This window comes from Strongylocentrotus purpuratus, unplaced genomic scaffold, assembly GCF_000002235.5.
Source record: "Strongylocentrotus purpuratus isolate Spur 01 unplaced genomic scaffold, Spur_5.0 spur5_scaffold_12, whole genome shotgun sequence".
In the NCBI taxonomy this organism is placed as follows: domain Eukaryota; kingdom Metazoa; phylum Echinodermata; class Echinoidea; order Camarodonta; family Strongylocentrotidae; genus Strongylocentrotus; species Strongylocentrotus purpuratus.
In genome coordinates, this window is record NW_022145597.1 from 21054846 (window position 1) to 21126934 (window position 72089).

General features: G+C 37.6%; 3 protein-coding genes across 3 annotated transcripts in view; all 3 read right to left on the minus strand.

Moving 5' to 3' along the window:
• Window positions 1-20040: 20040 nt before the first annotated feature.
• LOC115922494 (angiomotin-like) lies at window positions 20041-47250 on the minus strand. Its single transcript, XM_030981426.1, has 12 exons — window positions 47159-47250; window positions 36929-37136; window positions 34637-34781; window positions 32449-32568; window positions 31597-31721; window positions 30668-30817; window positions 29498-29605; window positions 28866-28933; window positions 28213-28305; window positions 26772-27379; window positions 22496-22581; window positions 20041-22129 (listed from the first exon to the last, which is right to left on the minus strand). The coding sequence occupies exons 1-12, from the start codon at window positions 47248-47250 to the stop codon at window positions 22097-22099; spliced, it is 1836 nt and encodes a 611-aa protein (XP_030837286.1). The 3' UTR covers window positions 20041-22096.
• Window positions 47251-55372: 8122 nt separating this feature from the next.
• Window positions 55373-64543, minus strand: LOC115922701. The gene is made up of 2 exons (XM_030982086.1): window positions 64331-64543; window positions 55373-56732 (listed from the first exon to the last, which is right to left on the minus strand). Exon 2 carries the CDS (start codon window positions 56483-56485, stop codon window positions 55394-55396), a length of 1092 nt encoding a protein of 363 aa, XP_030837946.1. The 5' UTR covers window positions 56486-56732; window positions 64331-64543; the 3' UTR covers window positions 55373-55393.
• Window positions 64544-66252: 1709 nt separating this feature from the next.
• The window catches only part of LOC593367 (AP-1 complex subunit sigma-2), a 20883-nt gene continuing 15046 nt past the window's right edge, over window positions 66253-72089 (minus strand). The window contains exon 5 of the mRNA XM_030982087.1: window positions 66253-67615. Coding sequence (XP_030837947.1) covers window positions 67568-67615 — 48 coding nt within the window. The 3' untranslated portion in view covers window positions 66253-67567. The remainder of the gene's footprint in view (window positions 67616-72089) is intronic.

The window sequence follows — 72089 nt, forward strand, 5'->3', positions numbered from 1 at the left end:
AATTACAAAATTCCTGAATTTACAGTCAGGCAAAAAAAAATGCTTATTTTAAAGCCTACATATCTGCCCCCCCCCCCCCCCCCCCCACCAAACTTTTTTTTTTGGAAAGGTAGCTTAAACTAAGAGAAATAGATGAGCAGATGAGATGAGCCATCAAAATATGCTCATCTGATAGTAATTAAATGCCTAAAACACTTAGCTTCCTGGGCCTGGGGCTATGCCCCCTGGACCCCACCAAGGGCTCTAAGGTGTCTGGCCTAACCCCTGAGCTTGATGCTTCCAGGCCAATTACTTGCATCCAGTGTCACAAGTAAGGTCTCAAAATATGCTCATCTGACCGGTAAATACCTCAACCCCTGAGCTTCCGAGGGCCCTGACCATTGACGCCTGGACCCCACGGCATGCACTGTTAAGCGTTGGATGTCTTTTTATAATTATCTGCACATAGTTCCTTCTAAGTTGTAATACTGATACTTAGTAGGCCTTTTAATGAGACAGTAATGAATACACCTGCGCAGCACCTACATCAATACGAGAATAAATTCCTACGCTGGCCTGTATTTAGCAAAGAAGAAGAAGACCCAAGTCAAGAAGTATAGACCTAAACTGGCCTAAAGAAATGGCGAAAATATTTCCATTTACCCCAGTAGCTTGGCGTCATCATATCTGAATCTGAATCTGAAATTGAGAAAACAACACGGGTCGATCAAGACGAGTCGGATAAATAAAACTTCCCTCTTCCGACAACGAAAGAAGGCAGTTCATAATAATTGAATTCGACATCCTGCATCCTGTATAATCTACACTAGGTAGTCGTACTACTAGTAGATCTACTAGTACTAGATCTAGTTCATCTGTTCATACTCATAGATGTGTGCATACATTGTTATCGTTGATTTACAAACTCCAGCTTTTTCAACCTCAGTCAGTCAGTGCCCCTGTTCGGGTTTGAAACAAATATGTCTCACCAACACAATATTAACAGGCAACAAGAACAGAATACTTACAACACAAAAAAAAGATCTCCTCAGTGCAGCTCATCTGTCGATTTATACTCAGTGATTAGATTGAATGCTAGCTAGCTGTGCTGTGCATGCTGCAGGTGTGGCCGCTCCGCTAGCGCCGAGTAACCCGGAAGCGTGCTCACGCACTAGAATGACGGCACGGGAAATCCCCTACTTTTCCACATCAAGAATAACGATGACGTCGATATATAAAATCAATTCAAATTATTGTATTTCTCATGCAAAACATAATACAATGAGTAAGTAAATAAAAATAATATACAATGAAACAAGACAATATAAAATTAATGGCACTAGAATGGAGGTACTAACTGGAAGCAGAGCCTCTCTTTCTCTCTTTATATCTTTCTCTATATCTCTCTCTAGAGAGAGAGAGAGAGAGAGATCTCATTCATCGGTTTTCCCGCTCTCATCAATCACCCTACCCCTCTCCCTCTCTTTCTCTCTCTCTCTCTCTCTTTAAATTTGTCTATAACCCCTCTCTCTCTCGCTCCCGACACATCTCACTCGGCTACGGGTTAATCTTATTTGCACTCAAAAATACATAAGACCCCTCCCCCTCACCGTCCCGCCTCATTGATTAGGCTGCTATAGCAGTAATATACACTTTATTCTGTGCACTTGGATTTATTATTCTTTTAATATTAGTTTAGTTTTATTTAATTGAGATTGCTCTTTTCGATGAACTTTGGATAGAGTTTGTTGAAAGCCATGCAAAAGGCCTGATTCTTAGACAAAGTATATCAGTTGACGCCCCTCTAACTCATGACGCACAACTATTATTGATTTTTTTATTTTTTTTCTCCTCATAGAGATGCCCTCTGTAGAAAAGCATGTTAAAGGTAAAGACCAGTTTTGGAAACGTACCCCTCTCAAAAAATGAAATGGAAGGTCTTATTACCAATCATGTGAAAGAATATGTTTTGACTGAGAAATTTTGCCGAGAAACCGCTTACTAATTGATATATTTGGTAAAAGATTATATCTATTTGGACCTGATAGATATCACGGACGTGTCGCGTTGTCCCATATTTCTGTACGTGTACAGTACTTGTAACTTAACCAAGACTGGGCCAAATTTCTTATCATTTTGATGATTCCAGAACCTTGCAGTACACACCAATACCTTTACGTAGATTATCAACCTTTACTAATCGATTCCACAACGTTTCTTTCACAATGCAATCGCATGACCATATTAAGTGCCCGTATCCATTCCCTTTAATGCCTCTTTCCATCACTGGTATGTGCCTCTTGTCAGATGCTAGAAATGTCCCTTTTCACCTCTGATATTTGCCATTTTTTTAAATTTGACGCGTGCCCCTGTTCCTTTTTAATAAGTACCCTATTACTTTCGGGTAAGTTCTCCCTTATCTTTATTCATACAAGCCCCTTCCCCTTTTCATAAATGCCATCTTTAACCTCAGATAAATTCCTTATTAGGTACCCTTTTCCATAACCATAAGTGCCTCTTTTATTCATATTTAATGAATGACCCGTGTCGTGTACCCCACGTTCACCGCTGATAATTCCCCTTTTAACACGTGTACCTTTTTTTCTATGATAAGTGCCCCCTTTCCCTTTCTCCATAACATGCGCCCCTAATTGACTTAGAACCCTTTTTTATTTCGTTCCCTCCCCCCAAGATTGCTAGCTATAATATAGCCCTAACTTGCCCAAATTTATAGTTGAAATAATTATGTTTCTTATAAAAGACCTTAAAAATCAGGATTTCTTATTTTCATCCTTTGTATAAGGTTATTACTCTTTCGTGTCCATACTCTATTCTCTTTTTTCCCTTTGTAATCTACGCCTTATTTCTTACATTTCATACGCAATCCTTTTACATAGTGTTTAAAGGGCCTTTTTTATTATTAAAAAAACTTCCTTCCAAATCATTCTTCTTGCATTCGAATTGTATTATATTTATCGTTCTCATTCGTACACCGTTTACAGGCAGCCATCACCCATGATACTCGTTATAACACAAATCCGATATCGTGAAAAATCACATGCTCCTCAACAACCTCCATTTCAGTTCCCTCACTCATTGAAACATTCAAAGACATTAAACTATATTCAGGATTATAATGAATTGAAAGATGTTTATTGTAGATCATCAATCAACGTGCATAATTGTATATTATTGATTCATTCCAAATTTTGTCGGGATAATATACTTCGTAATTCTCAAAATTCTTTTGACTAACGCAACTCAGGGGTAATTGCAAATTGAAATGTTCAACATAAATCAGGTCCGGTTTACGAAAAATGACATTCTCGTTAAAATTGTCTCACCGTGATTTCTAAAAAGTTGTGGCTATCGTATTATGCAAAAGAAGAGGCAAAATGGAGCAAGTTTTAAATTCCAATGTTTATTTTTGTTTTCGTTTCATTTTTTGTATATTGAACTTTTTTTTAATTCGAATTGACTCATTGATTATGGCGGCACAGTGTCCAAATATCTCTTGCAACATGCCAGAGAGTTATCGGCATTGACCCCATCTCATTTTTGCGTATTTTGTATTCCGTTTTTCTGTATACTACAAAAATGCAATTCGAATTGAATCATTTGCATGATGTTCATGCTCACAGTAGGTCAAAAAAAAAACATAGTTATTATTTAAACCAATTAAAAATAAGGGGAAAATGCCCGATTACTAAGCGGGCGACAGCAACAAGCTACACCGCGAAGCTTCTCGATTGTACATCGAGTCGCTCTTGGAAATCACTATAAAAATGCAGAAAAAAGTAAATAATTAAAAAAAGACATCAATAACTTCTCAATCCATCTTATAAGCCTTCATGACAGCGCCACGCACGCTACGGTAATACCTCAACATGCCAGCGTCGTTGAAGTGGAAACCGTCCGACGAGAAAAGCCTGGTGTGATTGAGCGCAAAAGAACGATGGCGCCAAAAATGCACGTTCGGCAAACCTTCGAGAAATTTGGCGAGCAGACGGTTAGTGTCTTGTACATTCGCGTTGAAGTTCGGCTTCCAATTCGGTACAAACAAACGCGGGATAATACTACACACGAGTACATGATGCACGCCGGGTATGCGCGCAATACGAAGCGCAAGATCGACAATAGAAAGCATGGTGGATTCGGTAGTCGCACGCCCGTCACACAGGTCGTTGGACCCGAGATCGAGCACCACAGCGTCTGGGGAGAGATTCCAGACGAGATCGAGCTGCGATGACGCGGAGAAGACACTGCCCGGCTGATTGTGGCCTACATCGTGCATGAAAGAGAGAACGGAAGATTTCTCGAGACTGAGGTTATCCCGCTTGGGATCGCGCGCGATATACTGATGGAGACGGCTGATGTAACTGTGACCGAGTACAAGAACAACGGGAGGTTCGCCATCGGAATCGGAAGAGCTGCACGACATGCTATCAGTAGACATTTTGAAATACGTTGAAACTTGGAGAAAATGCGAAGTAATAACGAATGATTCGGCACACGCTAAGCTTTGGTGTACTGTGCGTTATTTTGAGAGATATCAAGAGCAAGATGCAGCGTGAAACCGGGTTTAAAAAGGTCAAAGATAGACTGAAGATTTTGAAGAAAAGTGTAGTACTTTATAGAAAACCTCTCAATCGAATTAGCAACGAAGTGCAAAGTCGATGTGATTGGTACAGACTTTGCACCAATGCGAGCTCGATCCCAGACACAATAGTTCGCCCGGAATGCTGGGGGCGTTTGTGTGAAGATTACATAAGAGCATGATTGGTTTATACTTTGCACCAATGAGAGAGTTCGATCCCGGACACAATAGTTCGCCCGGAATGCTGGGGGCATGGGTGTGAAGATTGCGTAACAACGTGATTGGTTCATACTTTGCACCAATGAGAGAGCTCGATCCAGGACACAATAGTTCGCCCGGAATGCTGGGGGCGTGGGGGGGGGGGGCGGAGTGTGAACGTTATCTAACAACGCACTTAGTCCTACTACGCCAATAGAACATACATTAGGTGTTTTTGTTTAAAACACACCCACACTTGGGTTTAATACAGAAATGTTCGGGCTTTTTACATACAAGTTTATGTAGCTGTCAAAGCAAGTAAAAGAGTAAACGTAAATGGTTTACAGTGGAAACTAACCTGACAATCTATATAATTTTGAAAATGCATTTGCGTGATAAATGCCAGTAATAATCTGCTGAATATGAAGATTAGTTGCCTGAATCGGACTTATCTGAGAACTGAGCGGCAATATTGACTGTTCCTATCAAATAAGTCCCATTTTCATGGCACAAATAATGTGAAATTTGACACCTACCTCATGTAAGTTCCACTCAAAAGAATAAGAGTCTTAAAGAGAAAATGTGCAGATCGAGAATAGGTCAAGAAAGGGATACAATATACTGATCAAGTTGAAATTTTATCTTGGCAAGGAAATGTGACTTATCTTTTAAATGTTGTAAATGCAAAATGTTAAAATACTTAATATCTAAATATTCACAAACATTATAAGGGTCTCAGCGATTTTGATTGTTTGTTTATATCAATTAATTTTAGATGACCAGTTCATTAACAATACGAATCGAACACTTACATCACCTGCACACACCCACTTGCACACACTTGCAATTTTTTTCTTTCTTAATTTTTTTCCACTTTTTATTTAGATACTTTCTGCAGTAGTCTTTCTGACCAAAATCTTTATAAGTGACATTATATTCTCCTACATACTTCTATAACAGCGCTATGTACCCCCCCCCCCCCTTCCCGGCTGCTATCTACTCAAGCATTCATGCTTATGATAGCTAGTTCGCCTCATTTATCTTGATATTTTACTTACCTCCATACTTTCAATTTTTAAATTATATATATATATGCCTTTTTTAGTGTATTTAAGTTGTCACTCTTCATGTAAATCAATTATATTATATACCATTATTGTTATTTGAATGTTTTATGTTTGATTAATCAATAAATGCAGAAACATCTGCTAAAAAAATAACCCCCTTTAATGGAAAAGCCTGCCAATGTGATTGTCCTAGACTTTTCATAAATGAGAGAGCTCATATTGTTAAATCTTTCCAAAGCTAGCCTGGAAGGCCGGGGCGGTGGTGTGGAAGTTACGTAACAGTGGCAATGAACAGTAAACCGATATGGTTGGCCTAGACCAGAGGGTTCTTCCTGAGACAAAAGACATCCAATTAATTAGATTTTAGAACTTTTTAATTATTCAAACGTGTACACTTGCCATACATACAAATTCACTGGTTTTGAGTATGACACAAGTCATAGTTTTTGTATTTTTATCAATCGAACTATATTAATGTGCATTTGAGGAAATTGAATAGGTGCAACTATGTAGCCTCTATAAAGTGAATTAATACTTCCATAATTGTTTCAAAATTACGATACACATGTGTTATTACGCATCAAATGTACTAAATAGACTTTAATCGACTGAGTTGATGATAACTCGAAAACAGCTCATGGTGACGTAAAGTGAGTTATGATTACCTCTGAATGAATTTAAAAGCCTTCATGAAATGAACGTTACTGCATGTCACGGAATGAAAAGCTAACGTCCGCAAGTAATAGGTTTAAACCGTTGATTGTGCCTTTGGCGTTCTATAGAATCGTGGAAAACCCCAAAATAGCCGATTTTGACATAATATAAAATTATGGTGTGAAACTTTTGTTGCTGAAAGGTCATCAATTCTTTGTGCGTAAACATGGAAGAAAAACACCGAAACAAAAACGAGCAACAACACACACACGCGCACACACACACAAAACAAACACTGACAATTAGTGAGCAATCATATTTCTTAATATTGGCATTTCAGTTTTTTTTTTAAATACTTGACATTTTTCCTCTCTAGTTGACTCATTCAGACGAACAAGGGAATATCAATCTTTGAATTTGCCTTTGTTTTTGTCGTGTTTTTGTTAGTAGAATTTGCACATCACTTTTCATATGAAGGATGTATTTCAAACAGAACTACCTCAGGTGCATAACATTTTCTTTAATTTTTTTTTAAATCTGATTTTAACGACTGTATGCTTGCATACTAAATGTACATCGGAAGGAGCACAAGACGAAAGTGTAAGGGTGCAAAAGGGAGAAAGAATAATGATATAAAACGAAGAAAAGTATGATTCTTGAGGATTTTTGTTATTGGTCTACAATACACAGGATAAATTGCATTAGAGTTTTGTTTGTTGTTATATATATATATTTTTTTTTTTGGGGGGGGGGGGGGGGGGGGGGGGGTGATATAAGAAAGTTTGAAAAAAGCAAACAATTTATTCCCTCGCATAAATTATTTGTAAAAACTTACTACATGGCATGTATTATACGTGGCATGTATCATATTGATTTGAACAAGCAGCGTGGAAAAACGCGGGATTGAGTAATATCACCATATGGAAGTAAAACCACGCCCTCCTTCGCACGTTGAATGGTGGGGAAAACCAAAAACACGACAATACAGACATCTGGACGGGAACCCTTTGTTGCTGGAAGGCCATCGATCCTTCGTGGGTGAACATCGGAAGAAAAACAAAGCAAATAAAATATTCAAAAAAGAAAGAAAGAGCAAACATTGTCGCTCACAAAAGTGAATAGGCGTTTTGTCCGCATTTCAATCAAAAAAATTACTCGACATTTTTCTCTCTATTTGACTCATTCAGACGAACAAGGGAGTATCAATCTTGGAATTCGCCTTGTTTAATTTGTTTTCTAAGCAGAATTTGGACAGCACTTAGTATACGAAGCATAGATTATGCTGCATTATTGTAGAGCGCTTAGAGACTTCTGACAAAGTAAGTGTTAGGCGCTATATAAGCACTGTAAATATTATTATTAGATCGCAACCAGAACGACCACAGGTACAGTGCATTTGTCATTGGTTTTTCTGTGTAGGTAGGCCTTTCTCTTGTATATGCAATGATGTCAATGTTTTTACATACCTGACGAATAAAAAAGTCAAGGAGTGTTCAGACAGGAATAACACGAACTGACGAAGTGACATCTGCGGACATCTACGGATAAAAACAAAAGTGTTCAGACAGGAATAACATGAACTGACGAAGTGACATCTGCGGACATCCACGGATAAAAACAAAAGTGTTCAGACAGGAATAACACGAAGTCACGAACTGACGAAGTGACATCTGCGGACATCTACGGATAAAAACAAAAGTGTTCAGACAGGAATAACACGAACTGACGAAGTGACATCTGCGGACATCTACGGATAAAAACAAAAGTGTTCAGACAGGAATAACACGAACTGACGAAGTGACATCTGCGGACATCTACGGATAAAAACAAAAGTGTTCAGACAGGAATAACATGAACTGACGAAGTGACATCTGCGGACATCTACGGATAAAAACAAAAGTGTTCAGACAGGAATAACATGAACTGACGAAGTGACATCTGCGGACATCCACGGATAAAAACAAAAGTGTTCAGACAGGAATAACACGAAGTCACGAACTGACGAAGTGACATCTGCGGACATCTACGGATAAAAACAAAAGTGTTCAGACAGGAATAACACGCAGGCGCGTACGCAGGGGGATGGTTTTGGCGTTAAACCCCCCTCGAGTTTTTGTTTATGTGTATGTTTTATGTATGTTTTTTGGGAACCCCCCCCCCCCCCTTGAAAAAAAAATCCTGCGTACGCCACTGATAACACGAACTGACGAAGTGACATCTGCGGACATCTGCGGATAAAAACAAAAGTGTTCAGACAGGAATAACATGAACTGACGAAGTGACATCTGCGGACATCTGCGGATAAAAACAAAAGTGTTCAGACAGGAATAACACGAACTGACGAAACAAGAGAAATAACTTACACTATTTTTTGGCGCAGGTGGAATAACACTCTAGTTTTAATTTTCGAAGGTCACCTAAAATATGACTGTGTTTTGAGTTTAAACCCTGCCTAAGCTACCCATTGTCAGTTCGTCCATAATTACTGTAATAATATTGTATGACTTAATTTGGAAAAATCGTAATTACGAACGAGTAACCTGTAAAGGGAATAGGTTTGTCTTGTATCATTTCCTTGTCTTTGACATACCGTTAGTCGGCGCTTTTATCCAAAATGGCTAATTGTTTCGTTTCGTTTGATATTTGCACTGTGATGTTTGTTCTCTTCTCAATTACACTCACCAAGGGTGTCAGTTCAGATTTGTGGGCTCTTGAAGGGCACGAGATAAAACTTGATTTTAGTTACCCTTGTGACAGCGGAAGGGTTGCTTTACAATATGGTTTTAGACTTCCATTTTACGATTCAACTAAACCAGAGTCATCGCCATTGCCCGAGAATCAAGAAGTCATATCTGAATATGACTTTCAGCATAATTACTGTTCTCTCCAACTTAAGATCAACCCTGTCCTAAGATCTGATAAAGGTGTATATGTTTTCATTGCATATGGTAGTGATGGAAATTTCCGACATGACAGTGTTAATTTAAGAGTTGATTACCCACCGGGTGAGGCGTCTTGCGGGTGGAGAGATGAGAATGTTGCTGATGACTTGCGCTTATTAGAATGCACATCCCAGTCTGGTAGTGTGTATGGGGAAATAGTTTGCTATCAGAATGGAATAAGGATGAACCCAGTGGGTGCACCTATGGAGAGAGACGGTAGTCTAGAGCAGGCCATGTGGGTGAGGTATTCTCAGACTGTATTTTGTTGCAGTGCTATTGTGGGACATTCAGTTGATAGATGCAAATGCAAGGACTACACATGGGGTCCCCATGGCAACCTCAAAGAACCCTGCCCTGTTGACATGGTAACAACACATCAAGCTTCAACATCTTCCCAAAGTCCCACTTATATTCCAAGCAAAGAAGTAGCAAAAAAGATAAAGAAGAATTACAGGCCAAATGTTGCATTACACGTGGGCTATTCGTGTGCCATTGGAATCTCAGTAATAATAATTATCGGTCTCTGTATAGCTCTCACAATGCGTAAGCGTAAGACTAACCAAGTCAAGAAAAATGCGAAAACAACAAACACTCAACCAGATCTTGAAGATATAGAGTATATGCCGGTGGCGACAGATGAACATTAAATTTGGCAAAGCTCTCAAAAACCAAATCTTCAAATCAAATCAAATCTTCATGATAAACGTTTTTCTTATAAAACTTTCATTTCCCTACAAGTCTAGGCACGCCCTAAATGTTTTAATGTTTTAATGTCGTTCCACTAAAATGCTAACCCAACGCATAGGCCTAGGTGAAGATTATAACCCAACTTGGGATATCATTTGGTATGTATCGAGTAAGGACATTCATTTAAACTGCACCGAATTTTTTTCTTCAACTTATTAATCCCAATTATTTATTTAATGTTTGACTTAATGATTATTATGATATTCATATTCGCTCGTTTGGATGTTTTTTTCTTAATATATATATATTTTAATAGTTTGGATATACCAGGACTAGCCCAGTCGTGTCATGCCTGGTACGGCTGAATAAGCGCAATCCAGCCGTTTCCTTTGTGTTTTCTTTATCTTTGTATTGTAGATTTGTATATTTCAATGGAACGGGAAAATACTACTACTACTACAAATGTACATAGTTATGAAAAAAAAAAAATAAAGTGTGGAATTATGTGGACAATACCAATGAACACTGTAAATTAAATAATTGTGCGATTTCTGTACACTTTTATTTTTCCAAGATTTTAGAAAAAATTGTATATATTGGTTTTAAAAGGTTTTTCATGAAGCGAAAAGATGTTTAACTGGAGTAGCCTTAATGAGTTTGCATGTTTATATCATTAATACATTAAATGAATACAAAACTTCATACAGTCGGAATCTTTTAAGACTTGAGTGAAGTCTTTGATTCTATTGATTATTTTATTTTATTGCAAGAATTACAATTTTACAGTCTAAGATCGCTTCCTCTACTCTGGTTTTCCAATTACTAACGAAATCGTGTGTAAAATATTTTCAATAATAAAGCTTTAACTGATCCCCTAAATGTTGTATGTGGTGTACCCCATAGGGTCTATTTTGGAATTACTATTGTTTTTAATTTCTATTGACGACCTACCTAAATGTTCTGATAAATTAAAATTCATACTGTTTTGCTGATGATACCTTAGACAACAACTGTTTTGAATTGTAAATCAGAAAAAACATTGGTTTAAATGTAATTACTAAATATCTAAGCTACAAAAATAACTTATCCTACAGAAAAGAGTTGGAATATGTTATTTCTCTAGCCGATTAGTGCACAGGATAGAATTGTTTGTTCAGCTTAATATACTCAATTTATATCATAGTACAATTACAATAAAATACTAATGTTTAAACATAAGCAAAATTTACTACGTGATTCTATTTCAGCAATGCTTACATATAATTCATCAGTTTAATGACATTAAACTGACGAATTAAATTGTATATATATATAATTTAACACAAGAAGTATAGATAAATATCACTCATCACATAACGGTCTGTTATGAAAAAAAATATGTATTGTTCTCACTTCGACATTATGCTCCAGTTGTCTGGAATAATATCGATCCTACTGAAATACAATCAATCAATTCGTTTAACACATTTAAAAGAAAATTGAATCCGGTTTATATTTACTGCATTATATATCCTGTGTAGTGTTTGTGTAGGTATATTCTATATATTTTTATTTTTGTAATGTCATGAAATTTATCAAAAAGTTTTATTTTACACCAATTCTTATTTTGAATGATAAATTATGTCAAACATGTATTAGAATACACTTCATTTGTGCCTTGTTGTGTTGGTCATCTTGACAAACCCCACTTGGCTTTTATTCGCATCCTAATTCACATTACACTGTGTTTTAAATACTGTGTTGTACTGTATATTTGTAACACTCATATACATATATATCCATTTCATATATTTACCTATGTATTTTATGTATATATGTACCCAAGTATTGGCTGGAATTGCATTAATGTGTGGAGTATCAAAGAATATTACGTCGGTTGTTTATGTGTGTGAGCAAAATATAAACAAACTAACGGAAACGAGTTAAAAACACATTCAGTGAAAAGCGGAGGTAACTTCAGTTGCTTCTTAACATCTCTACACGGTTGCTCGTTTGCCACACGTGCAATTTTGCACAAAACAAGAGCATTGCTTTTTGTAACGTAACGGCCTTGCAAAATGTATCCTTTTCAGGTTTTGACAAGCTCCATGAAAACCCTTTTAACATCAGATTAATCTTTCACTGGAAGCACGTAAATCTTAACGCCTTTGTTATATCTATCCCATGATATATATAATGTGACGCAGGAAGATCATTTGTGTGGCATAAAAAGTGTTAAACCATAGATGAACTACCCATTATCGGTAGTATATTTATGCTTTTACATTTATTTATTTATACATATTTATACAGGTACACATTAGATCAGAAATAAATCTGTTTTGCATCTTGGACCTATTTTGTTAAGTCAGCTTTTAAAGTCTTTCTCTATGTTTACTTTCAGAATACAATTATTTGTGAGTTTTGAACGCTTATTATTTTTAGCGTATGTTTTCTTTGACACGGTTAATGAAATGCTTACAAACTTCCAAAAAGAGTATCATATGCTAGACATGCTTGCATAGAACCGAAAATATGTGAACGTTTTTTCGAGACCGAAATATTGATTCCCAACACATGCAGTGCGGCAATAAAAGTAACCTTCAAATGTGAGATATTTTTGTGTCTGTTTTTCTCTTCTAACCGACGTAATAATTATGTAGAAAGATAGAGATGGAGAAAGAGAAAGACAGAGAAGAGAATGGGGAAGGAGAGACATAGAGAGTCAGCGAGAGAAGGAGAGAGAGAAAGAAGAGAGGGGAGGGGAGAAAGGTAGATAGAGAGAGGAATTGTGTGGGTGTTTGTGTGGGAGAGGGAGAGGGAGATGGAAAGGGAGAGAGATAACGAAAGGAGAAAGGAGACGGAGAGACATAGAGAGTCAGCGAGAGAGGGGAGAGAGAAGTAGTGTGTGGGTGTTTGTGTGTGGGGGGAGATGGAAAGAGAGAGAGAGAAAGAGAGAGAGACAGAAAAGAAAGTAGACAGAGAGTCAGCGAAAAAGAGGAAGGGACAGAGAGAAGGAGAGAGAGAACGAGAGGAGAGGGGAGAAAGATAGATAGAGAGAGATGTGTGGGCGAGAGAGGGGAGGCAGAGATTCAATGATTTAATAAATGACCCTTTCCGAGTGCCTTACGTTGACGTCTGACAATTCCCCGTTTAACACGTGTACCTTTTTTACTTCTTTAATAAGTGCCCATTTCTACAAATATGCCCCCCTATAATTTGGCGGCTTATAGCCCTTTTTACTTTTCATTCCCCCAAAGATCGCTAGCTACGCTATAGTTGAAATACACCTCATACAGACAATCATTACCCACGATACTAGTTTTTTTTCTTGGGAAAAATACATGCTCCTCAACATCCTCATTATCAGTAACTCACTCATTGAAACAAAAACAAAAAACATTCAAAACTATATAGGATTCTTATTAAAAGCTGTTTATTGTATGAAATAATTTTCAAAATTCTTTTGACTGACAAATTTCATATGTGCTAGTAACACGATCGCAACTCAAGGGTTATTTCAATACTTCAGTACTCAGGTACTTGCCTTAGATTGATTTCTGAAAAACAGTTGTGGCGATAGTCTTAAGCAAAAGAAGAGGCAAATTTTGAATACTTTCAAATTTTACAATACCAATACTTTTTTCTTACATTGAAGAAAAAAATGCTATTCGAATTGACCCATTGATTACCGCGGAACAATGACCAAATATCTCTTGCAACATGCCAGAGAATTTGGTATCGACCCCATCGCGTTAGTGCGACTACCCTTTTTTGTTTTTCTGTTCTACAAAAAATGCAATTCGAATTGAATCATTTGCATGATTTCATGCTGACAGTAGGTCAACAATTCTTTTAGATCACATAATCATTATTCAACCCAATTAAAAAAATTAAGCGACCAATGCATAATAACTTAGCGGCTGACAGCGACAAGCTGCTCTTGAAAGTCTATCAAAATATAAAAAACGTAGAAAAAATTAATAATTATAAAATGACATCATGTCCTTCTCAATCCATCTTATAAGCCTTCATGACAGCGCCACGAACACTACGGTAATACCTCAACATACCAGCGTCGTTGAAGTGGAAACCGTCAGACGAGAAAAGCCTCGTGTGATTGAGCGCAAAAGAACGATGGCGCCAAAAATGCACGTTCGGCAACCTTTCTAGAAATTTGGCGAGCAGACGGTTAGTGTCTTGTACATTCGCGTTGAAGTTCGGCTTCCAATTCGGTACAAACAAACGCGGGATAATACTACACACGAGAACATGACGTACGCCGGGTATGCGCGCAATACGTAGCGCAAGATCGACAATAGAAAGCATGGTGGATTCGGTAGTCGCGCGCCCGTCGCACAGGTCGTTGGACCCGAGATCGAGCACTACGGCGTCTGGGGAGAGATTCCAGACGAGATCGAGCTGCGATGACGCGGAGAAGACACTGCCAGGCTGGTCGTGGCCGACATCGTGCATGAAAGAGAGAACGGAAGATTTCTCGAGACTGAGGTTATCCCGCTTGGGATCGCGCGCGATGTACTGATTGAGACGGCTGATGTAACTGTGACCGAGTACAAGAACAACGGGAGGTTCGCGATCGGAATCGGAAGAGCTGCACGACATGCTATCAGTAGACATAGTGAAATGCCGTAGAAGCTTGGAGAAAGTGCGAAGTAATAAAGTATAATGCGGCAAACGGTAAGCTTTGGTGTATATAGTGCGGTAATTTGAGAGATATCAAGAGCAATATACAGCGTGATAATAATTCAAGAAAGTCAAAGAGTAGACTGAATATTAAGAAGAAAAGTGTAGTAATTTATAGAAAACCTCCTCATTTAATTAGCGACGAGGTGCAAAGTCGATGTAATTGGTACAGACTTTGCACCAATGAGAGAGCTCGATCCCAGACACAGTGGTTCGCCGGAATGCCGGGGGCGTGGTTGTGAGGATTACATAACAACGTGATTGATTCAGACTTTGCATCAATGAAAGAGCTCTGTCCCAGGACACAATAGAAGATGAAGCTGGGTGTGAAAGTTACGTAATGATGTTCTTTAGCACAATAGAAAGTGATGCTTTTGTTTAAAACACCCAATTGGCGGCGTTTAATACGAAGATGACCTAATGAATAGGTTTCAAGTTGATTCAGATTCAAGGGTAAAATTACTAGTTTTCGGTGCGTATGTTATAATATATCGTTTTAACAAAGTATACATTTTCGTTGTAAATACTCGTAAAAGTCCATTTTAATTGTAATTAAAAAATTAGGATCGAGCGACTGTTCGTAAAAGGAAAGTCTAATTCGCCATGGCTTAATATGTTATTTGATTTTATTTGTATTTCTGTATTTCCAATCAATATTAACATCTCTTGATACGTTTTCATTCAATTATAAACACAATTCGTTGTAAATGAATTCAAATATCTTGATGTTATATTTCATAATTGTTTAAAGTGGGATATACATATATCGAAAACTGTCTCCAAAATATCTAGAACCATATCATGTATAAAACGAATTAAAAATTATTTGCCGAAAAGAAATTTAAATTGTTATATGATAGTTTGATATTGTCACATATGGACTACGGTATTGTTTTATGGGGCTGTTCAGCAAAGTGTCATTTTGATAAGTTACAAAAGCTTCAAAATCGTTATGCCCGTTTGACACTAAATGTAGATATTTTGACACCTCGTATAGTACATTATTATACTGTCTAAGATGGCAATCAGTTGTTGAGAGAGTGCAATACCAAATTTAGAATATGGATTTATAAGGTGATAAATAATAAAATGCCGAAATATATAAAGGATATCGTGTGCTATCGAACGATAAACGTTCATATTAGATATGCAACTACCTGTCCTCCATACATTGAAAACACAGAACGGAGTACTTCAAAAGATCTTTCTGTTATCAAGGCTCCGTTATATGGAATGCATTACCCCCTTCTTTACGTTTATTAAACTCACTGGATTCATTTTAAAACACTGCAAACTCCTTTCTGTCACATAGTATAAAATTTACTTAATAATTACATTAATATTATATCCCCCCCCCCCCCGCTCATTTCAACATTATATCTTGTTTAATTTGTGTGTTCATTATAACTTATGTATGTTTATATGTTTTGCAAATAGGTTTTTGATTATGTTGATACAGGGCCCCTTGGTCGAGCAGTTTTTTTATAACTGAAAGGGCTACCCCGTCAAAATAAAACGACAAATAAAAATACATAAATAAATATGGTAGACAAAATAAAAATATTGAAACAGTGAGAAGGGATCATTAACTGATCTCAAATTTAATATATGTGAAATTAGACATAGATTTCATTTAGACCTAGCACTAACTTCATGTAACTTTCTTTAGTAACCTGGTGCCAGAAAGAAAAAAACATCAGATTCGTAAACAGGTAAAGAAAAAGAAATAATTTACTTAATTAAATTGATATTCTATCATGACAAATATTGTGTTGATACGATAATAAGTCAGTTGATATGTTATACTTAAAATGTTGTAAAATAAAATGCACTGGGTGGTATATGATAAAAACGTGATGTAACACTACTTTAAATATGAAATTAGAAATAAAGGCAATTTTTAAAAAGGAAACAGATTTAAAAACTACAAGGGCTCCTGATACAACTTTTTCTTGGTTCTCTTTCTTTCCACGATTTATCCAATGAGCGTTGATTCGCTCATAATAGTTTCATTTCTTATTTTACCTATTCAGATTATATGATTGATCTTAGAACACGATGTTTACAATGGTGTTTATTAAGTGATTGCTTCTATATGACATGTGTATGTATGACTGAATTTATGTAATCCTAATTTGTGTTACAACCATGCAACTCTATATTTTGTTACCTGACCAAAATTATACATTTTTGTTTGATTTTTTTTCAAATCTTTAAAGGAAGATTTTAATTTACAACACATATGAAGAAAAAAAAGAATTGGAGTTTTGAGAAAGAGTGTTTAAAAGGGGGTCAAAAGCCAAGAAAAACTCGGGGTTTGCAACGAACAACCATCCATTGTCAATGGCCCAGACTTTGCATCAGTTGACAAAGCTCTTTCCCGGGGATAACTCCATGGCCCGAAATTTCGGGGGGGGGGGGGCGGGGCGGAGGTGTGAAAGTTACGTAACAATACTCATACCACGTTACAATCAAAACCATTTCTGAAAGAGCCAGCCAATGTGATTAGCCTAGACTTTTCACCAATGAGAAAGCTCATCCCCGAGCCATTGATAGGTGACCAATTAACTTTCTATAGCTAGTCCAAGGTGTGAAAGTTATGCAACAGCAAGCCGATATGATTGGCCTAAACTTTGGACCAACAAGAGAGCTTTTCCCCCGAGACAAAAGACACCCAATTAATTTTCTTTTGTTCAGTCTCAGCTATGTTAGCTATGTAAAATAGTACCCCGAAGCTACCCATTGTTGGACAATAAGATCCGGGGACGCCAATTAGAATCTAAGGAAATGGGCGCCCCACCCTCTTCCCCCTCTTTTCTTCCTTTATATGCTACGAGCATCAAACTTTTTTTTTCTGACACTGTGATAGTGCATTTGCATTGACACAACACATATAAAATAAAAACACACTTCAACAGGGTTTTTTTTTTTTTTTTTTTTACAAAAAGAAATTTATTTCAACATTGCGTTATTGAACAGCCTTTTTCTATAAACAAGTAAACATATTTTGCCGATATAACACTCCTGTGTATGTACAAACAGAATAATGTGGTACAGTCTAGAAATACATTGTAGAAGGTCTGATCAAAGAGAAATAGAGCACAAGAAAAGGAGAGAGAGAGATAGAGAGAGAGAGAGAGAGAGAGAGAGAGAGATGGGTGGAGGAAAAATAAAGAGAAAAAGAGGGCTACAGAATATTTTTATTTTTCCTTTGTATACAGAAAAACTCTTGTTCTCTCTATATAGTATATACATGGCAGATTTTCCAAATCCAGTGCTTTGCATAAACATGTTTTTACATAGAATGTACAGAATTGTAAGTACAGCAAATGGGAGTAGATACACATGTACAGGATGGCAAGGTTAAAGCAAAGATCCATGTGAATTTAGATCCAACGAAATCACAGAGACTTTAAAAAAAAATCGACCTACAACGTTTTCAATAGACTTGTGCATACCGGTATACTTTTGAAATGTGCCAACAGTAAAATGACGTATATAATCCTAAAACAATTTCAACAGGCTAAACCACCACAAGATGTTGAAATTACCCTTGGGCCTATGTTGAAAGTCTCTCGGAATATTTCATTAATACAATGTTGTATGAAGTGTGCTCAAAGTGACTATATTACATGAAGGTAGATATAAAATAGATCCTTTCATTTACACATTCTAATGTATATACCTTTCCTCTCTGACTCTGAACCCCAAGTAACAGATTAATTATTATTTTTTTCTTTTTGTGTACAATCACACCGAGACCAACACAAATCTTTAATTAGACTGATTCTAAAATAACACCTTAGTATTGTATTTTCATTGCGCGATGTGATGCAATATGATATAACCCTATTCAGTAATGCCCATAATAATGCACATGTACACAAACAATTCTTTTATTTGTGGCACATTATATCATTTCAGAGAGAGAAACTAGTGATATTGGGTGGTATTCCGGTAGCGCGTACTAAGTTAGCGCGTGCTTAGTTAATTCACACTTTTATGGAGTGCCTGTTGTGAACTAATTTACCCTGAACAGATTATTTTAATCCTTCAATGAAAAGTGTCCAAAAAATTAATTTTGCACTGAAATAGGAAGAAAAAGATAATATGAGTATACACTAAATTTCAACAAAGTTCTTGGTAGATTATCTTTGTCATGAATATTGAAGGAGGAAGATGAAACCTAGCATTCCATAGAAGTGCGAACTAAAATTCTTGTTTAGTCTGGACTTAGTCCCGGCTTAACTTAAGAGAATACCACCCATTGAATTGAAGGGTGGATTATAGAGAAATTATTTACCCTTTAATATTCAGTGGCATTACTGAACAAAATACACAAAACCATTCGTTTTAAGTTAGTTCATACACAAAGTTGGTGTTGAGTAAATTAGCAGTTAGCCAACTAGTTTTGCTATCCTTTATTTGTACAAATTATTAAAACAAATAATTCATTCAAATTGAACAATCGTTGGAGGGAAGGAAAGTGTAATATGTATGAATTAGAAACATTCTACAATGTCTACACAAATTTTGTTTCATATGCTTTAATATGTTTCACTGTTTTTCTTTTTCAACTTATCAGCCACTTTTGTTGATAATACAAGTTTATGAACCCTGTAAAACTAATTTCTCCCGATTTGCTCACACAAACACAGGAAGAACTTTGTTAATAGCACATTTCAATATGATTACTGCCTGTGAAAAAGATCATGGAAAACACAAGAAATATGATGATAAAGGTATAATAAACCAACCATAGTGAAAATAGAAGATCTAGGAATCCCCCCCCCCCCCCCCAGGTTGAATTCTAATGAGAATAAGGAATAGAGTCCCGTATTTGAAGAAAACAGAAATCAGACTCGTTACCAATGCATCCTCTTGATAAATTACAGTCAAACCTGTTTATTAAGGTCACCCAAGGGAAACACAAATAGTGGCCACTGGAGACAGGTGGTCTTTCTAGACAGGTTCTTCAACACACATTTCCTTCTACGGGGAGGCAATATGTGTGACCACTATAGAGAGGTGGCCATTAAGACAGATTTGACTGCACATACAATAATACTTGTATGAATTGAAGAGAACAAAAGGGTTCATGTCAACTAATGATGTAGTAAATCAGGAGGTTGCAAACATTGATATAATATAGTAGAATACATAGTAGATAGGGACTTTTAGATTTGCGTGGACTGATACGTGTGACGTCCATTCAAGGCAGTGCATTAAAAGGACGTCGATCATAGCAATCCCCATTGTCTTCATGCTAATCTAAAAGTCCCTAATGTCTTCACCAATTGACAGTGTAACTATTGTCTAGACTCTGCATGATCCCTCACAAATATATAGTAACCATTAACATGATAACCCTCTCGTCACTATTCTGTTTGGGACTTAAATGAGACCGTATTTTGTCCTAAAATAACAATAAGTAACAATAAATAGATAACAATAAAGCTAACAATGGTTGGATTTATTGCATTAAATTCACCCTTTAAGGCTAGAAACCTCCAGTCAAAAAGTAAATTGCCGTGATATCAACATGAACATCAATAGTTGTACTTTAATTGATTATCGCTACATACCAGCATTAATGAAGTATCTTTATTAAACCCCTGGGCAAGCAAGTTAGAGCGAACCACCTCAAAAGAAAGAAAGAATATTAACTTGACAACGCAGTAATACTTTGCACATGAATGAATGGCAAGAGGAATTAGTTGGGCAATAAAGAAACAAAACAAAAAACATAGCTGCACATAACAGTGGTCCTTATGCTAACCTCTTGTTATAAGATAGATCAAATTGAAGCATACCACTTATACAATTGTATATCTTGCTGCAGAGGTTTTTAAAACAGTCTATTAACGTCCCAGTGTAAACAGACAAATTTGCTCATGATTCGCTAGTCAGCTGCTCTCAAGCTAATTCTTCACAAAATGGCTTTAAATACCATCCTGGCATCCATTTTAAATTGCTAAATCTACAATAAAGGGTTATAAATTTCAGATAAATTGGATTAAATACTAAAAATGTCAAGATGTCAAATTTTAGGCACCGTGATTGCCATGATTGTTAATAGAAATTCATTGCAACATTGTTTTGGATTATTTAGGGGCAAAAGTGTAGATTTTATCTACAATCATGATTACACAAATAAGGCTATAGTCTGGCAAGGCACAACATCAAATTTTCTCTGGCACATGTTTAATAAAGTATGGAAGAAATATGTTTGATCAAGTAAACAAATCCATCGGCATTCAAATTCTTTCATTCCCATATCTATAACATAGGATGCACACAGTTCCCATAGGCAATAAGTTAAGGCAATATATCTGAAACCATCTTTAGAGGTTATCATGGTGCAAAAGACCAGTACCCTTAGTTAAAATACTTTCTATTCTAAATCAAGGTCTGTGGAGTCAGCAGTATTTTGTCTAAAATTCATACAAGATGACCGAAAGAGAGAGTGAAATCTTTGTTTTAGAGTGATCGCTAACACGTTACATTACGATGTAAACAAATACATGTACAAAGAACCTTGTAACTTGAACCAAACATTCATTTTCAAGGGTCAAAATCAAGATCTTATCATCCATTAGATAATTGAATCGGGCATGAAGCATCAGTATTGACATGAAGATGTGTTTCATTAAGAATTTTTATTAATAACTCCAACGATTGTACATCAATGACACTAAATGGCTTTAATATCACTAAACAAAAAGATGCAAGGATCAAACAAGATGTAATCCTCCCATAAATATATAATTCCAGTCATCTTGAATTCAACATTGTTTCTTTGGTGATGGTGAGTGATGATGATGAGGGTGGGGGGGGGGTGAGGTTGTATACACCGGTAGAGCACAGAGAGTACCAAAACTGACCCTCTCTAACATGTCTCCAGTTCTGCTTAAGGTTGCTGATGATAGTGGGGCAGGGGGGGGGGGGGGGTTGTATACCCGGTAGAGCGCGGAGAGTACAAAACTGACCCTCTCTACCACGTCTCCAGTTCTGCTTAAAGGTAATGATGAAGGTGAGGGGTGATCATGTTATACACCGGTAGAGCACGGAGGGTACAAAACTGACCCTCTCTACCATGTCTCCAGTTCTGCTTAAGGGTAATGATGAAGGTGAGGGGTAATCATGTTATACACCGGTAGAGCACGGAGGGTACAAAACTGACCCTCTCTACCACGTCTCCAGTTCTGCTTAAGGGTAATGATGAGGGTGAGGGTGTAATCATGTTATACACCGGTAGAGCACAGAGGGTGCACAGCTCTCCATCTTCGCTAAGTCTTCCATATCGATCCAAGTATCTTATCCTGCAAATGAAGAAAAAAGATTTGAACATATAGGAGATATTAATACTACAAAAACAGAAAAATGTTCGCTCTGTACAAATAATAAAATCAGAAATTTTTGTTTTCTCTCAAATAAATTTTCGATCATATACAAGCACCCTAAATATAATCATCGCAAATATGTTTCTATTTCCATTGTCGAAAAAATCTATTACATCATTAATAACAAAGAAAATCAAAGTTTATGACATTAATGTACAAAGCAAATTTGAGAGGGGCTCGCAAGATATGTCACCGAGTTGTTAATTTGTGTTTCATTGATCGCAACTTCAAAAATTCAAAACCTTCTTATTTTTAATTGGAATTTGCTCGTACTTTCACACACACCTGTTGAGCAATCTCAAGATCCAGCTGCTTTAGTTTTTCATCCAAGAAACTTCTCTCTCTCGCTAAATCGGCTTCACTCCCTCCATCTGAACAAAAAACAAAAAGTGGCATACAGTTAACAACTTAATTCTTCACACACCTTGTAAATTTGACATGTTTTCTGTTGAATACTTTTAGATGAAATATTTAAAGATACCGTAATCAACGTTGTATAAACCGCCCTCGTGTATTAACCGCATCCCTCTTTTTTTTTTGCCGACTTTTTTTTTGCCGACTAATAAAACAGTAGAGGACCTAGGATAGAACCTTGAGGTACGCCGTGTAATAGAAGAAAAATTGGAGGAATTATTATTATAAACTACATATTGAAATCTATCAGAAAGATTACTTTCAAACCAAGATGACAGACAAATTTGAGTGTTGTTCTAGTTTCCGAGTGGTGAGTCAACACACCGATTACTGAGCTGGGAGACATTGCCAGGCATAGCGCCAGGTAAAGGGGCATAAATCGAAACTGTGTATAAACCCAAAGTTTTGGGAAATTTTGAAAATTGGATGGATAGTAATTCTTTAAAATGTTGATATATTTCAATGCCCATGTGGATGTTTTATAAGCACTAAAAAATTTAGCCCCCTAAAACACTTCTGCTTTCAAGAAATTGAATGATCACAATTTACCGGTGCTCCGACCATGAAAATCTCAGAATATGCAGTTCTGATATATAATTTCCAAACAGGAATAGCAAATCTGTTTATTATAGTCAAGAAACATTGTTTTAAAGCTGAAGTAATATCAATCTTGAGAGGGAGCTATACAACATAAAGAGTTCATTATTTACAATTTTATCACTGTAGACTCGATTCCAACCGAGACAACGGTCATTGAATAATGTAAAATCGCATATGCTTCCAATATGTTCATTTGAACCAAATTCATGACCCCATACCAAAACTTTGTTTTACCTTTAATATATCACATCTTCAAGATACATAAGTCGGGGCAAATCAATATTTTCACATACTTAATAAATTATAAAACTTGGTATTGGTAAGGGTATGAAATATTTAGTTAACTCTATGTTAATACACAACATGCGCCTTGAGCACTCCACAGAGTGGATTTGGCGCGATATAAGTTACATTATTATTATTATTATTATTATTATTATTATAATTTAACAATATGGACGTGGATGAAAATATAAGAGGACATCATTTCACTCAACAATCATCAGTACAAGTTCCCAAACATCCCATTAAAATTGCTCATTTAAACACAAGGGGTTTTAATGAGACGTTGACAAAGCAAATTAAAAAAAGTTTCACATAACTTTGCCCAGTTTTCATTGCTTCTATACACCTGTACTTTTAAATATATATTCTGTATTAACACTACTCCCTAGTTGAAGTCTAATGCTAGTTTACAATTTTACAATGGGTGGATATATAGAAACATAATTCTCTAAATCAACTAAATAAAATTGAGAGCAGGGTAACAAAACAATTATGTAACAAAACAATTATCTCCACGAGATCCAACTTGATTTTCATTTACAAGCAAAAACTATGCACTTGATCCCTAATACTACCAGCACAACAAATTTCTTCATAATGAACCCCTCCTTAGCCAAGCCTCCCTAGTGTACTTCCTACCAGGGCCCTGTTTCACAAAGCCTTTTTCAATGACAAATGACAAAAATCAGTGACAAATCTGATGGTATGATGACAGTGTGATGGCAAGTCGACAACTAAAGAGAGCGCTGGAGTCAAAATGGAGAAAATCCAAACTTGTTTCGGATCGACAGAATTACATTAATCAAAAGAATAAGCTAAATGTTATCATTCAGAAAGCTAAGCGTAATTATTACACAAATGTTATTCTTGAGTCTAACTGCAGGAATATGTTTTCAACAGTCAGTTCATTACTGGGTCGTTCAAAGCATGTCCTCCCAGTGTCCGATGAACCGCTTCGCCTCTGCAATGATTTTGCCAATTTCTTTGAGGGCAAGGTTAGGAGTATCAGACGGTTACTTGATGCACATCCACCTAATCAGCAAACAGTGTGGACTGTTCCAGATCCGGATAATGTTCCTCCTCCTCTTGGTCCAGTAGCGGATGACGACTTACTGCTGGCTTTAACACCAGTCAGCGATGAAGATGTGAAGAGGGTCATAAAGAAGTCTGCAAACAAGTCCTGTGACCTGGATGTCATGCCAACCTGGCTGCTTAAAGCTAATTCAGAGGTAATGGTACCCGTTATCACGTCAATCATAAACTGCTCGTTAGTGAATGGAGTTTTCCCTGACAAACTTAAATATGCAATAGTTTTTCCTCACCTGAAAAAATCTTCGTTGGATTCTTCGGAACTTAAAAACTATAGGCCTGTATCTAATCTTGCTTACATATCCAAGGTGATTGAGCTCGTGGTGTCCTCAAAACTGACAGCCCATGTCGAAGAGCTTAGCTTACAAGATGAATTTCAGTCGGCATACAGGAGACATCATAGTACTGAATCTGCACTAACCCGTGTTAGAAATGATATTCTATGTGAAATTGATAAAAGGCGTGGTGTGATACTAGTTTTATTAGATTTAAGCGCAGCCTTCGATACCATTGACCACGGATTTTTGATTGATAGGCTTTCCTCAGAATTTGGAATACGTGACACGGCTCTGCAGTGGTTTCGGTCGTATCTTAACTGTCGGACCTATCGGGTTCGCATAGATAGCACTTACTCTGATGTTCATACTTTAGATTATGGAGTTCCACAAGGGTCCGTACTCGGCCCGCTCCTTTTTACGCTATACGTCAAACCTTTGGGAAGAATTATTAGTCGCTACGGTCTTAGATATCATATGTATGCTGACGACACACAAATATACACAAGTTTCAACCCCAAAAGTCTTGCAAATTTTCAAGAAGAAATAAGTAAACTGGAACAATGTATCTCTGAAATTAGTATATGGATGACCTTAAATAAACTCAAACTGAACGAAGGAAAGACGGAACTACTGCTGGCCATGTCACCAAAGCTTAGACATCACTTACCGCGTGATATAAGTATAAACATAGGAAATGGTAGAGTACAAATGTCTGACAATGTCAAAAACTTAGGTATTTTCTTTCAATCTTCAATGTCCATGTCTAAAAAAATTACTGCTTTGTGTAAATCGCTTAACTTTCATTTGTACAATATCTCTAGAATCAAGAATCTGTTGACCTCTGATGCGTGCCATCATGTCGTAAGATCATTAATCCTCAGTAGAATAGACTATGCCAACTCTCTTCTTTTGAATGCTAATGTGACAGACATTCAAAGATTACAACGAATCCAAAATCGTGCTGCCCGGGTTGTTTTGGGAGGGAGCAGGTATGAATCAGCATCTCCTCTACTTAAGCAATTACACTGGTTAACCGTAAATAACAGAATCATATACAAAGTTTCCCTAATTGTCTACCAATGTTTGAATAATTGTGCACCAATGTATCTGTCTGTGCTTCTACATACTCCTCCTAGACTTCAATACAACCTCCGCTCTTCTAACGACCCCACGCTCCTCCGATTACCACGTATCAATTCAAGATCGGGGGAGTGTAGTTTCTTTTATTATGGCCCCAAAATTTGGAATACCCTCCCTTTCGACCTCCGTACCTCTCCCTCAGTTGAAATTTTCAAGAAAAAACTAAAAACGTACCTCTTCAATAAGTAAATTGTAATTCTAATATTTTTGTTTGTTATTATAATTACTCTTTTATACATGTATTATCTTGTGTTTACTATGTCATTATTTCTGTAAAGCGCTTCGAGCAATTCGTTGGATGTTGCGCTATATAAAAGACAATTGTATGTATGTATGTATGTATGTAATCAGAAGCAAGGATTTCAGTAGCTTATAACAAAGGCTGTCATTTGTCACTGATGACAAGTTTTGTGAAACAGGGCTCTGGTATGCATTCACTGAACCTTGGTTGAGAGTGGCACAGGAAATCCAAGTCCTTGTCAAAGTGTCATGGCTGGCTAGGACTTGAACTGTTACCTATTTGACCCGGAATCTAGTAACATACACAACACGTCTTACATTGATCTACATATGCCACACTCAACCCAGGTGACGTAAAAGGGTACCTGGCAGGATTTAATTCCTTGAGCGACGTAATGGAAGCCGTGCTAAAGCCAGGGTAATAATCAGGATCCCTGTCTGGGCCTCAGAATAGTTTACTAGAATGATGGCTCATAACAAATGCTTTATATTATTATCATTATTATTATTATTACCTGTTCCTGTCATTGAGAGTCCCGACGTACTGAGTGACGTGTAGGAATCACTGAAACCCATCAGCCTCTCCTGCGATCCTAGACCAGATCCTGCAGACCCGGTGTGACTCGGTGGCCTTGCGAGGGCTCCTAAGCTCTGCTGCGACCCTGCAGGAGACCTCCCACCAAGGGACACGACATGCGGCAGGTTCTGCAGGGAGCTCGCCGGAGACTTGGACACCAGGTTCTGGTTGGACGACGCCGGGGACATGTGCAGGTTCTGGGTCGACGTCGCGGGTGATTTTGTCAGGTAGTGCTGGAGGCTGTGGGTTGAGGATGCGGGCGACTGCTGCTGCTGCTGTTGTAGGCTCTGAACGGAGCTGGCGGGGGAACGGCTGCCGAGGTTCTGCAGGGAGCTGGAGCTGACTGCAGGTGATCCAGACAGGTTGCTCTGGAAGGGGGTGGAATCTACGGAGCCACGGCGGTAGGACTGCTGCTGAGGGGAGGGAGGGCGGATGTTCTCGGGATAGGAGGACAGTGAAGTAGACGACATGGTGGCAAAGATTTGGTTCTGGAGAGCTTGGATGATGATTTCACGTTTCTGGACCTCTGTTGAAAGGGCTGAAACTCTGAAAGAAAAGACAATATGTCCATTTTAGTACTATTCATAACATAAAGAAGGAAACATATGTCATCTAAAAGCATAGAGATACTACTCCTGTTGAAAAAATATGTGGTGTTACTGCAGACCTTGCTCAAATCTATCATTGCCAAGGAAGCCTTCAAAAATTACAAACTAATGAGAGTTATATCCCTTTATTCAAAAGAACAATAATGACAGTAATAATAATACTAACACCAACCAGAATAACAAGAACAATAATGATACAGTCTTATTTACCCTGGGTAGCCTAATAACTACAAATACTTCTCTTCATAAAGGTTGCGCAATTGTTATTAACTCAGCAATGACACATAAACATTTAACAAATGTGGTTCACAAGGGGCAAACCTCAGTAAAACAACAGCCTGATCGCCCGCAGAAGGGGTCATGAACTAACTTTCTCTCAAGATCGTATATCATTGCTTAATGTCTGGAGCTCCCTCCATCATCCCTATCAACTCCCCCTCTCTCTCTCTCTCTCTCTCTCTCTCTCTGTCTCTCTCTCTCTCTGCCTGCCTGTCTGTGTCTGTGTCTGTCTCTCTCTCTCTCTGCCTGCCTGTCTGTGTCTGTGTCTGTCTCTCTCTCTCTGCCTGCCTGTATGTCTCCGTCTCTGTCTGTCTCTCTGTGTCTGTCTCTGCCTCTGTCCTCCCTCTGTCACTCTCTCTCCTTACCACATTGCACACCATACCAGAAAGCGCCATTTGATATCCTTTCCTATCAAGAACATTACAACTGGAAACATGCCTATGGATGGCCAAGGGCAAGGGAGAGGGGGGGGGGGGGGGGGCATGACTTTACCTTTTCTCAAGATCGTATATCCTAGCTTTATGTCGTGAGCTCCCTTCTTCATCTCTCTCCTTCCCGCCATCCATGTCATGTACACCACTCAACCTGTCATCAGAAGGAATCATGATGGATAATTGTTGAATTTTCCTTAGAGATAGAAGCGATAAACGTATTAAGTGTTTTCTTGTGATATTTGTTTTTACAATTTATTTTGGCGAATTTCTTTTAGTGCAGTAAGCACACTGGGCATAGAGAAAATTAGTGTCTAGTTTCAAAGAGGGGAACAAAAGGGGGGGGGGGGGGGGAGAGAAAAATCTACACAGTAGGGCTATTGCCATGATCACTAGAAATGTTGAACTATGAATATCAATATTTTTATTTCATCTTATGGTTATCATGATCATTATCTTTGTCATCAACATCATCATCACCTTTATTACCATCGTCATCACCACCATCTTTATCACTACCAAATTTATCTTCCTTATCATCATTACTTAAACCACCACCGCCGCCACCACCACCACAAACATCATCATCATCATCACTACCAACAACACCATCACCATCATCGTCAACATCATCATCACCCTCATCGAGATCAGCAGCAGCATCCTTACCATTATTAACCATCTTTTTCTAGTCATACAATGCATGAGACTTACCTAGAGTTTGATGGTGCTTCCACATGACATTGTCTGATTGCACACTCTTCCAAGTACTTGTGTTCCCACTAGAAGTAAAAGTCGAGATTTAGAGTCATTGTGATGTCATTTGGTACACAAAGAAATAAGAGAGAATGTATAGAGAAGCAATGGAGAAGCGATAGAAAGAGAAGGAAATCAGTGAAATGAAGAGAAATGTACAGGAGAGATAGGTGGAAGAGAGGAAGTTGGGGGAACAGACAGATAAACAACAACAACACAAAATATATGCATGCAAAGTCACTTCAAACATCGTAAAGATTAGATAAGACAAAACTTAAATGACAGAATGAGGAGAAAGAAGAAACTAGAATGAGATATAAAAAAAAAGTAAAGGAAAATAAAGAGAAAAGGAGAAAGAAAAATGACAGTGGGGCAAAGATAGGGTATTGGAACAGGAAGAGACAGAATAGAGAGAGAGAGAGGGTATGGGTGATTACTTTACTGACTTCAGCCTCAAGTTTTACAATAGTATTTTCTTTTTTTAGCCAGAGATAATATGAAGGAGAGAGAAGATGGGGCAGAGATGGAAATGGAGTGAGAGAGAGAAGTGAGAGAATAGAGATAGAAAGACTATGGATGATATATCTTACCTTACTAACTTCAGCCTCTAGCTTTAGGATAGTACTCTCTTTTTCAGCCAGCGATTCACTTGTAACATCTTCAGGCTCCGACACACCTTCATCTTGGTTCGCTACAGCCTAAACGGATATAACAACAAAATGAATAATATAATAACTAAATAAGAGACCTGTGACAATTTCGTATATCTTCTGTGCAGGAGCATTTTTCTATGGTATTTAGCAATAAAATATAAAAAATAATTTTCCCCAAAGATATAAATTTATCAAATTCATAACTATTATCATATTAGAGAAAGTTACTAACAGGTTTAGAAGACTATTTTGTATAATGATTAATGTTTTTGTTTCTAAAACTTTATATGAAAGTGTGATTTTGATTTGTATAGATTATGTACATGACATTGTCAATATTACTTTTCTTTTTTGATTTAATTGATGACCTCATTTTATGACGAATTTTGGATTGTAAACAATGTGCGATGAGTGCATGGACTACTACTTTGTATTTCTAATAAACCACATTTAATTAAATTGAATATTGTGTCCAACTGAAACCTGGGGGGTGTTTCACAAAGATCCTAAATTGAACTTATCTCTAAGTTGGAGTTAACAAATATGGGAAGCCGTTAGCATCTATGAAAATATGTTGTAAAAGTTATTTTAAAAGGCATAAAATGTTGATTCAAATCATTCATATTTTTTTTTATTATCAATGAGATATTTCATGTTCTTGATGTGGAATTTATAAAAGTCTAAAATACTTGAATTTTTCCTTTTAAATATATTTTATTTTGAGGCTACAAATGGCTTTCCATCATGTTTAAGTCCAACTTAGAGTTAAGTGTGACTTAGGATCTTTGTGAAACACCCCCATGATTGCCACCCTTATCAATTAAAGCTCTTAATGTAAGCAGAGCCATTTATTAGGAGAGTTCGGTCAACCCGGTTCAAGTTGGGCACAATATGGCGAAGTTGGCCAAACTCTGTGTAGAAGTAGCTCTGGGCCACGTCTTATAAAGAGTTACGAATGATCCAAATCAATCGCAAGTCATCCAATCAATCGTAAGTTTGTAGCCTCCTAGCTCTAATGTACATAGCTGCGATTGATATCAATCGTAAATAAGTTGCGATCAACATCAACTCTTTAAAAGGCGGGCCCAGATTGCGTGACTCACTCACCTGGCGCCCTCGTAGTTTCTCTATCTCTTTCTCCATCTTATGTCTGAGTTTATTCTCTAGTTTCTCCCTCTTCTGACGAGCAGCTTGCAATGATGTAACCAGCTGCTGTAACGATCTCACCTTGTCAACGTAAACCTGACGCTGGGCACACTTGGGAGGGGAGGAGGAGGGGTCAGGAAAGAGATAATTCACAAACATATTTTTAAAATATAATATTTAACAGTAATCATAACAGGCAAGCAAACACCACACAGCAGTAGAGGCTAACTTGACTGAGTTGGGTATCCGGACAGTTGATTTCAAATAGTTAAGTCATTTTTTACAGTAATTTAATCTAGTTTCTAGTCATTTCCTTCAAAGGTATTGGTAGATCCTAAACAAATACAATTGTTAAGCTTTAAGAACAATAAGAATCATACCAATAATGAAATGATAACATGTCTTATTTCCTAAGGGTAGCCTCATCAGTATTATTACTTATCTTTCTGAGAGCCCTGTAATTATTATTACTCCAGCATTGCCAGGGCAAATGCATTCACATTTAAGTAATTTTGTCACTCCTTAGTTAAAATTTACAGTAAGTTTTAGTTAACAAACAGTGCTTTTTAGTCTTTGTAGTATTCAGCAAGATTTGGGAATGTCATCTTTTCCAAATTGCCTCAGAAGAGTTGACATCAACTGTACGTTTAACCATTACTATCAAAATTGCTACACATGAATATCAAACTACTTATTGCCATATTAAAGCCATATTAAGATAACTGGAGAAAAAGGTGGCCACTGTTTACAGGTGGCCTTCTTATACAGATTTGACTACACACATTTCCTTGCTAAAGGGACACAAAATAGGACGACTATAGAGGAGTGTCCACCAAAGATTTTTGTCTCAATTAAACTTAATTAAGTGCTTAAGTTTGTTTATAACATACCTCTTCATGTAACTTAGTAACATCTGCTTGAGCCTTGGACAAGGCTGCATCCAGCATGTCCACGTGTAGTCTCTGTTCTGTGAGTTCATTCATCAACTGCATATTAGTCTCATCCAAGTCTTTACCTGTTTATCAAATAAATTATTGACAGTCATTTATAGCCACTGGGGTATTGATGGAGAATTCTTTCTTCCAGATGGTTACAAATTGTACTGTACAGAATCTCTAGAGAAGGCTCTAAGACATTCTGAATGGGCTTCAAATAATCATAATAATTTCTTTTTTTCCTTCTTATTTCCAGCTACACTTCTTTACTCAGAAAGCTATCTTGTTAACAGTCAGAAATGGCAAATTTTTAAAGAAACACAGGCAACTAACAACTAAACTATCCATACCCCATGTAAATTTGTTGTTGTTTGTGTTTTTTTGTAACTCAGGAATAAAAGGTGGACTGGGTGAATACTTTTTAAATGTAAGCTTTAATATGTCACATTCTCAAGGAACATAAATCAGAACAAATCTTTTTTTCAAATATTAAGTGACAAATAACAAACTTGATAAGGGTATGAATAATTCAGTTGATAACTGTAAACACAGAACCCTACTCTAACTTTTTTCTCATGGTCAGAAGTAAAATACTGGCATTTATTTCAACTTATTGACAACATTTTTGCCCATGTATATTGCTTACAGAGATATTGCATATTATTTGATCAATGTAGCAATAAAAGAAAAACACAATTGTTGCCAATTTGAAGAACGACATCTGATCTATTTAGCGCTAAACATAAATCCTGTCCTGAAAGAGTTAAAAGCAAAAATAGACAAGTTACTTGTGAGATGAATACTTACATGTCATTTGTGTCTGGAAGAGCACGTTTTCTTTTCTCGTTAATTCCTCTTGCAGGTCAGCCTCGATAGATTCCCCATGATTGGCTGTCCTGGAACTCTTGGCACGTGATTCTACATAGACTGAATACGGACATTTGATATAATTATTATGAATATTATTATTATCGTTATTAAGTATTCGGCATCACCTGTGCCTGGTACAAGCAAACTTAATCACTGTGACCCTCAAGTCTCTCATTTTAATATAACTGATTGGGGATGTGCACCCCAACACTGAACTTAAAAAATACAAACCTATAAACCTCAATCTATTAGGAATTTTAACCTCCCACCTCCCCTTCTTATTATCCCCATTATCACTTTTACTGTACAAACAGACTCTATTCTGACACATAAACATATTTCCATAAAACCTTCAGTCAGGCCTAACACCCCTCAACAGCGCTTCATAGTCTTACATTGAAGACCCCATGATACTGTAAAAAACTTCAAACTTTCGCAAATTGTTACCAACAGCCTTTGACATAGCAAGAAACTTTAGTGACCTGCACAAATTTAGAGTTGTGTCAAATGTGACTCGATAGTTTTGTGGTATGAAACTTTCATATACATGTATATATGTCGTGAATCTGAACTACTCATAAACATGCAGGAACATTTCATATATTAAAGCGAAGCTTCCAAGTTTAGCAGTATGTTTTATGACCAACATGGGTTCGTTCCTCATTATAACCATCACCATGGATTGTTGTTCGTCCCTAGAGGTCAACAAACTTGGTAGTGTACCCATCCTGGCCAGGCAGATACCCAGACAAACAACGGCATTCAGGGAATTTAGGGAATGCCAAGTATTTTCCAGTACATAGTTAGTTTCCCATCAAGCTGGGGTGCCCGAGAGATTGGCTCAAGAAGTTGGGACGGTGTTGAAAGACGCGTGTCTGACCTTGCGAGACCGGGGTCAGTCCCAAATTCATAAAACATGCTCCGTAAATACCACTGACTTTATCTGGTGGTAATGGAGGGATGACAAGGGGGTGGAATGGAATCTGACGGTGCTCATGCACACATAACATGGTTTTTTAATTTTTAAAATTAAATGTAAAGAGTGAAGAACAATCATTATTAATCCAATTTACTCCACTAAAGCTGTTATGACTGTATTTTATCATCACTGTAATTGTCTATGATTATGATTATTTCTTTTCGTAAACCGATCTATAAACGTTTACCAAGGAAAAACAAATTTCCAAATGGATAATAAATGTTTCATTTCAATTGTAATCTCAATTTGTCTTGGTGGAATAGATAAAAAGGATCAATATCTATCTATTAGTATTAGCACCTGCGCTACATTTCAATACTATGCATCATGTTTGTATCTACTCGAGTACTGGCTTGTCACTAATGTTTGTCAATCTTAGTTGTGTGTCAATGTGCATAGGCCTACTCCTCCTGAAGCTCCTTGACCTGCATGTACATGTAAGTGTTATCAGTTAAACTTTACACTTTGATAACAAAATGTAAAACTAAGTGCTTGTCAGCACACCAATTTCCCTTCATTTACCGGTAAACAAAGTGTTGCTCACACAGATCCCCAGAAATTTTACAAAACTGTTTGATCATTCTCATGCACTCCAAAAAGTAGTATTCTTTGGGTGCAGTAAACTTTGGTTAATAACAATAATGGGCATTAGGTCTTGCAGCTTACTACACATTCCATCAACGGAGTGAAATTAATAATTCTGTCAATATCAAATTTTTACTGGATATATCATAATCTTCATAAAATCACTCTCTTGCCCAACCATCTCATAATAATACCGGTAAGCATAATAACAATAGTGGGTTCTTGTATATCGCGCTCATGTCTGTAAAACTTGACACTCCTGGTGCTTTACAGATCATTTTCCCTGTCCTGTTTCTTTAATATCAATGTCAGAGAAGTGAATAGAGTCCACCCGCACCCCCCCCCCCCCCACTCAGTGTTATTTAAGTTACGCATATGCATTTTCCCTCCTTTTGAAAACACCCCCGTAAGTCCGGTGTAAAGTCAATACGGGCCAGTTTTGTGTACTACGAGCCGGACGGTGGTGCGTGAAAAGTACCCCTTTACCAGACATTTTGGGAACACGCATGCAGTCCCTCCGACCCCGGAGTGGGGGGGGGGGGGGGGAGGAGAGTCCATTACCTGTTAAATCTCGATTCCTCTCCTGTAGTTTCTTGACTTCTACTTCAAGTTTGGCCCGGACGAGCTTCTCGAGGTGCTCCCTCTTGTGCGTCGATTCAATTAGCTTCTCATGCTCTGTCTGTACCTTGTGGATCTCTTGCTCAAACTGCACAAGGAAATATAATCATGAGACCAATTTACTTACTAATTTCCTAATAAATGCACATGGGAATAATTCAACAATGATGATTTCTTTAACTCAATTACCAGTCAAATAATATTATACAACTTGGACATAATAATATTCATTACTGTCTACTAATCTTTCAATGCCTCAGAAGCTCATAGGAGTAAGAAAATGTTATCTGTCTACCATTTCCTTTTCCTGGGTAAAGAGCGTTAATGAATGCCTTGCTACCAGAACTGAATCCTTGGAAAGCTGGTAAGACCAGTGTCAAGCCAACCTTTTGAATGTCAATTCTTGACAAACCTCCCCAAAAGGCACTCGGTCATATATCTTTGAATATTAGAAACTGAAAAGCTAACTATTCTTAGCAACTGCACTTTTTATTTTTGTTCTAAAGTGAAGTATGAAATATGATTTTTTTTAAATAAATTAACAATTATCAAATCAAGTTCTCATGGATAGGCTCTGAATCACATTGTTTTTCGTTGCCCCTTGAACTACCCGTCACTTCCTTAAACATGAAATAGATTGTAAATACTAGTACATGTAAATAGAGGTGGCGAATTCAGTTAATACATAGATGTATATATCTAAAGTTGAAAATGCATTTTCTTTCCATGTGAGTAGGGTCTAGATCTTGCAGGACAACAGGTGAACTCAGGGTTTTAACGACTACCATCACCACCACCGATTTCACCCTGATTAATTTCATCAAGCAATTGAGTTGTCAAACCCCATTCTGCTTTCCAAATCTCACAGAACTGATTTACATGTACAATGAAAACAACAGTGGGCAGAAATGCTGTTAACAATTCGTCCTTGACAATCCGCATAATTTCTGCACTTTATAGTCTATAAATCTAATGCACATTACTGCCATAAAACTGACTCAAGGGAGACAAATCTTCTAAAATTTTGCAAATTTCTGTATTTGTCAACTTTCTTTCTGTAATTGTCCTTGATATGAGCATATTTCCTGCATGGTTGATACAGTCGCTAACTAGCTATGTTTACATGAAATCATTGTAGTTTTAAACTTTACATTTGCGAAACGTCAAAGTTATGAGGGTTCGCACGGGACTGAAACAACAAGTTTTCAAAGTTTTAAACTACAAGCCGGACAAGCAGTGAGTTTTACGAACTTTGAGCAAGGATTCCCCACTGCTCATAGTTATCGCGCTAACTTTAAGATTGCTCTTGGTTTGTAACTTCAAGGCATCTGCACAGTCCCCGACTACAGAATAGCTTTGACGTTTAAAGCTATGACCTAAACTTTAAGTTAACGGACTGCCATATGAACCTCACTAGTAGCTGTTGTAGCCTATTGCACATTATGGCCAGAAAATTGACTCATGGATGAATCTTCTTGGCAACTCTCTCTTATTAGCCTAGGTCTCCAGTATTTGTCTTTGGACTTGGTTGTTTCATAATCATATCATTGTAATGAATAGTAATGCAGAAATGTTTCTGGGACCAGTTTTTATAAAAACTAACAAATTCAAAAACTTTAAGAAAAATTTGCTCTCAGTCAATCAAATGCCAGGATTTCAGTAGATTATAACAGTTATTGAAACTTGTCATTGATAACAAGTTTTGATGAAACAGGGCCCTAATGTCATCTTACACATTCGACATTGTAGCTTGTCTTTTCGATTGCACGTTATGGTCGTTAAAATATGTACTCAGGAGGCCTGTCCTCATCAGCTCGAGATTGCCAAATATCCCGCTATTTGAACTACCCCGATCGCAAATTATCCAGTTAATTTGCGTCTTCATCAGCCCAAAGTTGCAATCAGCGGGATATTTGGTTGAGATAATCATCTTAAGATATCTTCGGCTAGTTTGCAAAATATCCCGCTATTTGTTCGGTGCGTCTTCACCAGCCCGAAGACTCACACTATGCACGAACGTTGTGCAAATTATCTCGAGCTAATTTCTCAACCTAGAGTTTCAAGTTTCGAGGTCGAGCTCGAGCTGATGACGACGCGATTTGTAACTTCGGGCCTATTTCCCAAATCAGTAATAGCGGGCAATTTGGTAATCTTGAGCTGATGAAAACAGGCCTATTGCAGCTTGTCTAATCAATTGCACATTAGGGTCGTTAAAAGAAGTACTCGAGGACAAACCTTCAGCAACTTGGCAACTTTTTGGTAGTTGGTCTCGAGCTCTTGTCTGAGGACGCTGTTCTCGTCCGATAAGATCTCCACCATGTGAGTCGCCCTGGACGCGATGGCTTCATGGTCCAGCTCAAAGTTGGCCTGAGATGCTTGGGAGGCGGGGGAGGGGTGAGGGGCGGGGGCGTCGGTCGATAGAGGGGACGTGCTGGACGTACTGCTGCAGAAGAAAGTAACAGAGAGAGATGGAGAGATGAGTTTTGACTATTGAGATTAGGGCTTGAGATACAGTTGTGTCATTTAAATCTTCTTTCCTTCAAACTAAAAAAATGTTCTTTCATTCTGTAAGAAACTCTTTGAAGAGCCTTTGCCCTAAAATGTTGCACTTTGAAATTTAGAAAATATAGGATTCATGTTGCAGTTCATCATTTGCAAATAAATTGTATCGACAGTACCGTATATATTTATTTTAATCTTTTTTTAATTGGGCAATTAACACAAATATGCTAAATGATTGAATAATGGCTCCATATTTAGTCGATCATTAACGATGGAATCAAAGCGTTTATTAAAGGTTAGAGGAGGAAAGGGAAATGCCCCCCCCCCCCTTCTTCCCCCAGTTCTGCTATACACACATACATAAATATAGAAATCTCAAGAGAGTTTAGGAATAAAGCTGAAAGTAAAATAGGGATATTAAAATGTTCAGACCTATGCCACCTCCCCTCCCCTACACACAAACATTTTGAAGTAGGAGGACACATTTGGACGCAGCAGGCATGCAGTTCATGCAATAAATTTCATACAAAGTCATGTCCATGTCTACATACTACACCCAAGGTGAATTGCTTGTTTGGTCTACAACCAGTTTGTCTTCTACCTAATTAGTCTATTTCCATATGGTCTACACCCAGCCTATCTGCTACCCACATGGTATAATAATCATTTAATATAGTATTAATGACTGCTTTGAGAGAAATAGTTGTTTTTATATGCTCAAGGGAAGGTTAGAATTGTGCTATTACCCGAGGCGTGCCGAGGGTGATAACCCAATTGTAACCTTCCCTAGAGCGTATAAAAACAATTATATACCTCACTTAAGTAATCCAGCCATCTGATTGGTCGAAATTGCATTCATAAACTTCAACTGTTCCTGTAAAATTCCCGGTAACCATGCTTAAAACATTTAATATTTTTAATAACCATGGTTATTAAAAAAATAGGTCAGTCTCCATGGTTACCCCATAGGTTTACATGTTAAAAAATGGTTTGAGCGATGGAGGATACCGTATGTGTGCGAATAATTGGTCGGTAATTTCAATACAATTGAATCTCGATCGATCTTACCGACAATTTTATCTTGCATTGTTGACATGAAGACGAAAATAAACTTCCAAAAACAAAAAAACAACATCTGCCGATAGATCTTGATCTAAGTTCGTGCCAATATGCATTGCAAAAGTAAAAGAAGAGTCCGTATATGGAGCTTTTGCGAAGCATTCATCACACGCAAAGCCGGTTTCAATCCATTTTAATGTATATATAGTACAAAACTGCCAAGCATGTTAATAACGCGCGATGGCCGAGAGGTCTGAGGCGCTGACTTTAAATGCATCACCTTTTGTACGCAAGAGTTCGAATCTCATCTTGGACCAAAAAAAAAAGTATTTTTTATTTTTTATTTTTTAGTCTATTTTTTTCGGCATATAAAAGTATTAATGACTGCTTTAATATTCGAGAAATAGTTGTTTTTATACGCTCTCGGGAAGGTTACAATTGGGCTATTCCCCTCGGCACGCCTCGGGTAATAGCACACTTCTAACCTTCCCTTGAGCGTATAAAAACAACTATTTCTCTCAAAGCAGTCATTAATACTATACTATTTCTCGAATATTAAAGCAGTCATTATTACTTTTATATGCCAAAAAAAAAAAATTTAAAAAGAAAAAAAAAAAAAAAAAAAAACTTTTTCCGAAGATGGGAGTCGATCTCTTGCGTACAAAAGGTGATGTAACTAAAAACGGCGCCTTAAACCGCTCGGCTATCGCGCTCTGTTACCATCCATAGCAGTTTTTTCTTATATATACATTAAAATGGATTGAAACGGCTTCGCGTAATGGATGCTTCGCGGCTGCTCCATTAAACAGGCCCTTCTTTTACTTTTGCAATGCATATTGGCACGAATTTAGATCAAGATCTATCGGCAGATGTTGTTTTTTTGTGTTTGGAAGTTTATTTTCGTCTTCATGTCAACAATGCAAGATAAAATTGCCGGTAAGATCGATCGAGATTCAATTGTATTGAAATTACCGACCAATTCTTCGCACACGTACGGTATCCTCGATCGCTCAGACCATTTTTTAACATGTAAACCTATGGGGTAACCATGGAGACTGACCTATTTTCCCAATAACCATGGTTATTGGGATTTTGAACTGTTTTTTAACCATGGTTACCGGGAATTTTCGGGAACAGTTAAAGTTTATGAATGCAATTTCGACAAATCAGATTGCTGGATTACTTAAGTGAGGTATATAATCATTAATAATAATAATCATCAAATGATTATTACATCTTATGGATAGTAGACGAAATAAGCATCAGACAAACTGGGAATTAGACCGACTGGAATTTAGACTAAATGAGAAATAGACCAAATGGGTAGTAGACGACTAGACGAGCTGGGTGTAGACAATATTATGGGAATAGACCAATTGGGTCGTAGAGAAACTGGTTGTAGACCAAATGGCAATACACACACCCAACATCCTAAATGTGTGTCACATTGTAACCCCTACTACTGCCCAATGTGATTCAATGAAATTTAGGTTGCACATATCATCAGTCCAATCATAATTCCTTTGCATAGAGGGCTGCCCCTTCGTCACCTCCAGGTTTCTACTAACACGAAGCATGCCAAACGATTAAAGCCCCTCCAAAGTGATGGGGGCCCCAACAATTTGATGACAAAGTTTCACTTAAATTGTATTATAATTTGAAAGAGGATGTCATTTAAGACACAATTCTGCAAGGATTTTCAAAATAAATGTGTTTGAAGTCGAATATTGATGAAATAATACAACATTTTGGTTTTCTGCATACAACAGAAAACCCAAATTATTTATTCTTTTATCAATATTTTTCTTCAAACACAATTTTTTGGGGGAAATCTTTGCAGAAGTGTATCTTAAATGACATCCTCTTTCACGTTATGGTACAATTTAGGTGAAATTTTGCCATCAAATTTTGGGCTCCCAACACTTTAGAGGGGCTTTAAGATTACCAGGCAGCTTTATAGCTGAAGGCAAATAACAATAAACAAAATTGCTTTGGAAAACCAGCACCTTTTGCAAGTGTCAGAAAAAAATGAGAAGCTGTATGCTGTACGATAATTGAATCACAACATGAACTTGTGTGATTCGTGAAAGTTTCTTGACTTCAACATTTCTTGTCAGCAGATTTAAGGTTTTAAAGCAGTTTAACATCTAATAGTAAATGGGACTGTTAACTTAAGGTTAAATGGGGGAAGGGTCTGTAAGGGAGGACGTCCATAATCAAGTTTATCTATTCATTCTCTTTTAAAAGAGGCAGCCAAAACCTACGAGAGAAGAAGCTTGTTCTGAAAATATTAGCTGAAATTAAGTCATACATGTATATAAAACAAATGTTATCAAATCAAAACCATTCGGGACCACTACTATCTCCACTAATCTTGAATGTCAATTGAAAACAGATAGTTTTACAGGTTTGGTTTGCATTGGGAGGGTGAAAAGACGAGGGCAACTCCCCTTCCCGTTCATCGATCCCCATCCATTGCTCTACCGGTGCCTTCACTGCTAAAGACATTAGCAGTCAGGGAAACAGGCGGCACATACACAAACATGACGACATAATAGAAGAATTCAAGGCATCTGTTCTTGAGTCGCGCCTTCCTCCCCTCATCAGCAGTTTGTACTTGACTTCATTCCTCCAAGACTATTCTCTCATCTCTGCTCGTCTCAAAGGAAGGACCGCTCTTTTCCTCTCCCCCCTCTCCCCCCCCCCCCTCTCTCTCTCTCTTTCTTTCATCTCTTCCTCTCTTCCCTCTCTTTCCCCCTCCCCATCTTTCACTCTCTCACCAACTTTCTTACTTTCTTGAACATCTCTTTCAAACCTCCTCTTCCTTCTCCTTTTCTTGTGTGTGAACTCTTTTTTGTTCTTCTTTTACATCTTTCTTCCCTCAACCCTCTTCTTCCTCCTATCTTTTGTCTTCCTCTATTTGTTTCTTTTTTTCTCTCATCCATGTCTCACAATCTTGTTCTGTATGATCTCTCTTTCTTCTCTGATCTCTTTTTGCTCTTAATCACCTTCTGTCAATTTTCCCAATTTTTTAGTCTATCCCTTTCTACCTTCCTTTCTCCCCTTTCTGGATATATTTCTTCTCAGCTTGCTTCCTGCTCTTTTCCCTTAGTGCTTCTCTCTCTCTCTCCATCTCTCTCTCCCTGTCTCTTCTCATCACTCCAAGCATATCTCCCTTCTCTCTGCCTATCAACATAAAGACATGTGTAGTGGTACTTTCTGATGCAATCGTTGGTGTAGCTATGGAAGCAAAAGGGGATACCCCCCCCCCTTCATATGGCAAAAACGAAAGAGAGAAAAGGAGAGAAGAAAAAAAGTAGGAGAAGGAAATATGCCAAGGCAAGAAAAGAGGATATTGGGATCTACTTTGCACCCCCCCCCCTATAGCCTTGTTAATTCCCTTTTCATTGACAGATTACAACCAGAGCTGCCCCCAACCCCCCCCCCCCCCAATAATACAAGTGCCCTTCAATGGCTACGCCACTGGATGCAGTGCAACACACAGGCAATGGTTTGTAGACTGTGCTGTTTTGAGGTGTAATGGAAACTAGTACCAGACAGACAGCCAGCCGATACTAGACGAATGATGCGCAATGTCTACCTTTTCATCAACATGAAATGGAATACACAAGATAAATAATGAATGAGAGTTCAGAGTACTCTAGCTTCAAAAACACATTTTGAAAACACCTCAGAATTTAAACACAATATGCTCAATGGCTATCAAACACTACATTGATTGTATTTCTAAATTGTTGTTATACAAAAACCATCATGTACATGTAATGCCTACGCCAGCTACAGCCTAGTGTACATGAGGCTTCAGAGTATATTTTCATGACCTTGACCCAATATTTTCACCCTATTTGATAAACTGCATGCAATAAATCGATTCATGCTGTTACAACTGAGGAATTACACTGCAACTTCACGCTTCATTCTCAGATGAAAATAGCCTTCTTTTTGTCATCATCACTTGTGTGAACTAGCAAACCAGGGGTCATATTATTATTGGCAATCAAATTGATTTCTAATGAATAATCATGTTTCTCTTGCTATGGTGCATATCACATCATACCATCCACAGTGGTATGAAAATTATTACTATCCACTAATAAAATGTTTAGCTCTGGCAGCGATTATTGGCGCAAAGTGCATTTCAAAATGATGCCAAGTACCAATTTCACATTTGGAGCAAAAGAGACAACGTACTGTAACTGGGAAAACCTAATGCCTTGTCTAAAAACGCATGATCCAGCAGAGATTTGAACCCTTATCCTCTTCAATGAGTGTCAAGAGCATGAACCACTGGATACGTGTGCGTGTAAACCCACCCATGGTCTTTGATCGATGCTCTCATTTTCCTCAGGGCCAACTGAATGCCTCGTCTAAAGACGCATGCACCACCAGAGATTTGAACCCTTATCCTCTTGAATGAGTGGCAAGTGCATTAACCACTGGATACGTGTGCGTGTAAACCCACCCATGGTCTTTGATCGATGCTCTCATTTTCCTCAGGGCCAACTGAATGCCTCGTCTAAAGACGCATGCACCACCAGAGATTTGAACCCTTATCCTCTTGAATGAGTGGCAAGTGCATTAACCACTGGATACGTGTGCGTGTAAACCCACCCATGGTCTTTGATCGATGCTCTCATTTTCCTCAGGGCCAACTGAATGCCTCGTCTAAAGACGCATGCACCACCAGAGATTTGAACCCTTATCCTCTTGAATGAGTGGCAAGTGCATTAACCACTGGGCACGTGTGCATGTGCGTGTGAACCCACCCATGGTCTTTGATGCTCTCATTTTTCCTCAGGGCCAAGGTACATACACAGAAGGGAATGCCTGGAATCTCCCCTCACAGACAAACAGCCTGATGAGATCATGTTGCCCAAAATACTGTACCTCCAACCAGGAGTGTGTCCTATGCTTTTATAGAATGATTGATACAGGCGCACATGTGCCACAGTGGGCCTACAAATACTTGGTGCAGAGAGGCGAGAGTGAGATTGTATGACTCGTATGAGCATTAAATCACAGGAAAGCCATACGCCCCTATCATGGTTTGGGGAATAAGTCCCCACATAAACTCTAGATGCATGGAGTGGTAAAAGATTCAACTCCTACCGCTGGTATGGGCATCCTGTGACAGACATTAAACAGCATTTGCTACTCTACACCCAGGTGGTGCAAATGGCCCCCAAAATTCCAACTGCAACTGCACCTGTACAGGCCCTCCCGATTGCAAAATGCTAAAATCGAGCCCATGCATACTGACTTTACATCTTTCATCCATATCCCTGAGAAGATAGGTAAGCATAGAGACCTATTATGCTGCGTACATAAGTTTCTGAAACATGTACAGGTAGGTCTACAACACATTTGTCTGTTTGGAGCTAGAAGGCCGTTAACTCTGTGTTCCAAGTATATTTGAGTTCCCAGTAACACCCTTCTGGCTCCAAACAGACAATATGAGAAACAAGTCAGGTGAATAATCAATAACAATATAAAGTAGAGTAATGACCTTCAGTTACAAGACAAGGATACACCTACAAATGGACATGTAGTCAGCATCAATGAGGCTACAGGTCATTCACCCATCAATTCACAATACCAAGTTCACCAACATGTACAGGGCTGCATCTCTGAATTGTGATGTTATGAGACCCTTTTGAATGAACCTCCCATGTTGTCCATGATTATCTAATTACATGGATTGTATCAAACTTCAATTCATGCACACACACTCAATTCATTTGAAATTTAAGAAACATTCAAATACCAGTATTGCGGGTAACAGAAAGAAATTAAATTAATTTGATTGAGATTTGCCATTTTCAACAGGCAACATTTTTTTCTCATAGAAGACTTTTAAAGCATTTCGTACAAGTCGATGGAATTCCTCCAAGTCTGGATCAGGTGTGTACTGTAGCCGATGATAGGATACTACACGTAGGAGCATTGACCACAGAGTACTAACGTGGGACACATCTTTCATTGGGACACTATTTGAGTTGACCTTAGGGGATGCCTTAGCATCTCTCTACAGCATCATCCCCATGTCTCACTGGGCCCGTTTCCATTTGCCCCAATTTTCAAAAGTGCGTCCTAATTCTGATCGGGGAAAACTGAGTCCAATCAGGACTTCTTGTAGCTCAAGCTAATATGAATGCACAAAAGGTATTCTATCATTAGTTCATTACGCTTAAAATATAAGCTCAAGCTTTTACAAGTGTCTCGAGTAAACTCATATCAGGCTCATTCACGAAATAGCCCACTATTTCGTTAATGAGCAGGTTATAATTTGCTGATAAAGAAATACACTAAAATTATGAAATCATCTGTTTGGAGCCAAAAGGATGTTAACTCCGTGTAAAATGATAAAAATTAATGCCCTTCTCGCTCTAAAACGGACGATATGCTTTGAAGTTTCAAATAATTGTTTGAGCAAGTGGGGATCAAGTCAGCCTTAATGAAGATAGTTACAATTTAGTTTCAAACTCGTACCATTTTCCTTGAGAAGCGATGATTGGTACTAAAATGTCAAGCTGAAGCTTGCTCGGCCTAATGGAAACGCATCTCAGGGGGCATCTTCCATGCTGCTTAGTTTATTGCACAATGGAATGTACCTGTAAATTACTTGGGTTGGAATGTCTAATGCGGCACAGACCGTGACATCGGACAGTCTCATCAACGGACAGGATTCAGACCCTATATTCTAACCAACACACGTTCTGTTAGTTTGGAGCAAGCAGGGGCCTGTTACTCGAAACCGCCATAAGTCTAAGTTCATGGACAACTGGACATTCCATTGAAACGCATGTTAATTCTATAACACATGTATCAATGGGATGTCCACAAACTTAGACTTATGACCATTTCTAGTAACGGGCCCCAGAGGGCACTAACCCACATACTTTAATACAGAGTTCATGCCCTTCTGGCTCTGAACAGACAATTTATGAAATTATGGAAGGTTCAATCAAGAAATTACAAACCACATTCCTGGTTATACTACTTACATATCACCTGTTTGGAGCCAGAGTGACGTTAACTTCATAAACTTCATGTCCCTTTTGCAGCCAACCTCAAATGCTGTAGAACTTTGCAGGAATTATGAATATGTCATGTATGTCCTATCTGTGAAATTTAAACGTTAGCAGTGTCCTCATATTCAAATAATGCAAGGAAAACCGTTTACTTGCTAGACTTCACTGTCAGACACTATTGAGTGACTGACTGGCTTTTTTCTTGCTTTGGTAATAACATATATGAAAATAGTTGTAAAGGGTACATGAGCATTTGTCTACATCAATAACCCACTTCTTGTGATGGCCAAGATTAAACTGATTGAATCTTTGCGCAGCATAAAACGTATGACCATTCGGTACAATTGTCTGAAAATCAAGACTATTACTTTTGGGCTCTATAGCCCTAAAGTCGATTGACAACTAATAGTCGTTATTTTCCCACTTGAAGACATTTTCAAGCCCCACCTTTTTTAGGGAAGTTCTAAATTAGTATTATCTTTCAAATGCAGTTGGAATTTAACTTTTTCATTCCTGCCAACATTTGCAAATGAGAATTAAGAATTTTTAGCACGGTATGTCTTCAAAAATAAGAAATCTGTACCCTTAACAGGCGTTCGTACATGCAGCGGCAGTGTAACTGGCAATACGCGGTAAATCTACGCAAAAAAGCGAATACAAATTCGCTGCTCAATCATGCAGCCCTTCAACTTCACATCGCGACATATGATAAAACAAGCTTAATTTGGCTGAAGCAACACAAAAAAAACTTTTGAAAATCTGGAATATTCTGGATTATTCGGAAGGGTTGGCAGGTATGTCAATGCCCTGTTGGCTCCTAACTCGATTTATTACATACAAAATAAAACAATAAAATATTATATTACATGTATAAAGTTTATTGCTTCCATTCATCATTTGTTACCATTCTTGGAGGGATGGGGGGGGGGGATGCTTCGGAAGGGAATAAAAACGATTTATCCCCTGCTTTAGTTATGAACCAGATTTATTCAATATTAAATACTTGTGTGGTATCACTTTGCTGGCCCCAAATTATGGCTGACAGAAGTATATACCGTAAATCTCTGTGTATAAGGCGCACTTTTTTGCCGCCGAAAAAAAATTGAAAGTCGGGGGTGCGCCTTATACACAGGTACAGAAAAAAAAAAGATTTTTTTTTTTTTTTAATTTATTTTCGATTTTTGATTTATGGCGCTATGCCTGGCAATATCTCCCAGCTCAGTAATCAGTGTGTTGACTCACCAATCGGAAACTACAACAACACTAAAATTTGTCTGTCATCTTGGTTTGAAAGTAATCTTTCTAATAATCTCAATATGTAGTTTATAATAATAATTCCTCAATTTTTTTATTTAAGCAAATGGTGTACCACAAGGTCCTATCCTAGGACCTAGGTACTTTACTGTTTTTAATTTACATTAATGATCTTACACATTCTCTAAAACACATTTTTACTATTATTTGTGACAAGTGTACAAGCACAAATCAGCGCCTTTAACTGCACCTCGATGTTAAATGAAGGTCCTTTCCCGCGTGGGTTTTCGGCAACCAAACAACAACAACAACAAAAACGATTTTTTTTTTTTTTTTTTTTTTTTTTTTTTTTTTTTCCCCCTCCCCAAAATAGGGGTGCGCCTTATACACAGGTGCGCCTTATACACGGAGATTTACGGTATAACATTGTTTGGAAAGTGAATAAGTAAGGGGTTTGAAAACAGCCTGTAGTTTTGTTTGTTTGTTTTACCTGACTGCTATTAAAGAAAGCATGTGTATGCTTGTAAAGTGAGCAACCAGGGGACCCACAGCTTTAAGCCCTCTCCAAGGGAGTTGGTAATGAAAATTAATACCTTACCAAAGGGCACTAGCGCATCGACTTGGTTTCAATCCGGGTCCTCTCGGTAACAACGAGTTGAAGACCACTGGTCTAATGTACCACTGAGCCATCGCACCTCCATTGAATTTAGTTTCATGCTACAATACAAAGTCCCCTTTGCTTAGTCCTTTATTTGTTTATTAAAAATAAATACAGAAAAATAAAAAGCACTACACCGGTAGTATGTACAATGTATGTCACTTATTTTGTTGCAGGCTAATTTTATGCAATTCACTGCATTGTGGGGATGTTGTGGTATAGTGGTTCGTTTCCTTGACACTCACTCCAAGGGTTGGGGGTTCAAATCCCAGCCCCGAACTTAAGATGACTTTTGGCAAGTTATATATCCACACTTGCCACTCTCCACCCAGGTAAATACGGGTACCTGGTAGTTGCTGGGGTAAGAATAATTACAGGCCCACGGAATGCTGATGAGGCTTCCCAGGGTACACTAAGGGTGCGTTCAAGCAATTTTTTAAAGCTAGAATCACAAATCAAATGGTAATACTTCGGTAGATCGTTCAAGCGAGTTTCCATCAACGCTGATTCTCGCTCATTTCAAGCCCACCCACTGCGCATCACACTGCGCAGTTTGAACCAGGAAGTAAAGGTCAACTTCGCCCCATTGCTTTCTGAATTTGATTACGGTCGCCTATTGGCCAAACCAAAAGCAGGCCACGATAATGACGTCATAGAATCATGATTGAGATCGCCGTTGCGTTCCAAGCGATTATTTTTTTTGCAGAATCACGTAACAAAACGCATTTTTTTTTTAGCGTTTCATGTTTGCGTTTAAACTTAAACATCTTGAAAAACCATCTCTCTAGGGTAAAAAAGTGTCGCTTGAACGCACCCTAAATTATCATCATTATTTTATAATAGCATCATGTGCAAGCAAGGCGTCAGATTTATTGGCCCGGCCCTGAGACTAGTAAGACAGACAGCATTCCTTCCACACAGTCAGTCAGTCTTTCAGCAAACAAACACGTTCATCATCTCAAAACATTTCTCACCATGTATCCAAATCATAACTATTTTTAAAGGTACTGTTGATATAGTTTAAAAAAAGAAAATTCCTGAGTGGAAAAGTTGATCATGCATCACTTACTCTTGAACAAAAAGCAGTTTCAAAAGCCTCAGGCTATAAAATGTCTTCTGTAATTGTTAAAATCAAATTGATCGACAGAGATTTACTTCAAGAAATGCTTTGGTTGATTTTTATGTTTTCACCCTAATACATGATGCACATTAAATACAAATCCTACATATTGCATTTACAATTAGTGCAATATGTACAAACAAATTAGCAATTAATACTGTAGGTCTATGTTGTTGAGAAGGTTTTGACTCAAGAATAGGACCATGTCCAAGCCCCCCCCCCCCCCTCCATAAATGCCCCTTGGTTTGTGCTTTCAGAATGCTAACCAACACAATGCTAGTTGATTTAATCTGCTAACAACCATAAGGGCATCAATTCATATCCTTCAACATAACTCATGTTCATATTGGACCGTCATAGTTTAAACAATATAAGTTTGCGAAACCTCGAAATTATAAACAATGATCCGTTAAAGGTGACGAGGTTTCACACCAGATCGAAACAATGAGTTTTCATATTTCCAAACGGGGGAAGCATTCATTTTAACTACAATGTACTTCATGTACTAGCTGGCGTAACCTAAAGTTAATTACGTCTGCACAGCATTTAATTTCAAGTGAGGCCATCCCCCCCCCCCCCAGCTCTGATTACGGTTATCGCGCAAAAGTCTTCCTACCTAATTGCGCTAAACTCAAGATTGCTAGTGGATCGTAACTTCAAGTAAACCTTTAAAATTTGAAACCACGTATGCATCGGCACGGTCCCTAACAACACAACAATTTTGAAGATTAAACGATGATCTAAACTTTAAGTTTATGGATTGTCGTGTGAACCTAACTATAAAGTTAAGGCCTTTTGGCTATCAGCATACAGTTTGGTCTGGCATAGTCCTAGCTTGGCATGTTGAAAATAGCATTCCTACCCCCTGCCCCCAGTGCTCACCACACCTAAATACCATTGCAAAGATATTCCACCCATATTCAGAGAAGGGGCTTTACCCCCGCTACTATCGTGATGATGAAGTACCGGTAGAAAAAATGCGGGGCAAGGATTATGTAAGAACTCATCCCCGGCTACAAATGGAATTTCCCTCGTAATCTGAAGAACGTGGAAAGATTACATCAGACATTCACAAGAAAGAGAGAGGACAGAGCAACAGAGGGAGAGAGGGAGAGATGACGAAGAGCTCCTCTGACAGAAAGAGAATTAGGAGGAGAATAGGAACAGAGAATGAAGAAATGAAAAAAAATGAAAGAGGGAGTATGATAGAAAAAAAATGAAAGAGGGAGTATGATAAAAAAGAAACAGGAAAAATAGAAGGAATTACAAACAAAATGGAAGATAATAAGGAAGAAAAGAATGAGAGAGAGAGAGAGAGAGAGATCAGAAAAAGAAAAAAAGATATAGGCCTGTATTAAAAGCGAGATAATCAGGGCATGCCCAGTTCTACTACAAGGAAGTAATATGGGTGAAAGAAACAACAAAATACAAAAGGATGAAAAGTTCACGAAAGGAGTGTGATAGTATTAAAGATAGAGAGAACAAGTGATGCATGCAGAAGACTGATAATTAAAAGAAGATATACAAGTGAAAGGAAGAGGAAAGAGGGAAGGAGTAATAGAAGGTACAAGAGAATGAATATACCGGTAAGGAATGAAAAGGAAATGGATAGTAAGATGGAGGAAATATACAGAAGTATTAGACGAAATCAAAGAAGTAGAGAGGGAGTGGAAGAAGAAAGGAGTGAATGACGAAAAATATTGTTTCCGGTGAAAACGTTGCAAGGTCAACGTACTGAGGACATCTTCAGAAGTATGGAATGCCAAAGGGAAAGAAGATAATGGATTATAAAATTGAGAATGCAATGTATGTCAATGGAAGACACCTGACTACACCATGTTCAAACAGCATGCATGCAGGCCTATGACGAGACATCAATGATAGAATAAACCACACGCCTACTTGGTGGGCTCATATAGAATTTACTAATCAACATTCTTAGAAATTTTCTCCAGCAGTTGTCAGTCAAACTGCACACATCTACATTCTAGAATTACGAGGGGAAAAAAATAAATTTTTCAAGAGATATTACTCATCTCTACGACTAACAGAGCTCCACACTATAAATGTTTAGCTCAGGGGGACCAGACTGAATTTGTTTAGTTGTGTTGGTTAACATCCTCTCTCAAAAGTTTTAAGCGTCCCCTCTTTTTCCATTTTTCAGCTTTCCTACATTTCTTTCATTTAAAAATTACAAAGGAATAACAAATTTCAATAATAATCCTAATTTTTGAAAATGCGTAACCATGAATCAGTAACGACAAATTAAATTGTGCACAATCTGAAACGTATACTAAAGAAGGATCTACATGAAACAATTAGTATGTACATGTATGCGATGTCCCAGTATTTAAGACAAAGTAAATATCATTTCAAAACTAATTCATCCTAATTTATCGCAAACCCTCTGATCGGAGCGGTGCCAGAACAGCGCACCTCTAATTCACTTACACTCTGAGAATGTGAGGAATCTCTGTCCCACATCCCCCTAGTTAACATACAAACTGCTCATCAATGTGCCCGCATTTGTCAAATGAAGTTACCAAAATAAACCACACGCATTCCTCCTCGAGATCCATGCCCCCAGATACATTCCATTCCAATCGGACTTTGGGACAGATTGTGTAGCCCCCTCCTCCTCCTCGAAAATATTAATGCTAGGAGCATATTAGATGCCCATCATACTTCTCAACTGACTTCATTTGTCTGTTGTACATATAATATCATTATTATTATCATTTATTCAGGCAAAAACAAAGAAAATCATTAAATACAAAACAAAGAGTACATTTGGAAAAAAGGCCCTACATCCCCCTTCCCAAAATGGGCTTCATGCCAATACTGAATTCCTTACCTCCTCCCATCATTTTATTTTATTCAAGCAGCATACCCCCTCAAAAATTATCTTTTTACAAGGGGTAATAGCAGTACACCCATAGCCGCCCTACCCCACAACCCATGTTGGCTACATTCACATTTCAGTGTATGATTGTAGTGTGTCCTTTCATTTGATTTTGTATACATGTACCGTACATGTATGTGTCAGTCTACAGTAGAGCACAATACCAGAAACAAAATCTACATGTATATATCATAAATTACTAATAAATCATCCGCATCACAAGGCGTACATATTATGTAGGCCTAGTTCTTGACCACATCTAGACCTGGTAATCAGGCCAAGCAAGAGCAACGAGGGTCACTTGAGGTCACAAGGTCATTTAAGGTCAAATCTGATACTCTTTTTCCCTGTTTACTTCCCACACAGTCACTACAAGAATGCAAAGTAAATACCATGCCCTGTATATAGGTACATATACCTAGCATCTCCTATAGATATTGTAGCTACATTACAGACCTACATTCCATTGCGGGAGAACCTTCCAATTGTACTCCCAGTACTGGTGTTGCAGATAAACAATTGAAATGAATTTACACTGACAAATATGGTTTAAATTGTCTATTGTTTTACGTACAGGTATGTGGATTTAATAGCAACTTATCATCATCATTTCATGAGGTATGGTAAGAATTACTAAGAATGCAGTAGAAACTCATTTTAACAGAGTATTCTGAGTGTTGATTGACCCAACTACCTGAATTCCTTTTTCATCCTGGCAACAAAAAACAAAAGAATGGGGCTATTTTCTCTATACTTTTATGGTATTTTCTAGAAAACTATACTATTTTCCTCTAATTTGTTATGAGGAAATAAGAAGGTAAGAAAAAAATATGTATTTCTAGGCTAAGGATTTAAAACAAAAGATATATGAAAAATGTATTTCAGAGTCGAAATAGCGTAAGGTTCTTGCTGTCTGTTCACTATTTTTCGACAAGTTTTTTGACTACTTTATTTTGACTAGGGTCAGGAAACATGGGTGCTCAAATCTATCAAGTCAACACCCCCTTAAATTCCTAATTTGTACCAAGGGCTGCATGTATGTAGAGTTTGTAGACCCTAAATTCTGAATCCAGACCCCTTCTACAAAAAAGTTAGTGTGGAGCCTTGCCGATAGTCCTTGTTAGTGACATGCATCATCATCAGATACATTGGAGCTAGCGAGGCTTAGTTTAGGAAAGAATAAACCTCATCAGAATGTAGGCTTCATGTCATGACGAGGAATGGTAGGAATGAACTAGACAAGAACTCACGCTCCGCCACATCAACAGCATTTTTGTTCTAAATATTATGTATGGCAACTGTTCAGGAAAGAGCTAACACATGATCTATCTACATCCAGAGATTGGAGTGAAAAATGTGAGATATTTCAGGGCTCTCTGGCCGGCAGCTTCTCCACGTGGAATGCAGTGAAGGGAGAGAAAAAAAGTGGGAAGATGAAGCCAGAGAAAAGAGAAGGCCAGAAATGTCAGGTATGCAAATCACTTTCAAAACCTAAACTTAAAGTTTGCACTGAACAAAAGCGGCACAGTATGTTTTATATTAATTTACTATACTTTCTACATGTACATGTACATGGAATTTCTTTGTGACAACCTCAGCCCTTATCCGATACAAGTAATGTTGAAAGTTGCAAAAACATCATGTACAATGACGTTAAAACTAAACAGGGGCTCAAAGCAGCTTTGCGCCCAGAGTGCACCCACCCACCCCTGCCTAATTTTCTTACTAGCTATCAATTAATTTTCATTGTTAATAATTTGGATAGTCCCACAAGGGAGAACAAAAAATAAACATTAACCCTTTCCTCCCCTCTCTTTGTATGCACCCCTCCTCCCCCCCCCCCCCCCCACCCCCTCCGGTTTGTTAGTGTGGGTCTTTCTTTCTCTCTCTTCCTCTCCTCTCCTTTCCTGTCTTCTCTTCTCTCCATCTCTCTCTCTCTCTCTCTCTCTATCTCTCTCTCTCTCTATCTCTCTCTCTCTCTCCCTCTCTCTCTCTCTCTTGTTCCCACCATGTCATTTCCATTCATCCCTTACACATTTGGCTGTATTGCTCCAGTGCAGAGGTAAAGGAGAAGAGCGAAGAGCGAATAGTTGGGGAGTCACAGACACAGGGTGTCCACATTGGACCAACATACCATGCATGTTATCGGAGTGAATTGTGAGGTAGGTGGAGAGAGAATGAGATAAAGACAGATAGATAAAGAGAGAGAGGGAGAGAGGGGGAGAGGGAGGGAGAGAGACAGGGAGAGAGACAGGGAGGGAGAGAGGAAGAGAGATACAGAGGGAGAGATCGATCGAGAGAGAGAGAGAGAGGGAGAGAGAGAGAGAGATAGAGGGAGGGGTTCAGGTAGAACACACGGATGGCCTACCTGCAGGGTTAAATTATCTACCACATAACTTTCTCTTTGACTGACCAATGATTCATTTTGCGCTTTTGTTACAAATAAAGCAGGGAAACCACAATGTTTCTTTTTTGTTGGTTTTTTGTTGTTTGTGAAATCATGAATGAAGAGGACGGAAAAAAAGTAACTGCCTACAACAAAGATCCTAGGCATTCCTTTAACACCCTTATCTGTCTGTTTACGTAAATTAAAGAAATTAAAACACAAACCCAGAGCTGCCAACCTTGTGCGACCAAAAAAAGGAATCATGATGGCAAAAAAAAAGGAATTTCAAGCAAAAAAAAAGGAATTCATCAAAACGAAACTTACAACCACACACGACACACTTCCAATGCAGAAATGTTCATTCATCATGCTGTTTTTTCCATACAAGGAGGAATTTTTTTGGTGGTTATTTTGGTATTATCGGCATTTCATTGTTTTTGAGAAAATTTTTCTTTTCAAGTATGTTTTAAATTTAGTTCTTTGTTGAATTTGTGATCAAATCACCATTTAAGGGTAGTTGTTTGCCGTGCTGTATGTGAAAAAAAATAAATAAATAAACAAATTTAATTTTAAAGGGAAGAAAAAATCCTAAGAGAAGAGGCGTAAATATTCACTTCTGAATGACAAACGCCTACCGTATAAACTAAAACAACAACAAATCGCACCTGACCATTCTATACCGATGTGAGAATCAAAGACGTCTCAACGCATCTCCAAGTCTGGGAGGAAGACTAGAGCACTCCATCACAATCACACTTGTCCATTCTGTACCCATGTGGGAATCAAGAACATCTATGGAATGCTGACGTCTAATTCATGATTGAACATAACAGCCGACGACGACGAGCTATAGAACACCTCCAACGTCATCTACCCATCTCATACAAATACAATACATGCTATCCTTCAACTACAGGTATGCAATTGAACTACATCGTATCTTCAAAAATAAACATTAAAAATTAAAATCTTGAGGAACAAACGGAAAAGTTACATAGGGCAGTATTATGAAGGTGTATGATACAGGCAGTGGTCTAAAGAAAAGCATGCAAACTATCCTGTATATTCCACAATACATTGCAGGATAAATACAAGGTTGATTCCCCTCTCGGGATCAATAAAAAGTACCAGGAAATACATGTTCTCCGAACTTGGAGCGAATTTTGTGTCCTTTGTCATCACACAAGATACATAGAGGCATATAGTGGTATACACACACTCAAATTTTCTTCATAACATACAGTAGTATTGTATTCTAACGTCTGTTGTGGAAGCCGGTGGGCACCCAAATCATGCAGAGAATTAAACACCTTTTGGCATATAATGTCATTTAAGTAGTCGTGCGTGTAAGATGTGCATGATATAAATAACTTTTAACAAATGTTAGAGCCATTCAAGGTCACAGAAACAAAGAAGTCAGGCATGAAAACTACAACCCACAGTGATAGTTTCCATACATGCACAACAAGCATAGTCTCCAACAATCGTTGAAAAGTGTCTTGGATAAAATGAAGACTCAAGAAGGAATTTTTTTAGTTTTATATTATAATAAAATTCAGTTATTCTCATTCTCTCTCTCTCTCTCTCTCTCTGTATCTCTCTATCAGGTACAATGTTAGAAAAAAACAGCATTTACGTGTAGGCTTGATATAAAAGCTGGTTAGTGAATTCATGTTCATTCAGGGGACATGCTGTCGTCCATGCAAGTGGCAGGTAGGCGTGGGACGGGGAGCCCGGAACATGCATAGTAGGGACATCATGAAGGGCCTACCTTGCTCTGCTGCTGTCATAGCTAGTCTCCGAGGACAGCCTCTTCATGTTCAAGGAATGCTGATAGGATCCAAAACTGGAGGCGCGACTGTGGTCGACCGTCGCACTCTCCTTTCTAGACCGGAACTCCCGCCCGGAATGGCTCTGCCACGGCGTTCGCTTAAATCCTGGATATTCCGGTGGCGGCGCTCCTTTATCAAAGTCCGACATATGCATTGTCGAGAAGGGAGAATGTACCCTACCTCTACTCCTTGAGCTCAGACTAGTATCAAAGTCTCCAAACACAGATGATGTGTCCCTGGAACCAAACACACTGCGATTGCTCCTACCCGTTGGAAAGTCCATGTCCGACATTACCGACTGCGGCGATGATGCACGAGGCGTGCTGGACGGCGTAAGATCAAAGTTCTGCGCAAACCGTGAATGTCCTGGATATTCTGGTGGAGATTTCATATGTCTCTCTCTTGAGGCACTAAGCTGCGGGGCACTGTTTTCTCTGTGCAGAGCGAGGTCAGTCTTCATTTGTGCAGGCATTTGTGTGGGGTCTTCTTTGGCACTAGGTAGTAATAAATCCGCCGGTTGACGGGCATACAGGTTTCCACTCCTATATTCTTTCATCAAGTTATCAATGATACTGGATCCCTTCCCAGACTGCAACGCGGCCGCTGCGGCTTCCATGTAATTGGTCGGTTCTCCCGGCATGCGCTTCTGAGGCAGCATCTCAGTTTTCATATCATCGTTAGACATGCTCCGATACTGTCTTGTCCGTGCAAACGCTGGATGCTCCGCGGACAGAGCCCCTGCGTTTGAATTCAACCCATCCATGCTTTTCGAGCTGGTGTTGATGTGTCCCACGCCAAGGTGGGCCATCCTTGGATCGTTTGCCGGTGAACCTCCGGTCATTCTGGGCAAGAGCTCGTCACTTAGGTTCTGTCTGTGGAACATGGTGCTTTCCGGCCAGCCCAAGCCGTCTCCCTTAGGCTGCAGGTAGGCTGGCTGCTGCTTAGGGTCACAGGTGGAGAGAGTCACGCTAGGATTCCCAAGTCTCATACCTTGATCACCTCGCTGCTTCCTCAGAGGACTAGTCATATCCAACAAACCTTAACTCTTCCCGCAAACCTCTGTACCCATCGCAAAAAGATAGACAACCTTCAGCAGTGATTTCCTTATGAATGAAAAACGCTGGGCGATAAATCCAGCCTTGGCACGGACGATTTATTAAACAAAGCAGATTCAGCAAAGTTTCTCAGCCAGGCAGAGGAATGTTAACAAGTTTTTCAGCTGTCGAGGACAACGTGTCTCTACTAAAGAAGATTTAGATGTCACCAATCTGTGACTGAAAAAAAGGAGAGTAAAGAGAAAGAAATCAAGTTCATAGTACAAACATATAGAATAGAAAAAAAGTTGAGAGTGGCTTCAATACGGGTACAAGTAATGCAGTGAATATGTAGCGAGCATTTCATCAAAAAGAAATTGAAATTGACCAGAAACACTTGTGGATGAAGTAGACCTAATGTATGTTGTTTTGTACGGGACATCTGCACTTCCCATCATCCTTTCCAGTCGGCATCATCAAATCTCTTCAAGACTTTTCTCCAACCTTGGTTGATCTTCATGAACTCGGTACGTGTGGGATAGTAATTTACCGCCTGCTAAAAATATATCCCCCATTTGAGGGCATCTTCTTCAAGCTTTGACCTTCTGCCCCAGAATTTCACTTTAAGATTATTTTTTAAATACATGTGGCTTTATCATCTAATCAATACTCTTCCCAACCAAAGAACTAGAGAAATTATTGACTATTCAAAATATCAAAAAGGGAGATAGAAAAGGTTTTATGTACTTTCACATAGTGCTGTAGTCAAACGTTTAACCGTCCGGTATCCGACCGCCCATGGCGGATTCCGTTTTCAATTGGACGGTTTCGTTTTCCCGATTTTTTTTTTTTTTTTTTTTTTTTTTTTTTGAAGTTTCGATTTATGCCCCTCCACCTGGCACTATGCCTGGCAATGTCTCCCAGCTCAGTAACCTGTGTGTTGACTCACCACTCCAAAACTAGAACAACACTCCAATTTGTCTGTCATCTTGGTTGAAAGTAATCTTTGTAATAGATCTCATCATCTCAATATGTAGTTTATAATAATAATTCATCCAACTTTTACACAAGGTTCTGTCCTAGGTCCTCTACTGTTTTTAATTTACATTAATGATCTTACACATTCTTCTAAAAACAACATTGTTACTATTATTTGTGACAGGTTCACAAGCACAAATCGGCCCCTTTAAATGCACCTCGCAATTAAATGAAAGTTGCCGACAGAGTCGTTAAAAAAAAAAAAAAAAAAAAAAAAAAAGTTTTTTTTTTTTTTTTTTTTAAATCGTTTAACCGAAAACCGTCCGGTTTTGACTGGCGGTTAAACGGAATTGGAGATATCCGTGATGTTACAGCACTACTTTCACAAGATAATTACAAATGCAGGCCTACAAGATAATGTAGACCTAAATTCAGATTTCATAAATTGGTTTTCATTTGTCTATTAAACTCTGTATCAGATTTTACTGGAAATATTGACCAGTTCACATGTGTATCCATATATATTTCATGCATGTTTCTACTCCAAGTTCCAACTAGCCTTTAATCGATTAAAAATGTACACTTTGTGAGAAAACATTTCATTTATTAAAACCCGACTGTATTTTCATTTATTTCTCAGTGTTCACAACTGATAAACAAATTTGCTATACATATCTATAATCAAATGAAAATTTATACTCTGTGCCAAAACATTTTATTTGTAAAAACCTGACTGTATTTTCAATCATTTCTCATACCATTTTATTCACAACAGCACTCTGCAATAACAATTACAAAAATCAAGTTTCTAACCAGCGAATCCCCTGATACCACAAACTTTTCACTGTAGATTTGGGGGTTTTAGAAATAAATTAATGGTGACAGATGCAATACTAATAGCTGGAATTTATGCAGTCTTAACAGGTCCATTTTACTTGTGGAATGTGACCAATTGAACTTGATTGCAAAAACAGAACCACAACTAACAAATGAGTCATTCTCAATTTTCTGAAGTTGAAATTGACTATGTGGGAAACAAATGATGGATATTACACAACTGCCATTATAAGTTTTGTATCTTTAAGAAGCACAAAATGGAAGTCACCATCAAATAACACAGCACTACATGTATATTACTCAGAGTATCTGCTGACAAAAAGGCAATATGTTCAGAACTTCAGATGCATTATTGTTAGCAAATCAATTTTCACAAACCCCAAAAACAATTACAGTTGTGACTTGTGAATCATGCTATTGTATTCACCTCATGAAACTATTTTAGTTTTTCAGAATATCAAATTTAAATTAATGACTTTCAAATTACATTGATTTCTCTGCTTAAATCATGAAAATTCATCAATTATACATGTAAGCAAAACAGATGTATGTACATGTACATATAAATATTTTCAATGTTCATTTCAAACATCAAAATAGTAAAACTTCCATTTACACAAATGTAGCTACTTCTTTCACTAAATTCATACAACATAAACATTCAATAACTTGAATATATAGTAAAACATGGTGAAAACTGAATAGTGTACATGCATTTTAGATTCACCAAAAAAAATAATCTAACATTACCCACCTCACAAGTCAGAGTTGAGTATTGACCAAATAAAAACGTCTGTATGAATGGGACTACGCAGAGTAGCCGTTAATATCCCGCCAGTTGACTGACCAATGCACATACTATAACAACCAACTGATCACATGTTATTTCCCGGTCGCAATCACGGGCATACAAGCCTCCACTGACGCCAGCCCTTCAAATACCTTCTACGATGAATGGTTGTCACGCAACTGACTGCTACGATCCCGGATTCCACAAGCCCAGACTATTTTTCCTAATGCTCACGTACAGGAAGTTCCTCAACCCCATTGGAATCTGCTTCAGAATGCCTGAGCATCTATCCTCCTCCTCTTTCCTTCTCTCTCACTCTCTCTTTATTTAATCCTTCCCTTCTCTCTCTCTGTCACTCTATCACTCTTTCTAAATTTTCTCTCTCCTCTCCCCCTCTTTCTCTCCCTTCCCTCTCTCTCTCTCTCTTTCTCTTTCTTTCTCCCTCTGTCTTTCTCTCTCCCTCTCTTCCCCATTCCCCTCTCCCCTTCACCGTCCCTCACTCTCTCTCTTTTCTCTCCCCTCCCCCCCCCCATCCGACTTTTTCCTTCTCCCCCCCCCCCTTTTCTCTCTCTCTCTCTCTCTCTTACTCTCCCCCTCTTTCACTCACTCGCCTTTCACTTTTCTCCCCTCTCTCTTATTCCTCTCTTCCATACCAATCTCTCACTGCAGTGGAATGTATATGCCCACTTTCACATCTACAATTCTTTGATAACAAATAAATTGGTGCCATGTACAATTCAAAAATAACTTCTAGACCATCACCCTTCACACAATCAAAGACTCCTACAGTAGTATCATTCATTATCTGAATATTATTAGAATACCTTCTAAAAAAAACTTTAAAAAACAATTGGCACTATCACTCTCCCAATATATCACCAAGATGCTTCACTCGTTCCAAATTCCTAACCCCACCCCGCCCCGCTGGCCTGTCCGCCGACGACGACGACTGTTTTGACTTTTCTCTTTGCCCCTCACCCCTGTCAGGATGCCTCGCATACATCCCTCACATACCAGTGCTAGAAACACAAGACCTTCATAACTCCTGTGGAATCCCTCTTCCTCAACGTGTATGTAGACTACGCAACAAGCAGCCGTGAAATCACGGAAGTATACGAAAGATCACAAAAGTTGAACAAATCTTTGTCAGTTCTGATTGGTCATAAATGACCAATGGGGGAAGGAGTAATGTCAAATAATTTTGAACTAAAAAAATTCTATGGATCCACTAAAGAAGTTTTTAAACAGTAGAATAAATGAAAGAATTGAAAAAGTTGTTTTGACTTTGCAGCAAAATAAACAATACCATGTCAGTTTCATGGTACATACATTGTAATTATTAATTTTAAATCATTTATTTCATATCAGGCCAAATTACTTTACAAATTACTTTTAAAGAGATAATGTTATTTTTTCACCAATGACCATCATCACAGAAATGCTAGAAAAATCTGGAAAATGGTATTGAATGAAGCCCTTTTCAGAAGCCTGATTCCTGATCAGGCCAAATGACCAATTTTAGAACAAAATTAAATTTTTGATGGATCCTATCAAGAAAACTTTGAAACAGTAGGAGAAATGAAAAATAAAATGAAAATGAATTGAATAAGTTATTTGCGTAGCAAAATAAACAATACCATATTTATTCCATGGTACATAATTACTACTTTCTAATAAATTATTTCATATAAGGCCAAATTACATTCCGAATTACATTCCAAATTACTTTTAAAGAGATAATATTATTTTTCAACAATGACCATCATCACAGAAATGCTAGAAAAATCTGAAAAATGGGATTAGATGAAGCGCATTTCAGAAGCCTGATTCTAGTAAGAAAAATATACAGTATTTATTTATGAACATAGCATTAGCAATGGTGGGTTCACATCAGGGGTTATCTGTGGTGGAGAATTTTATCGAGACTCGTCTACCGTATTTCACAGCAGACTCAACTTCACAACGACGGGCAATGACGTTCATTGGCTGATCCTCAACAGCTGGTCTAAAACATGCTTGGTCTAGTTAACAGCCCTGTACGAACGCAGACGTAGACCTATGTATTAAAGTCTTAATGCGTAACATGGGGTCTGAAATTCAAGACTGTAAGTTGCAGCCTAGAGGTCTTGTACTGCAGCTGCTATGTGTTAGGCTTCTACTCCAGACACAAAGCTGTTTGTCACAGTGTCAAATTAGAGTCTTCGCTTGTAGACTAGAATCAATTGTCTACCCTACCAGTCATCGCTAGTTTGCTGGCACAAACCTTCGGAACTCATTGAAGGGTCTGGACAATATATAATCGAGACTAGAACAGAAATGTACCGTAACTGCATTTGACACACCCAGTATCCAACAAAATTAGGCTAGGCTCATATTTTGCTAAACATTCACACAGAGTCTGTGCCTGCAGACTAGGCCATCACTACAAGTTACAGTCTCAATCCTATTCTGACCAGATGGCATACAAAATAACTTTCATTCTATAATCATGTGAAGAATGGCATTCTATCCGTAACAAAGCCTTGAATCATGTGTCTTGAGACATAGAACCAAGAAGGTTGATCCAGACATGGTCAACAGAAATATAATCTCTCAAGCAAGGGGATCGACAGCTTCATTTTTTTTTCTTCTTTCTTTTCTTTTGAAATAAAATTAATTTATAATCAATTCACTCTGATTTTATTTTATGGGGGTGGAGGATGTTTGTGGATCAGGGGGTGTGATTGACATACTTTGCTTAGATTACACAACAAGCTATGTGAATATGAAAACAAACTGAATGGGTTTTATGACCTGACATACATACACATGTATGAAACACATTGACGTACAACATTGTACATGTATACATTTGATGACAATCAATCAGCTAGATATAATTGTATGTCTTCAAGTTTGGTTTGGGGGAAGACTAAAGAGTCACAACCAACATGCCTGTCTTGAGAAAATAGGCTTCTCCCAGTCATCAAAAAATTAATAGAGATAGGTCTTGGCCTGTGTCCCTATGATGACAGAATCTTTTATTTTTCAAGACATAAACACCCATGTGTAAAGGAGCTGATAGCCAACATGAATGAGTGCATCTATCATCTATGATTCCTTAAATGAGTCTTCATGCCAAGACTATGTGGTTTCATTTTTCAAACAGCACTTCCTGAAGTAGCTGTATGAGTACCAACCATCGGTATGTGGAAGACGTAACTAAACATTCTTACTGCAGTTTGCCGCCACTGGCAAAGGGCACTAGTCTCTACCTTCAGACTTTACTTTATCAAAAGTGAATATTGAGGATTCTTTACTTCTGTACACAAAAGGCCATTTACGTAATGTAATTAACTTTAATGCATAAATCATTGATAAGTGCCTTGTTACAAAATATTTAATTCACCTGTTATGAATGATTGTATTTTAACAGTCAGATTCTGAATTGCATACAATACGTGTTGCTAGGTAGGACAAGCCATAATGTTTGTCTTACCTAGCAACAACGAACTGAATGTGTGCCTTTAAATATTTGCCGTAGAAGAATGTAAAATATTGTCTTCATGAAGGGGACTAAATGAATCACAAAAGCATACAATGTACATATTTATAACTTCTTTGTTTACACACAGATAAAAGAAAATCCAATGTATCACCTAATGAAAGTCTCAAAATATATAGTCACTGTTTTTATTAGGTAGTTTTTATGGTAAACTTCGACTTTGAAGCATATCAGTAAATGATCCCATTACTAATTATTATGTAGAGGGTCTATGTCAATTATTATCCTTTTTAAAAGATGCTTATTCTTTCTTTTTTTTATCAGAGCAGTGTGCCTAATTTTGGCATTAAACTACAATGTGACTTGGCCTGGCACAGGAACAAACTCAGGGTTTGTGCAGTGATTTGGTCTCGAGAAACACAACTAACACACTGCACTAGACCATTAAATCACCCTAGAGCCTACGTGTACATGTATACTTCATGTGTTGTAGACTTGTAGGTTTTGAAATTCTCAACATTACTTCTTCAGTAAATAAATCATACCCACAAGATGCGAGTCCATAAGAGGTTTTTTTTCCTTTTTTTTTCACAGTAGATCTAATTGTGTTTAGAATCTAGATCTAGATTACATCAAATAGGTTCTACATCACATGCAATACTTAAAAAATCTTTAAATCAAAAAATATTATCTAAAATTATTGAATATATAATGAGAATATTATCCTTCAATCTGACAACCTCGATTCCTATTTTGGGCGCTAGTGTGGTTCCGTATCCATTTTTTTTTAGCAGTTTAATATCCATTCTTATCAAATGAATTTTAGCCCAATTTTTTAGTAATTTTAATCATAATCATATATTGCATTTTCCACTTGAATTTGGATCACATTTAACATCGGGAAACCTCCGTTTAGGGCTTCGATGTCGACGTCGTCGCTCAGTACCGCTCTACGCTGTAGTCCTGCACCTCAAACTGAAGCTATCAGTCCAAAATTATGCAGACTTCTCGTCTGCGCGATACCATAAACCATACGAGAAGTCTGCATAATTTTGGACTGATAGCTTCAGTTTGAGGTGCAGGACTACAGCGTAGAGACGGTACTGCCCGACGACGTCGACATCGAAGCCCTAAACGGAGGTTTCCCGATGTCGTATGTGATCCAAATTCAGGTGGAAAATGCAATATATGATTTATGATTAAAATTAGTAAAAAATTGGGATAAAATTCATTTGCTAAGAATGGATATTAAACTGCTAAAAAAATGAATACGGAACTACACTAGCGCCCTATTTTGATTGGGAAATCACACTTGGTTACACAGATTGTCTCTTTGTTAATTCCTAGACCTACCCGAAACAACTTTTTTACTTCAAAGTTCAATCTTCTTTTTCGGAATTTCAACATTATCCATTAAACATTTTTACATTCGTTATACAAGAAGATCTCTCAGAATACTTACAGATAATTATCATACAGCACTTAAACTATGCATAGACCTCGACTTACAGACTAGTTTTTAGAAATAATCTACAAGATATTGCAACACCAATATCAGTACGTGGGACAATACAAAACGCTTCATCCTTGATCAGGATCGCGCTTTGTGTATGACCGTAGCGTCGGTTGTCTAACCCCCTTGAAGCTTGGCGCCGAGATGCAGCGAGCTCCGCTGGCGATCGATGCGATTCGTTTGAGTTATCTTTTCTCGCACTTCATCATCAATAAAACACACAGTTTCAATCTTACCTGATATTACTACATGTATATTCATCATCAGCGTTCCTTGAACTGGATAAGTCGTGGCTGATATCGAAGGCACATTCAGGTGTCATCATTTGGTTCATCTGTCTTTTTGAAAGCATGAAAATAGGACACCTTTCCTCCGTTGCTGTGGCAAGAATCGACAGGCGATTATAGTGCTAGTCGTGCATACACAGACCTATTAGTTTTGATTTCGAGTTTAGGCAGTTTAATTAGTGACAGTTTGTGGTTGGATGTTGAAATCCAAGATGACACATTATGATTTGATTTTTTTTTCTATTACCACATCATTTTACACTTCTGACTGATGTGTTCAACCTATTTTGTAATATCATATTACCATCATCATCACTATCAATTCATCATCATCAAAAGTCATGGTAACATCATCACCATGACTACCGTAAGCCATGCTTGTTTACGCCCCAGGCAGTCACACCTTGATACAATTACAAGAATTCTATCAACTATCAAAACCATTAAACCTAAACTGTCATCACCACCACCATCATCATCATTATTCATCATCATGTGAAAATTGTCCATCATCATCATCAAAACACGAGGCCTACCGACTCAAACTTCCATCTACATCACACCCTCTTTTGCCTCCTGCTCCTCTTGCCCCTGCTAATCTCCTATTCTTCTTCCTTCTCCTCTTCTTACTTTTCCTCCTCTTCTACCTCCTCCTAAGCATTATCATCATCACCACCACCACCACCCAGGCACCCACACATCATCTTGCATCACCACCACCATCATTTCGTATCATCACCTCTATCATCATCATCACCAGTACTTAGCAAATAAAAGCCCCCATCCCTCCCCCCTCCCCCATCATTCCTCCTGAACTTCTTAATATAAATAAAAGGGAAAGTTACAAGAAAAAGAGCCTTTCGCAATGAACCAACTTTTCTGTAGTTTTGAAGAGATGGCGCTATTTATGTTCTCTGCAGGATTCACACGAACCCCATTCACTTTTCAAGAAGCTCTTCATTTACCTTAATTTCCTTCTTTTCTTTCTTAATTTGGTGGATGGAGGAAAAAACTCAAACTATCCAAAGATCTAGATTGTGTGCATTCATCACTTTCTCGTTTACAAATTCGTCTTTGAAGACCACTGTGTTTGTTACCTCTGAACATGAAAATTTGGAATCAAAGAAACCTGTACATAAAGACCACCTGCCTAAGAAGGCCATTTTTTTCTTGTCTCCCTTGAGTGGTCTCTGTGTACAGGTTTCACTGTGTAAAATAACGATGAGTGAATATATAACACACGGTACAATCGTTAGTAATCTTTCATCTTTATTTTGACATAACACATGTTTTGACAATGTTAAAACAAAATAAGTCATGATGATCTGGATTGAGAACAAAGTTCTTTCATCATTTTTCTTATTATCAACCTGATTAATGGCAATTTATTTCTTATTTCATCCAGAAGAGGGGAATATCTTAATCAATGATACGTTTAGATAAGACAAAGAATTAAATATCATTTGATTAAAGACAAAGAATTAAGTATGGTTTACAAATTGACAGTGTATAATCAAAATAGAAAGCAAGAGAGAAAGATGAAACAAAATAGGAAGAGAGAAAGAAGGCATGGGAGGGGGAAAGAGATAAAGAGAGAGATAGGAAGAATATTGCAATGTGAGGGTGAGAGAGTGGTGAGAGAGAGAGAAAGAGAGCGAAAGAGAAAGAGAAAGAGAAAGAGACAGACAGATAGACTGAGAAAGACTTGACAGAAGTGAGGGACACAAAGAAACAAAGAAAAGATACCCAAGGAAAAAAAAGTTTATCGAAAGAAAATAAATACATCAAAAGAAAGTGCAAACCTAGATAGAGTGATAACATATCAAAGATATATCTAAAAGTTACCCCTACACTAGATAAACTGTGTATGATTGTTTCCTTCAAACTATTCATGAATAATGTATTTTTGACAACTTTTATCTGCTTTAAATCCATATAAGAATCAAAAACTGGAATGAATATATATCGATAATCTAAACCAATCGCAAACTACAAGAAAACATGACAATACAAACAAAACAATTTTGAATTCAATTTTGTGACTTCTAGCCAGAATACATTTTCACAAACGCAAACAAGGGACATAATGAATGCTTAGTACCATAGTATAATCTTAAAAAGTATTCTATGCTTAAAAAGCTTTGGTAATACAACAGAAATTTACAAAATGACAACACAAAAATATGTTCTACAACATGGAAATATCAAAGTCATTGATCCTTACACCTTTTCACTAATATATTTCAAATGATTCTTTCAAGAACATATATTCAGCCCTTTCTAAGATTTGAAGTTACAAACTAAATTTAAATGTACGCAATAACAGAATACAATTATAACAATGAGAATACACCCCTCCCCTATCATCAGCTTCTGATGATTGTTATATAATATTCTAAAGCTGCTGTTGATTCACAATTCTTGGTATTTAACTTCACAATTTCACTTTAAAGATATCCACTCTACAAGAATTTCAATAGCCTCACATATCATATTGAAATGCATGGTCCTAATTTTGGTATCACTTTAATATACAATTCAACATTAGTTCTATTGGCAATACAATCAGATATTGAAATGGACCAAGAGCAGATTTTTCAAGTCTCTGATTGGGTTTCCAGATCATTTTACTGATAACATTGATGACATTGTTGTCATGGGCCATGCAGTGTGTTGAATGACTCTATGAAGGTCTCTGAATCTAAACGTGCATACTTTTCCACAAGATGGCGCTGTTTAAGTTTTGTTCAGGCATGACAAAGTAAACCACCTTACAATAATATCACAGCAAAATAAAAAAAACATTTTAAGTGTAAATGAATGGAAAGTCTGGGTGAAACAAAAAGTAGGAACACATATCAAGGGCCCCCTGCAGTGCACTGTGTCATTATTTTTTGCCCCATAATTGTTTTGAAGTGTGAACTAGGCCAAGTATCTCAAAGATTGTTTCACAGGGAGGCAAGAATGAGGAGGACAGTGTGTGCACAGAAACAGTCTACGGAAGCAGATTTATAAAAATTCAGCTCATTTTAGGGGGCACATTTACATTTAGGGGGCATTTTAAAAACCAATAGACCTATACCTTACATAGGTTTTGCTGAGGGGGGGGGGGTGCTCCCCATGGCCCCGGGGTCCACTGCTGCAAATAGGCTTTGAATTGTTGAGAATTAGTCGAGGTGTCATCATCTATGTAAGACCGAGCTCCTCAAGAACACTCTTGTTAACCTCCGTCTCCTGTGAAGGAAAAAGGGAAGAAAAGAAGAGGAAATTTAAATAAGAACATAGTAGTAGTAGTTGTTGTTCCTGTTGTCGTAATTTAGTAGTTGTAGTAGTAGTAAGTAGCAGCAAAAGTTATAATCATTGTTTTTTTCTGCTCTTTTTCTAAATTCTTCTTCTTATTTTCCTTCTTCTTCTTCTATTTCTACCTCTCATTATTCTACTTCTTCTTCTTCTTCTTCTCCTTCTCCTGCATTAGTAATAACTAGTATTTGGTAGCCCACATGCACTTCCCAAAAGAGTGAATCGGATGCCGAGTCTGCAGACACAACATAATAAAATATAATTGAAGGATGCATAGGAAAACGTGTCTGGTTTGGTTTTAAAAATCTGAACTCCCTTTGAAACATGCTGATCATTAACATAGGAAGCCTTCTGAGATATAGAATAGACATTTCTTTATAATATCATCAAACGTTGAAGCAAGCGATTGTGTTGTCTCTTGAATAAATTCCCATATGTACATTTACATTCAAATATAAATACAATATAAACCTGCATGCATACCCACACAAAGCCGTAATAGACTTCAAAATATCAATAAAGCTACCATATTTCGTTGAATCCCATTTTAAGTCCACAAAGGAGAATGAAATTGTAGAGTTAGGGTTATAGTGTAGAAATTTTGCCTACGTTTTTTCATTTGGATGATGATAGAAAAAGGCGGATATAAGTCTTAGCAGAGATATGAATTTCCATTTGAAAGGCAATCTAATGAGTACAGAAACTTAAGGGGGTATTAGTAAATTTCATATATACATATTATACAGGGGAATATATATTTGTCATATACAAGACAATGTCATATGTATGTTTTTAGTGCCCACACCATCCCATAAAAGGCTTATATATACTGTTAAAAATAGTAATTTAGACATTTCTTAGAGAGTAGCTACTACTCGTCAAGGGTCTTATAAATTAAAACAAATAATTGTTTGTTAATCATGGTCTGCTGGGACTTGATGCTCAATAATCTGTTGAATTTCAAGGCAAAACGCTCACCCTTGAAATGAATATAATACATTTAATTGAAAATCAGATCCTTTTGGAACAAATAACTATACATTCATTGCTTTTCTTTCCTCAGTACAAGAATTTAAAAAAAGAAAAACAGAGACATACTAGTTTTCCAAAGGAGAAGAAAAATTGATAGACCAGGGGCATCTTGCACAAACTGTTTAGATTTAACTTAATAATGCAGATTAACTTTAAAATAGTTTCAACCAATCAGTATCACATATTTAAAGCACCAGTGTAGCACAGAAAAGGTACTTACTGGGAGGGGGAGGGGGGCACCATACAAGGTGTATAAAGTTGATGAATGGGGGATGTAAGACGGGTTTTATAACCCCCAGTCATATATCCCTTCTTTGTCGATCTCTCTCTCTCTCTCTCTCTTTCCCTTTTTTTTTAATATGTAATGCAATTAGAGAGCATGTAGCCCCTCCCCCCCCCCCCCCTCTACCCCTATCTGCATAGCTACAGCACTATCAAGATCTATCAATTTCAGAGTTGTATTTAACAAAAACTTTATATGCAAGAGGTCCCAGAATGGAGAATCTGCTCAGAAAAAAATGGTGAAAATAACCAGGAACCCACACATACCAATCACTCAGATATAAAGAAGGTAAGAAGCAATTGAATAGAAGGTTTCTAAATTTATATCAAAGAAGAAAGCAGGAAATTAAAAAAAGGAATTTTCTACTTGAACTTACATTTGGATCATACACACGCTACACAGAGAAAGGAACGGAATAAAATAAAAGTGAAGAAAAAAATAATACATGCTACATGTAATTATAAAAGAAAATCTAAACAAATCAAAATAGATGTCATTTATTATTAGATGCATTAAGTAAGAAGGGTGTTAAAACTAGAATTAAAAAGTACCTTTTAAGAATTGAATCGAAAATAGCTTTCAGCAAACCAAAACAGCTTCACTGCACACTTACACAATGTACATGTTTATTGTTTTCATACCGTTAATGAAGCATGTTTAATTGAAGAAAATATACAAGATTGTGATAAAGATTCCCTTAACGATGTTTCCTGATTAGGCCCATGACTGTTTGATTCGAGCACAAATGAATGATTAGAATGTGTATTGAATTAAAAAAGCTGCACCCTTTTTTTTACAGAAAATTAATGAATCAATGCATAAAAAATTGTATTACATACTGTAGATACAAAATGATGACAAGCACTTAATAGCATGATAAATTGATCACCACTTTCATTACTTACCCACGTACCAATCCATATTTCTACCATCAACATTTGTTCATTACTATGACATCAACATACTATCGTCAAGGTAACCAGGGTTACCGGTATGTCCATCATCATCTCTTATATCATGAACATCAATTCAACAACACCAATAATATGGACAAATTTATAATCATTACCAGTATCTCGTCTCCACAATCATCACTACCAGCATCACTATTATCACATCATTACCATTATTATCATCCTCTCATCATCATCGTCACCATCATCATCATGAACACCATCATCACCATCATTGTCATCACCACCCATCATCATCACCATTATTATCATCCCCTCATCGTTATCTTCATCACCATCACCATGGTCACCATCATCACCACCATCACCATTATCATCACCATCATTAATCATCAACACCATTATTACCATCACCATCACCATTATCATCGCCATCATCATCACCATCACCATCACCATCACCATTGTCATCATCATCACCTTCATCACCATCATCACCTCCATCATCATCATCATCACCACCATCATCATTTTGCATCATCAATCACAATCATCATCTTCATTTTCATCTTTGAAGACAAGCCCTGGGAGGGTGGAAGAATCTCAATCATTGTACCAAAGCATCCAAAATACATTTAGTGCCAATATATTTTAATGATAAGGCAGTAAATAATGTTGAAATGAAGGCACAGATCTTTTGAATAGCATGAATTGGTCAAATTAAAACGCCAATGTTAACACTTCTGTCACCCATAACATTTTTGAAATAGTACATTTTCAACAATTTAATCTTGATTGAATGAACTGACAAACATATGTCTAACAATGGAGCAAAGTACCACAGCATACATGTTACCCTCAAGACATTATTGTAGAAAGCATCAGAAGCATGTTTACCCTGGATTGGAGAGTGTAAATTTAAACAAATTCCTGACAAAACACTGTACTCAGGAGCATAAAAAGCGTCCTTATCCAAATTCTATTTTCCCCTTAATTTTTTGTGTTTCTGGTGTATTGTTTTTTAGAGACTTCAGGTGGTGCCCAGTCATACCACTGTGTGTTCATAAAGTCTTCACAGCTGTGGGCATACACTCTACAAATTATGTAGTGCCTACAAATAGTACATCATTTGGGTAAAAAGAAGAAAAAAATTACCCTTTGAAGGTATTCTACGATACCATTTAATACAAGTGAAAAACAACCATAGATTACATTCACCAATTTCACTACAATAACATCAAATCTGGCTAGGAAGTAGTACTGCAAGGCAGGAATGATATGATTTATACATCACAAGGTCTGTTTAGAGCCAAAAGGGCATTAAATCAAATCATAACTCATATATTTTAACACAGAGTCAATGCCCTTCTGACTCTGAACAGACAATACTAAAAAATAATTTACCTTGCATCATAATTATTTCTTTGGTCATACTCAAGGCAAATTAAAGCATTGTATGCCTACCATAAAACTTAACACCACTTCTTTAGTTACATTTTCCCTATATCTAAAGCGAAGATCTCGGTAATTTGCTGGAAAGGCGTAGTTCTAGTAACTAGTACCAACACAAAATATGATGAAGGCTAAAGACATCATAATGGAGTTCAACTGCATACTTGTGAAAGATTTGCAAAAATTTACAAAAAATGCAGACATTTACAATGATTACAACCATCAACAACTTAAATGTTTGCCTACACATAAGGCAATGTGAGTTAACACCAAAAAAAAATGGTTTGTAAGGGACTATCGCACCCAATATTTCCTTTCTCTCCTGTTCATACAAACCAAATACTGTAGTTTCAAATCTCCATAAAAGCTCACCTTTGCAACTTATGGATTTTTATTTGCATGGTTGAAAGGTGAGAAACACACTTTACAATCCCTTGCTCTTGTAATATATATTGCTGCCATTTTTTGTTATCATAGAAGCTACACAAGGTAATGAAAGACCTTTAACTAAATCACTACTAAATACTAATAACATACCGTAAACAAAACAAAACAAAAATAGAAATTAATGTCCCCTTCTATCAAAGACAATAGTAAAATACATCTTTACATGATCAACACTTTTTGCACCATACATGTACATGTAATCATACACAATATCATTTTTAATTTATAATTATAAAATAAATATGTTCTATTCAATATAATGTGCAATAGAATTAATTTG

Excerpts from the sequence above, each read along its gene's own strand:
- LOC115922701 (XM_030982086.1), bottom strand. The coding sequence starts at position 56,485 with ATGACTAGTCCTCTGAGGAAGCAGCGAGGTGATCAAGGTATGAGACTT.
- LOC115922494 (XM_030981426.1), bottom strand. The coding sequence starts at position 47,250 with ATGGCTCAGTGGTACATTAGACCAGTGGTCTTCAACTCGTTGTTACCG. Across the intron at positions 37,137-47,158 it reads CGATGCGCTAGTGCCCTTTG|CAGTACGTCCAGCACGTCCC; the intron begins GTAAGGTATTAA and ends TTTCTTCTGCAG. Across the intron at positions 22,582-26,771 it reads ACTCTCAATGACAGGAACAG|ATGGAGGGAGTGAAGCCGAT; the intron begins GTAATAATAATA and ends TTTTTTGTTCAG.